Consider the following 72089-nt stretch of genomic DNA (forward strand, 5'->3'; position numbering starts at 1 on the left):
GTAAGTACTCAAATGCCTTTGGGTAGCCTAACCATGCTGGTGATTTATGGAGCAGCTCTCCATGACAATGGATACTTAGAAGAGCTGACTGACAATGACAAATGTGAAAATGTTACTCAGAGGTACTAAATTGTTACTAAACTCTTGAAGATTGTAGATGGCTCAGAGCTTACAATTCTATCATAGCAACAATAAATATTTATCAAGAATCGATTATGGGCCAGGAACTCCATTAGAAATAGGACGTAAGGGTGAATAACATAGAATTTCTATCTTCAGGGATCTTACAATCTAGAGAAAGTTTCTAAAAAATAAATAGGCAAGCACACAAGTTTGGGAGGTGGTATAATAGGGGCACTTAAACCGGAATGCACAGGTGAGCACTATCCAGATGGGAGGGTCAGGGAAGGCTTCCCAGGAGAGGAACTAAGTGGAAGTCTGCATGTGGGTTGAGGTGAGCCCAGTGAAAGGGGAAGAGGCCATGGAAAGTGTTCTGCACTGTTGGAAGATCACGCAAAGGCCAGGAAGTAAGAAAATCATGATATTTCTAGACATCTGAAAGTAATATGGCTCTGGTGAAGAAGCAGTGGGTAGACTATGAGAGGACAGCTCCTAAACTTTCTCAATGATCGATTCCTTTCCAGAACCAATAATTTAATAGTGACTTTGAGGTTTCAGAGACAGAAGATTTGACAACACTAAAAAGAGTATCTTTTTTCAAGAATATATTTAAAACATAGAATTACTAAATGTTAGAGATGGAAAGGAGCCCTCATCTGATGCAATCCCCTTGTTTAACAAATGAGGAAACTGAGGCTCAGAGAGGTTTGATGACTTATCCAAGGTCCCAGCAAGCTTTAATAAATGATTTTGCTTTAATACATGCACAAGTATATTACATTCCTGGATGGGAAGAAAGTACTGTCAAAGTGAATATTTTTTCCAAATTCAGATATGGCATTCATACAACTCCAATTAAAGTGGCAAAAGGATTATTTACAAACAATCCAACAAAACCATTCTAGAAATCAGTGACACTTAAATATTCAAGTCTTTCAGGGTAATTGTCTATTCCATAGTACAGTCTACACAGCAAGGTAGAATGGAAGAGATAAGAACCCTTTCCTTCTAACACACAAGGTACTTCCATATGTTATATCCCACTTTCAACGAGTCCAAGTACATTTTAAGAGCACACTTCCAGGGGAAACGTCTTATCCTTACTACTGTCCTGCAACCTGACAGCTAGCCAGCAAGCTGATGCGCAGGTAAGCCCTGTGATGACCCCTTTAATGAAAGGGGCAGCAAAGGCATCATAAGTCATCCCTGACTCAAAGCCTTCCATTCCAGCCCTTAAAAATATTTACTGTATTAGTTCTTCTTCCTTCCAACTGCAATAAGAATTAACGCTTATATAATATCTCTCATCCCAGGAGCTCTAAGGGATTGACTAACATAATGGGGCTTAGTACCTTTCTGATTAGCCATGGGAAAATGTCAGTTTTCATTGCTCAGGAAAATTACTGCTCTTCCTCGTAACCTTCCCCCCACCACTCCCTCCACCGCTCCGAGAGCCTAATTCATCATTCTCAGGCCAGGAGAGCAGAGTCCTACTCTGGAAAAGTAGACTGAGACCTGAACAAGGGGGGGACTTGCCTCAGGGATTCGGAGGCTGTTTCTGAGGGGTGGTGTTTACACAGGGCTCCAACTCCCAACGTGAGCAGTGCTTTGGGAGTTCTATTGTATAGGGAGCCTCACCCTCCCCGCTGCTGTCCTTGGATCACTGCAGTGTGCCTCAGTACTGTGGTTTAAAACCATTAGCTTCCTGTCAGCCACCTTTTCGTCTCATGGGTTGTTTCTGATGCCAAAAGCTCTGTGTGTGTGTGTGTGTGTGTGGTTCCTAATTAACAGGGCAAAGGTTGCAGCCTATGGATGACCTCCTTTCAGAACTATGCAATCTCACTTGTAGGGTATCCAAGTACTTTGAAGAAACACATTACTCCTATGGGGATACTAGTACTTTATCCCCTACTCCTTCAGTACTTTCCATCACTGTACTACAGATGTACTATATGCATGTGTAACAATCCAAATGATCTAGCAGATAGAAAGAAAATAATTCGTTCAGAAAGCACTTAAGTGGTGTCGTTCCAAGTCAAATTTCCTAATTTGAAATCGGCCTTTTAAATGCTTAAAGCTATGTATATAGTCCACACGATCTAGCAGGCAGTAGGCACTCAGTAAATATTTAGTCTCTTCCATTGGCAGGGCTATAGCATGAATCAGTTCATCCTTGCATTGATTGGAGGCGGTAAAGTTGGCCTTATTATTTCCACTTTACCACTTTGGAAATGGAGGCTTTGAGAAGTAATGGCCCAAGTTACAGACATATTGGGTGACAGGGTCTGGATATCAAGCCATGTCTCCCAGTTCCAAATTGAGGGTCTGAAACACCCCACATTGCTCTGACCGTCAGTCCCAGCACCCCTGCCAGGTTTCTCAAGGGTGTGGAGGACTTGGCATCGTGAGACTCGACGAATGTGTCCTGTAGCTCATGCACATTTAACAAGCCCTTCCCTCTGACCATTCTGAAGCAGGCAGGGGCAGGAAACTCCCTGAAGGTGACTTTCCTCTCCAGGGAGACAGTATTTCCATTGTCTCTGCCAGTTGCTTCCCCAGCACCATCTGTCTGCTGCTTCCTCTGATCTTGCCTGACTACCTTAACTAAGATGCACTCTCTTGCTCCCATTCCCACACTTGTAGCTGACCTGGGGGTTCACCTTTAATCCTGCTCACACCTTTGCACATGGTTCTTTCATTTATTCTCTCCAGTCATCCCTCTTGAATATGTACCTGTTTCTTGCCGGGACCTGGCTGATATAAATGATAAGTGCCTGGATTCAATACAAGGGCAATTCTGAAACATGGTGACTGTCCTCAGCACTGGACATGTGTCTCCAGTTGCTTGTGGCCCTTAGTTACCCAGTGGGAGAAAAATATTCTTTTCAGTTGTGTGATGTTGGGAAGTGTCAGTGTGGTTCCTTCTTCAATGTGAAGCCAGCCCCACTTCTCCCCACCAGTCTTCTACCCTCAGCGCTCATACCACTCCATCCAAATGCCCACCTCTGCAACTTGTTCCATTTGCGGAGAGAGCAAAGCTTTGTGTTCCACCAGATTTTAAAATAGATTATCTGAATTAGCTGAGTGACCTTGGGCAAGTTTCTTTCTCAGCATCAGTCACCCTCTTTGAAAAACTGGGAAAAGTTGTCCTTCAAAGAATGCAAAGATGACATTCAAAATCATGAGTATAAAAGTGTGTGCCACAGTTAGACATCCTGATGTAAGTGTGCAGGTCTGTGAGATGTCAGTTTTCTTTGCTCAGGAAGGTCTCCAGGGACAGAGGTTGCATGGCCTAGTGGAGAAGCCTGACTCACATACATCAGGACAAGTCAAAGGGATTCCCAATCTGTTTTCTGGACAAGATTTACCTTTGACTTCCTGAATGGAACAAGTTGCAAAGGTGGGAATTTGACACAACTGAAAAGAACATTTTTCTCCCACTGGGTAACTAAGGGCCACAAGCAACTGGAGACACATGTCCAGTGCTGAGGACAGTCACCATGTTTCAGAATTGCCCTTGTATTGAATCCAGGCACTTATCATTTATATCAGCCAGGTCCCGGCAAGAAACAGGTACATATTCAAGAGGGATGACTGGAGAGAATAAATGAAAGAACCATGTGCAAAGGTGTGAGCAGGATTAAAGGTGAACCCCCAGGTCAGCTACAAGTGTGGGAATGGGAGCAAGAGAGTGCATCTTAGTTAAGGTAGTCAGGCAAGATCAGAGGAAGCAGCAGACAGATGGTGCTGGGGAAGCAACTGGCAGAGACAATGGAAATACTGTCTCCCTGGAGAGGAAAGTCACCTTCAGGGAGTTTCCTGCCCCTGCCTGCTTCAGAATGGTCAGAGGGAAGGGCTTGTTAAATGTGCATGAGCTACAGGACACATTCGTCGAGTCTCACGATGCCAAGTCCTCCACACCCTTGAGAAACCTGGCAGGGGTGCTGGGACTGACGGTCAGAGCAATGTGGGGTGTTTCAGACCCTCAATTTGGAACTGGGAGACATGGCTTGATATCCAGACCCTGTCACCCAATATGTCTGTAACTTGGGCCATTACTTCTCAAAGCCTCCATTTCCAAAGTGGTAAAGTGGAAATAATAAGGCCAGCTTTACCGCCTCCATTCAATGCAAGGATGAACTGATTCATGCTATAGCCCTGCCAATGGAAGAGACCAACTATTTACTGAGTGCCTACTGCCTGCTAGATCGTGTGGACTATATACATAGCTTTAAGCATTTAAAAGGCCGATTTCAAATTAGGAAATTTGACTTGGAACGACACCACTTAAGTGCTTTCTGAATGAATTATTTTCTTTTTTTCCTCATCTGTATCCGTATCTTCCCAACGGGACATTTCTGTCAGCAGATCATAAGCTCTTGATTACATGTGTTCTGATGTCCACATGTTGTTTCACTTAGAAACACATAATATATTTACTAAAGTGATATTTCCAGCAGCCTCCATGTCTCTGGGCTTCATTCATCCTCACAGATCCCCAAATACTAATTCGGCACTTAGACCTACCAGCTTCCTTCCAGGAGCGTCTCAGAACCAGCCTGGCTTGGCTCTCCCTTCACAATCTTGGTTCCAGTGCACGTGAAGGCCTCCTTCTCCACCATGAAGGTGCTTCCTTCTGCCTGCTGCTTCCGAAACTCCTAAATTCTCCCCCCTCACTCTCTGCCTTCATTGCTCAGCCCTGCAACTCACTCTCAGTGACCTCTGCCATCCACACTCATCACATGGACTAACGGAGCCCCTGAGGGTGGTGAAACAACACCCTCCCAGTTTTGCTCATTCCCAGACTAATTCCACCAGTCACGCACCTGCACAAGGATACTCAGCTGCCTGCAGAGCCCTGGGCTTCTCATCACACCGATTTGCCTAACGATCCCCTCCGCTCCAGTGTCTAGTGTTTTTCTGAGGTGATAATGACAACCTACGTTTGTGTCAAGCATTATAATTTACAAAGGCTTTGCCAGACCACAATTTGATATGATTCTCACAGTAATCTCATGGTGGCTATTATCTCTCATTTTACAGATAATAAAACAGGTTTTTCTAACTCAGTCGTTCTCAACCAGAGATGATTTTATTCCCCAGGGAATGTGTGCCAATGTCTGGAGGTATTTTTGGTTATCACATTTTGGAGAGGGGAGACCTACTGGCATCTAGTGGATAGAGGCCAGGGATGCTGCTCAACATCCTGTAATGTACAGGACAGTCTCCACAACAAGGAATTATCTGTCTCAAAGCATCAATAGTGCCAAGCAAGATATTCTGGTCTAATGTCATTTCATTTACTTGTTGAACCAGGATTCTAACCCAGATCTTTGGAGTCTAGGAGCCCCTGCTCTTTTTAGCATCGTGTGCCACTGCTTTCAGGTCCTGCCACTACCTTGGTTGATATCATCTCCTCATTGAGAGAAAAAGACTGATGAATTCAATGAAGTTCCCTTGGTGCTTTGTGCTAGCTATGAAAATTATGGTCAGTTATTAATTCTTTCTGAACCTAATTTTCCTCAACCATAAAATGGTTAGCCTAGAACTGTTGGAAGATTAACTGGTCTGTCACATGTAAAGCACATGGCTGAGTATCCAGCACACAGTAGGTGCACTTTATTCTACCCCTCCCAATCTTCTCTCCTCTCTCTTCTTAACTTCAGCTCTTCCTGAACTTCCTTAACTTTCTCTGCTGCCTGCAGTATGAGCATTTTTAACATTTTAGCTCTCAAGGCTAGCTTCAAATGGCAAAAATGTGGGTTCTATCTTAGGAAAGCAAAGGATCACACAAAGAGAGGCAAGCTTGAGGAAGAGGAGGACAGCCTGGTATACCAGGGCTATTCAAGACCTTCCTCAGCTAAACTGTGAAACTGGCAAATATTCTTGTTTGGAGGAAAATATGAATGGTTCAGCAGACACTTGCCATCTTTCCTGAGAGTACATATATAAAGACCCTGTATTTTGGCCACATAGCACTGCAGCCAAATCCTAATTATACACAGAAGTTAAAAGGGAAAAAAGAAAGTGGCCCAAAATGGAATCCTCCAATAATTTCCAGTCAATATTTTAGGTTAAGTATCTGTTCATCTGGGACTACCACCTTCTCCCAGGCACTGGGATGAGCCATGCCTTCTGCCTTTCCAATGGCTTGTCCAGGGAGCCAACAGGTCTTATCCAGATTGCTCTAGTAGATGTAGATCTGCTCTAGAGTGACATCGTGAGTATATACAGTTTTAACTAGCAATGTACAACAGGATCTGCCCCAATCCTAAAGTAACTCGCTCAGAGGGATGTGTTGATTTGAAGGCCTTTGTGGAGGCTCCCCGTTGAGATCAGGCCAAACAGCATATTCAGAATTTCTCAAGAAGGGATTATATGCCTGAGAAGGCTTCCAGGTAGGAGTGGATCCAGGCTCTAAAAAGTCTCACCAGAGCAGCTGTGGCTTTCCATAGCTTTCCGAAGAACTTAGGCCTAATAACAAGTATGGGTGAGGATGTAGAAAAATTGAAACATTCATACCCAGCTGGTAGGAATGTAAAATGGTGCAGCTGCTTTGGAAAGCAGCCTAGCAGTTTCTCAAAAAGTTAAAAACAGTTACCATATAGCTCCAAAACTCCACTCTTAGGTACACATCCAAGCAAAATGAAAACATACAGCCACACAAAAACTGACATGTAAATGTTCATAGCAACATTGTTCATAGCCAAACGGTGGAAACAACCCAAATGTCCATCAATTTATGATGGATAAATATCATGCAGTATGTCCATACAGTGGAATATTGTTTGGCAATAAAAATAAATGAAGTACTGACACATGCTATAACATGGAAGAACCTTGAAAAATGCTAACTAAAAAAATGATCACAAAAGACCACATATTGAGTGAATCCTTTTATATGAAATATCCAGATTAGACAAATTCATAGAGACAGAAAGTAATTTTGTGGTTACCTAGGGCTAAAGGGTTGAGGAAAAATGGAGAGTGATTGCTAATGGGTACAGAATTTCTTGTTGGATGATAAGAATGTTCTAAAATTGATTGTGGTGATGGTGGTAGAACTCTACGAATATACCAAAAGTCATTGAATTATATACCTTCAGTGGTGAATTGTATGGTGTATGAAGTATATCTCAATAAAGCTATTAGAAGAAGGAGGAGAAGGAAAGAAAAACAAGGAGACAAAAAGGAAAAGGAAGAAGAATCATCCAGGCATTGGAATGCTCATTGGCAGAGTCTCTCCAAAACCTCTCAAGTTCATTACTACTAGGAAGTGAGACAGTCCAGTGATTATGCTGTGGGCTCTGGAATAAATATGATTGAGCTGGAGTCAGATAGGCGTTAGCATGACTGTACTACTCTTTACCAAGTGACTCCTGAAATTTAAGTAGAGTTTTCTGAGATAACGTGTGTGTAGTGGTTCTACAGCATGCATCAGGCCACCTGGAGGGCTTGCAAAAATGAATATTGCTGGACCCCACCCCAGAATGCCTGATTCAGTAGATCTGGAGTCGGGCCAGAGAATTTGAGTTTCTAAGAAGTTCTCAGGTGATGCTGATGCTGTGGGTTCTAGAACCACACTTTGAAAACTACTGATGTAATACTGAGTTCTTGAAGTTCCCCAGGGCCTACTGAGCATACTTTGCCAACAACAGCAGAAATTCATAGTGCAAATTAGTATGTGTGATTTAATATTAATAACCTTATCAATATTTTATTTGGCAATTATTTCTAAATGTTGATATATAATTAGTGGACTGCAGTTTTGATGAAATGATGAAAGGAATCACAGTCTAGGAATCAGAAGACCTGGGGGTCATGCCCTTCCAGCCCTAGGAAGTTGAACCAAAAAAGTTCCTGACCACAGTTTCCTCATCTGTGAAAAACAAATCCCAATAATGCCTCACTAATATATACAAGGCTGTGAGAAAGATAATATGATAACCTAGTTGAAAATGCATGGTAAATTGCATATGCATTAAACTTACATTCTTAATGTCTGCTCAGGACAAACAGTCTCTGGGAAACCTCCAGCAATGGGCTGCAAGTCCTCAGTTTCTAGAATCCCCTGAGACACTGCATGAGTTAGGATGCTATCAACTCTAAGTAACAAGAATCTATACCCAAATTAGACTAAACTCTAAAGATGTTTACTTGTGCACATTACAGGGAGTCTAGCCATGGAAGCTGTAAACTGGAAGATAAAAGAGGTCTGCAGAGAATGGGGAACAGGCAGGGCCTGGAAATTGTTGGGAAATGAATGTATGATAAAGATGAGTGCTTACAATGATTTGCATTGTCTCTTGGAGCTCTATAAGTCTTAAGATTACTCATAAGTCATATCCAGAATGCAGGATATAACTCATGAGCATCAGGATGATCCATTTTAAAACCTCTACAGTAGTGGTTCTCAAACTTGGCTGTACATGCAAATCATACAGGAAGGTTTTAAAGGATACTCTTGTCTGGGCCTGGTTCAAAAGCTTCTGATCTGACGGATCTGGGGTGAGGCTCAGACACTGGTGTCTTTCAAAAGTTCCCCAGGTAATTCTTAAGTGCTGACAGGGTTGAGAATAATTGCTCCAGCATATCATAAACCAAAGTGGTTGCCCTAAGCATGGAGGACTCCAGTTGCCAGCACTGGGGATTTACTTAGGGATAAGAGTGATAGGACAGTGGTCCCTAATCTTTTTGGCACCAGGGACCGGTTTCAAGGAAGACAGTTTTTCCACGGACCGGCGGGGGAGGGGGACGGGGGAGCGAGGGAGCTGGGAATGGTTTCGGGATGATTCAAGTGCTTTACATTTATTATGCACTTTATTTCTATTATTATTACATTGTAATACATAATGAAATAATTATACAACTCACCATAATGCTGACAGGAGGTGGAGCTCAGGTGGTAATGAGAAGCAGCTGTAAACACAGATGAATCTGCACTCACTCACCCGCCATTCACCTTCTGCTGTGTGGCCAGGCTCCTAACAAGCTGCAGACCAGTACAGTCCTCAGCCCAGGGGTTGGGGACCCCTGTTATTGGAGAAGGTGGTACTAAAACAAAACTGGGACTCACGCCTATTCAGCCCAGAGCCTCTTCCCCTCCCTTTGATAACTACACCATCAGAGCAAATGACATGCTCGACACACACACAAATATACACACATGTTTGCTTTCCTCCCATGTGTGACTTTCTCCTTCAAGGTTACCTTAATCTAGGCCTGAATGCCATCTGGTAAATGTGCTATACGTTGACAAGGGGTGGAATTCATAGTGTGATTTTTTTCCCCCTGGATCCACATTCCTTTAGGAAAGTGGTTCTTAAACTTTGGTGTGAATAAGAATCACGTGGAAGAATTTTTTAATGTAGATACCTGGGCATTACCTGTGAGGTTATGATTTAGTAGGTCTGGAGTGGAGCCCAGGAATCTGCATTTTAAGAATCTTCACAGGAGCTTGAGAAATCATTGGTCTACAACCACAATTTTAAGAAACTTCCTGAGGGACAGCCCTGATGAAAAATGGGAAATACTACCCATTTAGGAGATGCCCAAAGGGCTCAAGAAATTTGAACAGCTAAATCACCAAAGAAAACAGACAGATGACCAATAAACACATAAAAAGATGCTCAAAATCATTAGTCATTATGGAAATGCAAATCAAAACCTCACTGAAATACCACTGGAGACCTACTAACTTGTTAAAATGGTTAAAATAAAAGAAACTGCAATTTTTCTGGGAGGGATGCACTATAGTTCAGCACTTTAGAAATCAGGCAGTTTCTTACAAAGTTAAATATACACTTAATCCAGTACTCTCACTCCTAAGTATTTGCCCAAACGAAGTAAAAATTTCTTCTCACAAAAACCTGTTCATGGATGTTTATAGTAGTTTTATTCATAACTACTAAACACTGGGAAAAAAAAACAAATGTCTTTCAACTGGTAAATGTATAAGCAGTCTGTAGTACAGCCATACCATAGAATACCACTCAACAGTGTAAAGGAACGAACTATTGACACTAACACACAACAATATGGATGGATCCAGAAAGCATTTTTCCTAGTAAAAGGAGTCAGACAAAAGATAACATATTGTATGATTCCATCTATTTGACATCCTGGAAAAGACAAAACTACAGTGACAGAAAGTAGATCAGTGGTTACCAGGGGCTGGGTATTGGGAAGGATTTGACTACCAAAGGGCATAAGGGGACTAGAGGGTTGAGGGAATTGTCCTGTGTCTTGATTATGGTACTGGTTGAATGACTGTATGCTGAACATTAGAAGAGATGAATTTTATTATATGTAAATTATACCTCAACACAGAGGGGAAAACCACCAAAGGATAAAAAGTGGCTTTAGGGCTTCCCTGGTGGCGCAGTGGTTGAGAGTCCGCCTGCCGATGCAGGGGACACGGGTTCGTGCCCCGGTCCGGGAAGATCCCACATGCCGCAGAGCGGCTGGGCCCGTGAGCCATGGCCGCTGAGCCTGCGCGTCCGGAGCCTGCGCTTCGCAACGGGAGAGGCCACAACAATGAGAGGCCCACATACCGCAAAAAAAAAAAAAAAAAAAAGTGGCTTTATTCAAATTAAACTCATGCCGTATTTGACAGCCGAGCACAGTTTCTAGATGTAGATGGATCCAATTTCAGCAGCTCAGAAGGATGCTTAATTGTAGTGATAATGCCCAACTTATCTCTCCAGGGGCCCATAGTACTTCCATATGTGACTTAAAAATTCCCAGAGTAGCCTGCAAACTGGCATTCCATGCTTATACTCAGGGTTAAAAGATGTTGGGCTGAGAACTTAAAGTAGGTATCTAGCCTTGCAGAAATCTAAATAACTCTGACCCTTCAACCTATTATTTTGGTGTTTTGAAATCACTTTCTGCATATTTGTGTGGTCCTGGAAGGCTGGTTTGGAGAACAAATACAGGGGTTTGCTAGTGGTGGGGGGAGTAAGGAAGAGAGAAGTGAAGTGCTAAGAGATGAGGGACAAATTTGCTCCTTTTTTCAAGTGAATGTTTCTGAGGAGTGTGAAGCCATTTGCTTTTATAATCTATCCACTAAGTTGTTCCTTCTCTAGGGAGTTTCTTCCATTTGCATGTTCCTTACGTTTTCTTAGAATTCCACCTTAAAACAAACTGAATGTACTTATGGCCAATATCTCCGCGCTGAAAAGTTTTGTTTAAACGATGACACACTGCAGTTGGAGCCTGCTTGCTCACCCACATCTGGAAGCCACATGTCAGCAGCAGCTGTATAAAACCAGCAGCCCAGCAGACATAGGGTGACATTTTTTGCCAGAAACCCAGACAGCATGGACCTCACTCTTCTGTGGGTGCTTCTGTCACTGGTCACCGTGACCTGGGGACAGTATGGCGACTACGAGTACCCATATCAGCAGTACCATGAATATAGTGATGATGCGTGGGTGAATCTGAACCGGCAGGGCTTCAGCTACCAGTGTCCCCATGGGCAGGTGGTGGTGGCCGTGAAGAGCATCTTCAACAAGAAGGAAGGTTCTGACAGACAGTGGAACTACGCCTGCATGCCCACCCCTCAGAGCCTGGGGGAGCCTACGGAATGCTGGTGGGAGGAGATCAACAGGGCTGGAATGGAATGGTAAGAGCCAGGGGGCTGCACACGGCTGGTATTATCGCAGCATATCCCTCTCACTGGGGGATGCTTGACGCTCAGGGAACAGCACTTACTAGAGACTGGGCAAGTTCTACCAGGAACTTTTCCATTGCATGCTCTGGGTGGGGCAGGGTCACTGCTGAGCAGACTACATTACAGGACAAAAACCCAGAATGGGGGATGTCCACGGCAGATGGACTCCTCTGTGGTTCTGTTCCTTCCAGAAGCAGCCCTACTCTCAGTTTGGTCCAGGACTCGTATGGGTCTGCGAAACGTTTACCAGTTCGCCAAAAGTTAAGAACAGAAATTGAAAGTATTTACGGAACCTTATAGCAATTTAATATTGCTGTGACATCCAAGTGACATTTTAGTTTGGTAGTAATTTATTTTGACTGTTTTACAAAAGTATTGGTACCCAATAGTTTGGGGAAGATAAACAATGGGACGTTCATCACAGCCAGTTTGAGAAATATTGATTTAGAGCAAACGAGTGGGGAGAGGGGTCAAAGAAGCTTAGGCAAAGAGAAGTGAAATTAAATAGCTCTCTCCTGCCCCGATTAAATGTGTTCTCTCAGTTTTGAGTACCAGGGTCCTTCTCTCTGTCTGAATTTAAAATGGGTTTCATTGCTGGGAAATAGTTTACTAAAGTCTCTTGGGGAGAAGGACTGTTCTCTTCTGACTGGGCTCTGCCATGGTTAATGACATGGAAATGGTCTGAGCCTGTGTCTTCACCGTGGGTGTGACTGTCTCACCCTAGTATTTGGTCAGAGCCCATCCTAGGAGCTATGGTCTGTGAGGCCAGATAATCACAGCAGCCAGGATGAAAGCAGGACCACTGGGTGGGTCGGGGGAATGGGTGGAAGCAGACCCTGTGGAAGGCTGGCCTGGGAAAGAGGAAGCCCAACTGGCAGGCTGCTGTTATGGTAACTGTAGAGAGAAGATTCTTTGAGGACTCCCAGCATGCATGTGGTGTAATGAGGGTTAGGGATGGTCAAGCACAAAACTCTGAGGGTCACTCCAGCAGCACACAGAACAATGATGGGAGATCAAGAGGAAAAGACTGATGGGTGGAGGGGACGTCTCAGTAATAAAAACAGCGGCCATTGATTGAGTGCTTACCCTGAGCAAGCACCATGCTGGGTGATTTATATGGATTATCTCATTTAATGCTCAAAACAAAGTTCTAAGTCATTTTATAGGTAGACAGAACGCAGTCTAGAGATCAGGGGTTTCCTCAGCTGGGAAGTGGTAGAGCAAGGATTTGGATCCAGTGAGTCTCAGCTCCAAAGTGTATGTGCTTAGCCCTGGTGATGGGTGAGACAGACTTGAGCGTCTGCTCCCTCTGCCCAATGTGGGCTCGGTCAGCACAGCCAGGGCCACAGGACTGGACTCAGGGCAGTTCTTCATCCTGAGGATGGAGGGCTCTGCAAATCACAGCAGAAGCCAGCCCTGGAGGGATTGGACCAGCTTGATTACTACCATGACTGAGGAGGGGCTCAGCCAGCCTGTGGAAGGGATGGGGAGAGGGTCACACAGGCAGCTTCAGGTCAGGGACCCCATTATTGGGCCTTTCTCATCCCCCCCCCGCAGCTGCCTCTAGTGAGCAGATTTAATTATTCAAAACCCCTTCTGACAGATGGCTGACTCAGAATCCAGCCTCACCTCAATGATTGACAGTCTCCAGTGGTTCCCTGTAGCCAGGCCAGTTGCCTGGCACAGAGCATGGGGACGCCCAAATTACAACTGTCTGTCTAGTCCTCCAACTTAGGGGGCTATTATATGGGTGGGGCCCCTTTCTAATGTTCCCCTTGTAGAGCCACAGCAAAACACACTCAAATGATTTCTTAAGCCCCAAAGGAAGAGCCCTGGGCTCTGAATCAGGAGGCCTGGATTTAGATCCTTGTTCCAAAGACAACTTGCCGGGTGACCTTGAACCACGGGTTCAGCTGTCTAGGCTCCCACCTAATTTGGAAAGTGAGAGGTCAGACTGAATGATCTCGCAAGGCTCCATGGCTCCAATTCTCTTCCCTCTGCTTGGCTCTGACAAGACAGTTGGATTTTTCTTTCATTCTGTTGATTCTTGCGTTTACCCCTGCTAGGGAGAGAAGGCAAATTATGTTTAGTTTCAAACTTGCCAGGGTGTGACTGGTTTGTCATTAACTCCCAAACTATTTGAAGAAAAGTATGAGAGGGAGTAGAAATGATATGATTTTGTTTGACCAATGCGAGTCGAATGAGAAACTGACAGGCACGATCTCTCTTCCACCTTCTCTTCTTCCACATTTTTGAGTATGCGGAGTCAAATGATATTTTTTTCTTTCTCCCTTTCCACCCTCTGTTTTCTCATCTCCTCCTCCATCAATCACAGAGTAAAAAATGTACAAACATGAAAAACAGTAGGACTCAGCTGCCCCAGAACTGATCCCAATTATCCCAGAGGCATTTTTGTTGGATGATTATTGCTTTGAATTTAGACTCCAGCCTCAGTGAAAAATCTGGAAGGAAAGAAATTGCTCATAAACTGGGGAGCAGTTATATCTTCCCGTTGGCTGCAGGGTCTTAATCTGTTCCGGAGGAAGAGTTGACAGTTTTGTGCAATTTGGCTGCCTTGTATAACTACATTAGCTTGCAGGCTTATTTTAAAAGGGGACGAGGAATCTTGAACACAGATGTGACAACAGTACATAGGGTCTGCTAAAGACACTTGCTAATTGGAGCACAGTCTTTAAAAAGTGTTTCCGTCATGGCTGAGTGACTTGTAACACTGCTGTTTGGCTAGGGTTTCTCTGTTGAAAATCACTTCTTCAGTAGGCAGATTCTGAAGTGTGCATGCTGGTCGCTCACTAACAACTGCTTGGAGGCTTTACCTGGGTTCCATGAGTGGCATTTTGCCATCTCAGAGCATGCCTCAGTTGTTCTTGGGGAGTCTTCTCAAACCTGGGTTGACCCAGGCTGTAGGACATGTGGGTCCTGTGTGGAACAAGATGAAACTGGAATTTTGTAGTGAGGCTGAGCTGGAGTGTGGTGGAAGGGGCTCTGGTCTTAGAATCAGGAAACTTTGATTTGCAGCTCCTGTTTCTATCATCTCTGAGCTCTGTGGTCTTGGGCATTCAGTTTCTCATTCTGGAAAAAAAGAAAAGAGTGTGACACCCACCTCACAAGCTGTTAGAGGGTGTTACCGTGATGCTTACAGGATAAAGTGTAGGAGAACTCTAAAACAAATCTAAATCTAAAACAAATTCCTGGCACATCATGGACAGTCAATAAAGATTTTGTGAATCTGAAATTTGATGAGGCTAATTTGAGGCAAACCAGCTTTACATGGAATCTGAATTCAGAAGAAGAGCATTCAGTATATTGGCATCTGCTTTTTCCCCAGGGCTTCAAAGAATTCCCAAGAAGATATTTCAAAATGGCAGCTTGTTTTAGAGCTAATTATTTGAATTTATGAATTTACCAAAGATAAGTCATATGATAGAGAAGAGGAAACCATGTTACTTCCACAACATTCAAAAATCATGAGCTACTCCAAATTTTGTCAGTTTTATCCTTGGCTAAGGTACAAGCCCACATAAGAGCATATAATTCAGCCTGTTAGGCTGAAGTAGCCATAGATAAAGGTACTGCCTCAACAATATCAAAAGAAGTTGCAATAGCATACTCAGCACAATATTTGCCATTGTCACCTTTTAAATAAGAACTACTAGTGAACCATGAATAGTCAACATTACCCAAAGAATTTCCTACAGATCATTTACAAGGAGTCAGTAGGTGATCCATCAGTGTTAAGCAGTCAAGAGGAACTTCATCAGTGACAGAGGGGAAAAGAGTAGCAGAATTAAGATTATTACAACATAAAAGAGTGATGTGAGGAACAGCTAACAAAAGGACTTCTTATGAAGTGAGGCAGCTGAGAAATGTTGGGTGTGATGAGAATTTTCAGGAGAGCTTCTACTGAAATGGTTAAATGGTCCTGGACAAACCTCAACTCTAAGTCCTTAGGTTTTCTCACCAGTAAAATAAGAGCATTACAGGGACTAGTTAAGGGACAGTGAGGCCTTGAGCCTTGTAATCTTCTAAGATGGTTTTTATGCCTTGAAGGGCTTCTTTACTTACAGGATGTTGATTCACTCTGGGAAGAGGTTTTAAAAGATCTATTTGAATCTTGATGGGAGGTGGGCTGTGAATTTTCCCAATATCAGCTGTAGATTTTGCCCATAAGGGGGTTGGTAGTTGATTCAATAGGGGCAGGTGATGAGTGTTTCCAGAATAAACTCTAATGCCATCAAAAACAAAGCAAATAAAAGATGTCAAAGGGTCATTTAATTCACCTGGTTGGCTGCTTTGATAACTACTGTCAATTCTAGAATTGCTTTCTCCTTTTGGGAGAAAGAAAGTTCTATATACTTCTCTAAGAAGTATTGACCTAATAAATGGATGGGCAGAGAAACTAAGGAGAAAGGGGTATGTGTCTTTCAAAGGGCCTAAACAAAAGGGAATATGTTCAAGGACAGAAACCTCTTGAGGTTTATTAGAGATCCCTACTATTTGAATTGTTTTAATGCTACAAGGCAAGGAGTGATTGATAGTAGAGGGGTTGAGTACCAGGAGTGTGGCTCCAGTGTCAGTGAGGTCTGGAAGAGATTTATCCCCCATCTGGAGAAACGTTCTTCAAGTCAGTTAAGAGGGAGGATTGGGAAGAGCTCCTACAGTTCCCAGGAGCTTAGTCACTGAGAACCAGGAGGATGTTAGAAAAGGCTGATTAGAGGGCTGAAGGCACCTAAAGCACTTAAATTTGTAGCAAATTCTTTTCCAGTGTCCTGGCTTTTTGCAATAATAGCAGAAACTCGGGGTGGGTGAGGGGTCATTTAGGGGCCTTCGCTTGCTGGAGTTGAAGGCTAAGAATTTTGTCAGTCTTCCTTTTAGGTGACTCATTTAAAGTATGAGAGAGCTGGTTTATCAGATTAACTAAATCTGGAGTGGACAAATTTTCCTGTTCCGTCCTGGTCTTTTTTACCAGAAGGGAGATGTTCTGGGTCAGCCTATTACTAAACATAGAGTTACAAGCTACATGGGTGGAATCAACATCTGAAGAAAGACCAGAATTTGCTTTAAGAATAATATGAAATTGATTGTAATAGTCATAAACAGGTTCATCAGATTTTTGTGTGCAAGCCTGAATTTTGTTCCATTCAACAGGCTTTGGAAAAGCCCTAGGAATTCCTCAACGAAGTCACTTATTGATTGCCTGAGCCTGATCATGTAATAAGTTAGTGGGCTGGTCTCATGGTTGTAATTCTAGAGAACTGTCGGGCTTTCCTGTACTAACAGTTTTCATTCAATGCTGGGCCTGGCCTTCACCTACAGGCATTTGAACAAACTGATGTTAAGTCGTAGAAACCAGGTTGATAAATCTGAATGACTATATTAATTCAGCAAATCTGTGAGGATCTCCAGTTACTTTGGGAGAATCTCTGACCATGACTCGCAGTTCAGCATTAGTCCAGGAGATATAAGAAATTAAGGGTTTAGCCTCTGGATCCCCAAAAGGCTTAATTTTAAAGGGATAGGTTCTGATAAGTTCAGAGGAAAAGGGAGTGGAGAGAGTTTCAGAGAAAAGGGGAAGTCTGGCAAGAGAATTAGTATTGGGGAACTGGGGATGTAAGGGAGGTGTAGTCAGGCAAAAAGAAGGGAAGGGGGAAGCTGGCACTGGAAGCGGGGCCTGATCAGGAGGAGGAGTGAGATAAGATGGTGCTGGAGATGGAGCCTGAGACAGAGAAGCCAAGGAAGAAGAGCCTGAGGCTTTGGGAGCCATGTTACCTTTCTTTAATTGTTTACCTTAGTTCATCTTAAAATCTTATTTTGCAAAGATGCAATTTTAGGCTGCTGATAAAGTTTGGAAGCCTAAAAATACCAATCGAAATAGGCATTCCATTTAGTTTTGGAAATTTTAGAGCTATGGTTGTCCAATTTGGTTTTAAGAAAAGTACATTTAGGGATTTCAAAATTTCCTCATAATGGTCATTGATATTCTAAATTGCTTTCAGTTAGGTCAATCCAGTTTGGTTAGACATGCACATGAAGAAGGACCTTGGTTTTCAAACATAAAATGGGCCAGGATCCCTGTAGGAAAGGAGTGCCCTCAAAATGTTTAGATAACTGGGATCCTATTTCTCAGAGCTTTTTCTCTAGAGTAAAATAATTATTTTCAAACAACTTAAGCAGCTCAAATAGCTCAAACAGCCTGCAGGCCTAATACCAGCCAGTTCTAAGGGAACAGTCTAGTCTTGGAAGAGCCAGGCAGGAAGCTGCTCAGCACAGTTCCAATAGAACAGTCCCTATTCCTGAAGGAATGGGCTGATGGCTAGCCAGTTCAAGCTGGATCAGTCTGATTTCAAAAATCAGGCCAAAGTGCCAAATGAGTAGTTGCATACAGAACAAGGTCTTAACCAAAAAAAAGATGAAACCTTAAAACAGATCCCAAATAAAACCTGGAGAGCTTCAAAACTCAAAGAGAGTGAAGCTCAGATCCAGGAGAAAGACTTGCCTTCAAACCCCAGGGTCAGTTAGAAAAGCAGTGAGCAACAATGAGCTCAATGTGGTACCACACCTGTTTGCTTACAAGCCTCAGAGTAATCGGGGGTCTTCACTGGACCCCCATATGGAACAACAAAATGTTGACCTAAGACAAATAGATGGCCAGTTATAACTCCAGCAAAAAATGGGTTTATTTGGAGGAGCAAAGAATTGCAATTTGGGGTCTACAACTATCGTGAGGCATGCACAAGTCCCCCACAAAATGGAGAGGAGAAAACTCTTTTATAGAGGGGAAAAGGAAGTTGGGAGGGCCTATATTAAACAAAGTTCATGGCTTTTCATTGGTTGTGTTATGACAATCTCTCATTGGCTGAGCTCTTGCCAGGCAAGAAGAGGAAGTCTTTCTTCTTCTGTTGGGCTCTGCTATCTTTGAAGGGTATGAGAGCACCCCTTTCTGGTCTCCTGACTCTAATTGAGGTTTCTGCTTATTGATTTTTTACAGTAGGAGCTCAGTTTTCCATAATCTGATTCTAACTCAGACCAAGGTTCTATCTAGTACGGAGCAATCCGTCCTGATTCATTATTCTGATCATTCAGTACACACAGTGCTCACCTCTTCAGAGAAGTTTTCCCAGACCACCTCCTCTAAACCAACGTCTCTCACACTCTACTCCCCAAACTGTGTTACGTTTCCTGCAGTGCTCTTGTCATTACATGATTTGTATTTATAGTTTGTCCCCTGCAGATTATAAGCTTCATGAATATAGGGACTTTGTCTCATTCACCACTGTATAGAATATTGCCCAGCACTAGAATAATGCTGGCACATAGTGGGCCCCACTAAATATGTAGCAAAAGACCAAATAAGACTAGTTAGTGCATCGAGCAGCCCACAGTGCCCTCAACAAAGAAGCCTGAGATCTTCCTGCAAGGGAAACCATTTTGCTTACATTTTTAAATTTAATTTTTTATTTTATATTGGAGTATAGTTGATTTACAATGTTGTGTTAGTCTCAGGTGTACAGCAAAGTGATTCAATTATACATATACATATATCCATTCTTTTTCAAATTCTTTTCCTATATAGGTTATTACAGAATGTTGAGTAGAGTTCCTTGTGCTGTATAGTAAGTCCTTGTTGATTATTTTCTATATAGTAGTGTGTATATGTTAATCCCAAACTCCTAATTTATCCCTCCCCCCAGTACATATATACAGTGGAATACTACTGAGTCATAAAAAAGAATGAAATAATGCCATTTGCAGCAACATGGATGGACCTAGAGGTTATCATACTAAGTGAAATAAGTCAGACAGAGAAAGACAAATATCATATGATATCACTGATATGTGGAATCTAAAAAAATGATACAAATGAATTATTTACAAACAGACTCACAGACTTCAAAAACAAACTTATGCTTACATTTTTGATTCTCAATATTCCAGTGTCTATAATATGGAGCTCAATTTTATTGTACACATCTCATTTTGGCTTCTTGCATTCACCGCCATGCAGGATGGTCTTTTTTGGTCTTCTTTCTTGCATTCACCGCCATGCAGGATGGTCTTTTTTGGTCTTTTTCCTGAAGTTCTCCAAACCATGCGTAGAGGATGGCTGACACACTTGTTACCTCAGGATAAATTCTTTATTAGGTTTCCATTATCCCCCAAATCTTAATGTCCCAATATGCTTTTAAAAACACAATAGTAAAACTTTTCATTGCAAAAGCCATATGGGCTAAATGCTACATGGTATCCTGGTTTGGATCCTGTAAGAGAAAAAGTGCATTAATGGAAAACCTGGTAAAACCTAAATGAAGTCTGGAGTTTAGTGGTGTACAATGTTAATTTCTTAGTGTTCATAAAGGCACCAGAGTGATGAAAGATAACTTTAGGGTAAGCTAGGTGAGGGGCATACATGGATCCTATGTATTATCTTTACAAATCTTCTGTATCTAAAAAATTATTTCAGAATTAAAAGATTAAAAAATAAGGATGCAGGCTGGTAGAGTACATATTGGGAGTTTAAAAGGCAGAGCGTAACAGAATCACAAAATCTCAGCACTGGGAGGGATCTCATGTAAAATCTAGAACAACCTCCCTACATCATAGATTAGGAATTAAAGCCAAGAGTGAAGCAATTGAAAAAGCAACGAAACAGGTACCTTAAGTATAAGTGCTATTATCTTAATCCTAATTGATATAGTGCTTTATAGTTTATAAAGTATTCCTCATTCATACATTCATTTGCTTATTCATTCACTACCAAATGTTTATTATCACAAACTTTGCCAGACTCCAAGATTATGAAGGTAAATAACATACAGTCTATGCCCTTGTGCTACTCATGGTCTAATCTTATTTGATCTTCACAATAATACTGCCAGGCAGCATTACTATTTTCCCCATTTTATACATGAAAGACCGTGGTTCAGAAGCACTAGGAGACTTGCCTGCTCATAGCTAGTGCAGAGGTGGAACCCAAGCCCCAGTGCTGATGCCACAGTGCTGCCAGTGAATATTAAAAGTTGGTGGTATTTTTGGGCTTGAATAAAGTTGTAGTCAGTTCTGGACTATAGAAGATATCACATCTATGTAAGATTGACTTCTGAGGGAAACAAGGCTGAGTGTGGGAGAATAGAGTTATAGCAGATCTAGGATTCTTGCCAACTTTCCATCTTGGTCACTGTCCTGAGATCTAGGAATCAATTGTCTGAGGGAACTAGGGCTTTGCAAAATGGCTCTTGGCTGTGCTCATAAGGATGGTAAACTTTCACTCCTCCCAGTAGGGGATTTGCTTCTGTCTGCATACTTGTCAGATATAATATTCCTAATGAATAAGAGATTTCCACAGAGTTAGGATACCTTTCTCTCTCTCTCTCTCTCTCTCTCTCTCTGTGTGTGTGTGTTTCTTCGAGGTATCTTGAAGTAATGGAAGGAATATGGACTTTGGAGACAAACAGAACAGTTCTCAAAATGCAGCCCCACTACTAACTTTAGGCAAGTCATGTCAACTTTCTAAGCCTCAGCTTCTACTTCTACAAAGACAATGCCCCAGAATTGTTGTGAGAATTAAATGAGATAATATATATGTATTATTGGCTGTGTGTCCTTTGGGGAATTACTTAACCTCTCTAAACCTGAGTTTCCTTATCCATCAAATGGTGGTGGTGGTGGGGAACTGATTGTCCAAGCCCATTTCACGGGATTGTTTTGGTGATTAAAATAATTAATGCAGGTATAGTGCTTAACACAATGCCTGGCACATGGTAAGTCCTTTATAAGAGTTATTTATCCTTACTATTATGACTACTCTCTGGAAACTGAAACTCAAAGAGATAAATATCACACAGTTGGTAAATTATAAAGCTGGAGTTGAAATATACAAATTGCTAGATTACAAAGACCACTGATAGGTACCATTTTGTTTTGGGAACATATAATTCAGTATACATATTAAGTATACAATATGAGTGTCAAATATTTTTCACATTTCAGATAACAGAGTGGTAGTATTAGATCTCTTGGTTAACAGATATTGTAAATAATTGACTTCAGGAGCTCCTGTGGTTAACTAAGCCTGAAATCCCTGCATGACCTGGAATAGTTCTCAGGCCAAAAGTGATCTCAGGACATAAATACATCTCATAATATAACCTGGATCTTCTCAGAGGCCTTTGGGTTAGCCTCTACTGCGTGTATTTTTCTAAAACAGGGCAGGAGTTTGTGTTTTGGGAAGAATTGCTATTTCTCCCTTGTCCTGTCCTATGGCTTTCTATCCAGAGAAGCTGTTCAGCAGTTCATTTCTGATTCACCATCTTGAAACCTGCTAGATACTAGCAGAATTAAAACCCAACATGGAGAAGATAGCAGAACTCTTACCCAGATGTGGGCAGGAAGAGAGCAGACTGCATATAACTCAGCATTATTTAAAGAGACTGTTCATACCCCCATCATTGTGGCAGGGGGACCAGTAATCAGTGGTACAGTGTTTACCTTCAAAACCCCTGCACTATCTCACGATGAGATGGTTCAGAGATAGTATATGTTAGGTGAAATGTGTGATAGTGACATCAATGTGTCATGACAAAGAAAAATCAGCAAGAGTTAGAATTGTCAAGAAAGGAAGATTTCTTGGAGCAGGTGAGCTTCAAATTATGTTTTATTATCTACTTTCTGAGGCTAATATTACTGCCCCACTGGAAGGGTCCAACCTTGATAATTTCTAATGTAGGCTCCAACAGAAAGTGTTTTGTGGAGACTAGGATGTAGCTTCTCTTTCCATTTAATTGCAAATATTTATGATAATAGTAATAATAACAACTACTACCTTTCCTGCCTTCCTGCCTCTTTTTGTTTTTAAACATCTTTATTGGAGTATAATTGCTTTACACTGTTGTGTTAGTTTCTGCTGTATAACAAAGTGAACCAGCTATATGTATACATATACCCAATATCCCTTCCCTCTTGTATCTCCTTCCCACCCTTCCTATCCCACCCCTCTAGGTAGTCACAAAGCACCGAGCTGATCTCCCTGTGCTATGCAGCTGCTTCCCACTGGCTATCTATTTTACATTTGGTAGTGTATATATGCCCATGCCACTCTCACACTTTGCCCCAGCTTACCATCCCCCTCCCCGTGTCCTCAAGTCCATTTTCTACATCGAATCTTTATTCCTGTCCTGCCCCTAGGTTCATCAGAACCAATTTTTTTAAGATTCCATATATATGTGTTAGCATACAGTATTTTTTTTCTCTTTCTGACTTACTTCACTCTGTATGACAGACTCTAGGTCCATCCACCTCATTACAAATAACTCAATTTCAGTTCTTTTTATGGCTGAGTAATATTTCTTTGTATATATGTGCCACATCATCTTTATCCATTCATCTGTCGATGGACACTAAGGTTGCGTCCATGTCCTGGCTGTGGTAAAAAGTGCTAAAATGAACATTGTGGTACATGACTCTTTTTTTATTATGATTTTCTCAGGGTATATGCCCACTAGTGGAATTGCTGGGCCAAAGAATAGTTCTATTTTTAGTTTTTTAAGGAAACTCCATACTGTTCTCCGTAGTGGCTGTACCAATTTACATTCCCACCAACAGTGCAAGAGGGTTTCCTTTTCTCCACACCCTCTCCAGCATTTATTGTTTGTAGGTTTTTTGATCATGGCCATTCTGACCACTGTGAGGTGATACCTCATTGTAGTTTTGATTTGCATTTCTCTAATGATTAGTGTTGTTGAACACTTTCATGTGTTTGTTGGCTACCTTTATATCTTCTTTAGAGAAATGTCTATTTAGGTCTTCTGCCTATTTTTGGATTGGGTTGTTTGTTTTTGTGATATTGAGCTGCATGAGCTGCTTGTAAATTTTGGAGAAAAATCCTTTGTCAGTTGCTTCATTTGCAAATATTTTCTCCCATTCTGAGGGTTGCCTTTCTGTCTTGTTTATGTTTTCCTTTGATGTGCACAAGCTTTTAACTTTCATTAGGTACAGTTTGTTTATTTTTGTTTTTATTTCCATTTCTCCAGGAAGTGGGTCAAAAAGGATCTTGTTGTGATGTATGTCATAGAGTGTTCTGCATATGTTTTCCTCTAAGAGTTTTATAGTGTCTGGCCTTATATTTAGGACTTTAATCCATTTTGAGTTTACCTTTGTGTATGGTGTTAGGAAGTGTTCTAATTTCATTCTTTTACATGTAGCTGTCCAGTTTTCCCAGCACCACTTATTGAAGAGGCTGTCATTTCTCCATTGTATATTCTTGCCTCCTTTATCAAAGATAAGGTGACAGTATGTGCGTGGGTTTATCTCTGGGCTTTCTATCCTGTTCCATTGATCTATATTTCTGTTTTTGTGCCAGTACCATACTGTCTTAATTACTGTAGCTTTGTAGTATAGTCTGAAGTCAGGGAACCTGATTCCTCCAGCTTCATTTTTCATTATCAAGATTGCTTTGGCTATTCAGGGTCTTTTGTGTCTCCATACAAATTTTAACATTTTTTGTTCTAGTTCTGTAAAAAATGCCATTGGTAATTTGATAGGGATTTCATTGAATCTGTAGATTGCTTTGGGTAGTAGAGTCATTTTCACAATGTTGATTCTTCCAATCCAAGAACATGGTATATCACTCCATCTGTTTGTATCATCTTTAATTTCTTTCATCAGTGTCTTATAGTTCTCTGCATACAGGTCTTTTGTCTCCTTAGGTAGGTTTATTCCTAGATATTTTATTCTTTTTGTTGTAATGGTAAATGGGAGTGTTTCCTTAATTTCTCTTTCACATTTTTCATCATTAGTGTATAGGAATGCAAGAGACTTCTGTGCATTAATTTTGTATCATGCTACTTTACCAAATTCATTGATTAGCTCTAGTAGTTTTCTGGTAGCAACTTTAGGATTATCTATGTATAGTATCATGTCATCTGCAAACAGTGACAGCTTTACTTCGTGTTTTCTGATTTGTATTCCTTTTATTTCTTTTTCTTCTCTGATTGCTGTGGCTGAAACTTCCAAAACCATGTTGAATAATAGCGGGGAGAGTGGGCAACTTTGTCTTGTTCCTGATCTTAGAGAAAATGGTTTCGGTTTTTCACCATTGAGGACGATGTTGGCTGTGGGTTTGTCATACATGGCCTTTATTATGTTGAGGTAGGTTCCCTCTATGCCTACTATCTAGAGAGTTTTTATCATAAATGGGTGTTGAATTTTGTTGAAAGCTTTTTCTGCATCTATTGAGATTATCATATGATTTTTACCTTTCAGTTTGTTAATATGGTTTATCACATTGTTTGATTTGCATATATTGAAGAATCCTTGCATTCCTCAGATAAATCCCACTTGATCATGGTGTATGATCCTGTTTATGCGCTATTGGATTCTGTTTGTTAGCATTTTGTTGTGGATTATTGCATCTATGTTCATCAGTGATATTGGCCTGTAGTTTTCTTTTATTGTGACAACTTTGTCTGTTTTTGGTATCAGGGTGATTGTGGCCTCATAGAATGAGTTTGGGAGTTCTTCCCTCCGCTATATTTTGGAAGAGTTTGAGAGGGATAGGTGTTAGCTCTTCTCTAAATGTCTGATAGAATCATCTGTGAAGCCAGCTGGTCCTGGGCTTTTGTTTGTTGGAAGATTTTTAATCACAGTTTCAATTTCAGTGCTTGTGATTGGTCTGTTTACATTTTCTAGCTCTTCCTGGTTCAGTCTTGGAAAATGTTTTTCTAAGAATTTGTCCATTTCTTCTAGGTTGTCCATTTTATTAGCATATAGTTGCATGCACTAATCTCTCATGATCCTTTCTATTTCTGCAGTGTCAGTTGTTACTTCTTTTTCATTTCTAATTCTGTTGATTTGAGTCTTCTCCCTTTTTTTCTTGATGAGTCTGGCTAATGGTTTATCAATTTTGTTTATCTTCTCAAAGAACCAGCTTTTAGTTTTATTGATCTTTGCTATTGCTTCCTTCATTTCATTTTCATTTATTTCTTATCTGATCTTTATGATTTTTTTACTTCTGCTAACTTTGGTGGGTTCTTCTTCTTTCTCTAATTGATTTAGGTGAAAGGATACATTGTTTATTTGAGATTTTTATTGTTTCTTGAGGTAGGATTGTATTCCTGCAAACTTTCCTCTTAGAACTGCTTTTGCTGCATCACATAGGTTTTGGGTTGCCATGTTTTCATTGTCATTTGTTTCTAAGTATTTTTTTATTTCCTCTTTCCTTTCTTCAGTGATCTCTTGGTTATTTAGTAATGTATTGTTTAGCCTACATCTGTTTGTATTTTTTTACATTTTTTTCCTGTAATTGATATCTAGTCTCATAACATTGTGGTCGTAAAAAATACTTGATATGATTTCAGTTTTCTTACATTTACTGAGGCTTGACTTGTGACCCAATATATGATCTATCCTGGACAATGTTCCATGAGCACTTGAGAAGAATGTGTATTCTGTTGTTTTTGGATGGAATATCCTATAAATATTAATTAAGTCCATCTTTTTTAATGTGTCATTTAAAGCTTGTGTTTCCTTATTTATTTTCATTTTGGATGATCTGTCCATTGGTGAAAGTGGGGTGTTAAAGTCCCCTACTATTGTTGTGTTACTGTCACTTTCCCCTTTTATGGCTGTTAGCATTTGCCTTATGCATTGAGATGTTCCTATATAGGGTGCATAAATATTTACAATTGTTATATCTTCTTCTTGGATAGATCCCTTGATTGTTATGTAGTGTCCTTCTTTGTCTCTTGTAATAGTCTTTATTTTAAAGTATATTTTGTCTGATATGAGAATTGCTATGCCAGCTTTCTTTTGATTTCTATTTGAATGGAATATCTTTTTCCATCCCCTCACTTTCAGTCTGTATGTATCCCTAGGTCTGAAGTGGGTCTCTTGTAGACAGCATATATACAGGTCTTATTTTTGTATCCATTCAGCCAGTCTATGTCTTTTGGTTGGAGCATTTAATCCATTTACATTTAAGGTAATTATCAATATATATGTTCCTATTACCATTTTCTTAATTGTTTTATGTTTGTTTTTGTAGGTCCGTTCCTTTTGTGTTTCCTGCCTAGAGAAGTTCCTTTAGCATTTGTTGTAAACCTGGTTTGATGCTGCTGAATTATGTTAGCTTTTGCTTGTCTCTAAATGTTTTAATTTCTTTGTTGAATCTGTATGAGATCCTTGCTGCGTAATCTTGGTTGTAGGTATTTCCCTTTCATCACTTTAATTATCTCCTGCCATTCCCTTCTGGCTTGCAGAGTTTCTGCTGAAAGGTCAGCTGTTAACCTTATGGGGATTCCCCTGTAAGTTATTTGTTTCTTTTCCCTTGCTGCCTTTACTATTTTTTCTTTGTATTTAATTTTTGATAGTTTGATTTTATGTGTCTTGGCGTGTTTCTCCTTGGATTTATCCTGTATGGGACTCTCTGTGCTTCCTGGACTTGGATGACTATTTCCTTTCCCATGTTAGGGAAGTTTTCAACTATAATCTCTTCAAATATTTTCTCAGACCCTTTCTTTTTCTCTTCTTCTTCTGGGACCCCTATAATTCAAATGTTGGTGTGTTTAATGTTGTCCCCGAGGTCTCTGAGACTGTCCATAATTCTTTTCATTCTTTTTTCTTTATTCTGCTCTGCAGTAGTTATTTCCACTATTTTATCTTCCAGGTCACTTATCCATTCTTCTGCCTTAGTTATTCTGCTATTGATTCTTCCTAGAGAATTTTTAATTTAATTTGTTGTGTTGTTCATCATTTTTTGTTTGCTCTTTAGTTCTTCTGGGTCCTTGTTAAATGTGTCTTGTATTTTCTCCATTCTATTTCCAAGATTTTGGATCATCTTTACTATCATTACTCTGAATTCTTTTTCAGGTAGACTGCCTATTTCCTCTTCATTTGTTTGGTCTGGTGGATTTTTATCTTGCTCCTTCATCTGCTGCATATTTCTTTCTTCTCATTTTGTTTAACCTAATATTTTTTGGGTCTCCTTTTCACAGGCTGTAGGCTCATAGTTCCTGTTGTTTTTGGTGTCTGCCCCTAGTGGGCAAGGTTGGTTCAGTAGGTTGTGTAGGCTTGCTGGTGGAGGGGACTGGTGCCTGTGTTCTTGTGGATGAGGCTGGATCTTGTCTTTCTGGTGGGCAGGACTGTGTCCAGTGGTGTGTTTTGGGGTGTCTGTGACCTTATTGTGATTTTAGGCACCCTCTCTGCTAATGGGTGGGGTTGTGCTTTTATCTTGCTAATTGTTTGGCATTGGGCTTCCAGCACTGGAGTTTGCTTGCTGTTGGGTGGAGCTCAGTCTTAGCTTTCAGATGGAGATGTCTGGGAGAGCTCCTTTCCTGCCGTTTCATAATAAACTTTGTGCTATGCTCTAGGGTAGACACGACTTATAGCATCTCTTTAATCTTCATGTAATACTATCAGGGTAGAAATTATCATCTCCATTTTGCGGAAGTAGGTATAAATGTCAGCAGAAAGGACAAGATGGGGAATGGAGTCATTCTGTTGGGGCTTAAGAGAGAAATCCAGAACTTTTAAAGCTCCTTTAAGTAGGCAAACATGCTCCCAAACTGGTTTGCCTCTGCCCCTTGCCATTTCACTGACCCACCATCCCAAGCCAGTCTCTTGTTTCTCTTCTCTGCCTTTAGTACCAATCTACTTCTTCTCTCCAATGTCTGTATTGTTGTGGTGTCTCTTATTGGCACAGTTGTCTGGAAAGGATTGCAGACCAAGTACAGCACCAGACATAAAGTAGGTTCTAATGACTATTTGTTGAAAGACTTAACAAACATTCTGAAATTCTGTGACCCATGTTATAAATGTCTGATAGCAACTGAAAGGATTATTCTGAGGAAAATAGAATTTACAGGAGTCAAACTTTACTCTAAAAGAATGAGTCCCCCTTGGTGGAATTTAAACCCTCATCAAGCTGGGTTGGGAGAGAAACACTGGGGAGTAAGAGCTTTGCCACATGGTCTCCCGGTCACATGGAGTGGCCACCAGCCTGGATGATGATCAAAGCTGCTCTTATTCCATATTTGCTGTGGAGCTGAAGACTGGCTAGCAGTCCTGGAAACACGTCTGTATGTTTATAGAGCTGGAAGAAAGATACCAGCACAACCAGCCCACCCATTTGATGGGATTGCAAAAGCTCTTAACCAAGATAGTGCTGCTTTCCTTTACCCTGTTCTCCACTCAACCCAATGCTACCCCCAACTTGCTAAGAGTTTGGACTTTCTTTGAGTTGGGACTGAGACCAGCAGAGACTGGAAGGAGAGACTAAAACTTCACAGAGGAGTTCACCAGCAAAACCAGATATGTGCACACCTTCCAGTCCTGGCCTCCATCATTGGGCCTGACCAACAGCCCTGGATCCAATGAAGAAAAAAAAAAAAAAAACAGTGAGAAAACCTGGCTGAAGATTGGACCAGAAGCAGAATGACAATCCTGGAGCAGCATTTTGTGCTCCCTGAAAGTTCATGAACAGGAGCTTTGGCCTCAGAAAAATCTGAGTTTGGATCCTGGATCTTCCTGTTTCTATCTTCACCAAGATTTTTGCAGGCATCTTTTAATTTCATCCTCACAGTGACTTAGGTGAGGCTCTACACAGCATGTGAAGGTCAGGGTTAGGACCAGAACTCATGTTTGCTGATTCCTCAACAAGGGCTCTTTCCCCTGCATCCTATCGCTTCCTTGTTTTGCTATTGTGGACACAGGAGAAGGTTTTGTCTTTGCTTTCAGGGTGAAGGCCCTGAGAGAAACCACTTTCAGAAAGACCACTTTCTCAGAAAAGGTCCATGACTATTGCCAGAGGAGTAACTGCCTGCTGATTTTCCTTCTAGAAAGTTTCTAATGTCAGGTGGAGCATGGCTAACAGTGCTCCAGTTTGTGAAACTGAGCCTCCAGGCTTCAAAGGGATGATAAGAAAGAAAATATGTCTTTTCAAATGGAGAGGAGAGAGTCCTGAATGAGGGCACCCCAGGGTCCTGAGACTCTGAGGGAATGTTCTCAGGGAGTCTGTGCCTAGGGCTCAGCTGGGGTCCTGTCACTGTTCATCAGGAAATCTGAAGTCTTGGGCTCAAACTCTTTTCTGTGGACCATTCAGGAGCAATAACCAAGTGCTGGGAAGTAAAGCAGATCCTCAGGAATGTCTTTTCACCATCAACCTTTTTTAAAAATTGAATCTGAATCACTTTAATGATTCAAGTTTTCTCCAACATCCCCCGCCCCTCCAATTGACAGGCTGCCCTCATTCCCTTTCTCACCTGCCTGGCTCCTGTGTTTGCAGTCCTGCAGTTTGTGGCCAAATGTGTAGGTGAGTCTTATTAAATAAGGTACTTTTTTAAAAGGTGATTGAAAGAGAGAGAAATGCTTAAAGCTATATTCATTTTGCACCCTCGTCCTGGAGTAGGCTTTGTTCCTGAAAGAGAAGGTGGAAGTGGGAAGATGGATTGCTCACGTGAGTTCCTAAGAACTACTTGGAGGGAGTTTCAGGGTCCTTCCTGGATTTGAATGACAGGCTTTTAAAAGTCCATTCTGCCTCTGATAATGGAAGTGCCCTGATCATTCATTTGTTCATTCATTCTTCCATCAAACATTTGCTGGACCCCATTGTCAGGCACTGTGGGGAATTCAAATTGAAGATTAAGTGATCTTTCTCCTTCAAGGACTTTACCATCTATTGGGGGCAATAAGTCATACTCAAATATCTATGCTGCACAGTGGGTGTGTCAGTGACTAAGACAGTCGACTGCTACGAGCTTTGTTTTAGGGAAACAGCAGCTCAAGGAACACATATGAGTCCACCAGCTTTCCACTGATGGAGACTGGGAAGCCAAGGGCAGATTTCACAGAGTATACTCACAAGTGCCGTGTGGACTAAATGAAAGTATGATGACAATAGTAAGTAATTTATTAATCATTAATAGACACTATCCCCAGAATTGTATATACATCGCCTTATTTGGTCTTCACAATAACTTTAATAAGTACATACTGTTATTATGCCCATTTTACAGATGAGGAAACTGAGACCATTAGAGGGTCTGAAGCCTGTCAAAGGTGACACAGTCAGAAGTGGTTAAAAGCATAGCCTATGCTCTTAACCGCCCTGCTATACTGCTCCCACATGAGTGTGAAAATGGACCCTTACAAAAATCCAATTCTAGAAGGAATAATTTCATTATGTTGGCCTCATGTACTGCCAAACTCCAGTGCAGGCTCACTCTACTAAAATGTGAGTGCAATGGGACAGAAGCTGGGGGAGGTGAGCTCTGTTTGGTTGTCTAACTTTCATCATATGTTCTTAGGCCCTGGGCCTGTAGTGTCCAAATAATCTTCACAGGGCAGTGTTATCTGAGGTGGTGTGTGAGAGAGTGACACACACACTTCCCATTAGAGGACTATGGGGTCAGCTGCCTGGCTGGCAGCCGGCGGAGAATTCATGGAACTTGGATGGCCTTCAGAACTGGTACCCCGTGAAACCATTTAGCTTATCTTGCTACATTTATTTTTGCTTATGGGAACACACCACCCTGGGAATGCTATCCCCGTGATAGTCTGAGTGCACAGGACAAACCAAGACAATGGAACAACAGCTCCAGGGAAACCACAGCCTGGCTCAGTTCTGAAAGGGCTGTTTTAGAGGAAGGCAGAATTTTAGTGATGGTAAGGAGGAAGATCACAGAGAGCACCAGTTTGCTGCACCGTTTCTCTTTGGACACATATGAGCTTTGTTTACAACTCTTACAGCTTTCTGTTGAAGTTGGCTTTCACTTGCATTGCTAGGATTAGGATAGAATAAGACCATGCTGGAAGATCAGCCCCCAAGGCTACCCTTCAGACCTTGGTTGTCCATTCCAAGTGTGTGGCTTCCTGATATGTACCAGGTGTTTTCCAAGGTGGTAATACTTCTGATGAGATGCAAGTACTGGTAGAGCAAAGAAGACTAGACCATCAAAGGGCACAGGTCTCAATTTATGTCATAAATTGCACTATTGATCTCCTACAGTTGAGCTTTCTAAGGTCTTTCAGAAATTCTTACAGGTCCTGGGAACAGGGAATTCAAGCCAGTTTGTATGGTGACCGAGTACCAAGCCCATCTCTCAATTCTTCTTTCAACACAGAAGCACAGTGATTGAAACAGAATAGTGAGGGAGTACAAGTTTGTTGAATGAATGAATGAATGAATGGATAAATAAACACATGTTTGAATATATATAAGCATAACTGAATAATAAATGATAAAAAGTACAGATGCTTTCTGACCAGACATGAAATATATTTAATATCTAGTTTTGTCAGACCCAGAAGATCATTTCCAATAATTAAAAAGAATGAAATGAAATCCAGTCGCTGATGGTTTTATAGTTTGTGTGTCAGCAAGGTCCCTCTCACCTATCAGCATCGGGTACTTATTCTTACTTTATCTATTATATTTTCTGGAAACTTACCTTTCCTTGAAAAGCAGGGTTGTATTCCAGCAGCTGTCAGGTCGTGACACAGAGACAACTGCCTTCTCTGCTTACTCATAAGAGGGAACATGATCAATGGCCAGGTGGGTAAAAATACAAAGAAGCAGAGGTAGCTAAAGACCTCCTTTGGAAGGTCTTATGAAAGCTCTCACTCTACGCAAGGTGGGAGCCCACTGTGGCCAGGTGGAGAACAGCAACCTCATCAACACAGCAAAAGGAGCAAGCCTTAAGGCCCCGGTGGGATGTGGGGAAGGAGTGGGAGAAAGTGGGACAGGAGATGGAACAAAGGGAGAAATGATTACACTGTTCTAAGCCAAGGCTTAGCTAGGAAGGTGCTGTGAAGAGGAAACAGGCTGATTCCTAGACCAACAGCAGCTCGGATAGAATGAAACAGTGAAAATTCATGTGACTGCAGGGAGGATCTGTGGACTAGAAGAATTAGAACTGAGCAGCTTGGACACGAAAGGGACCCTTAGAGGATGTTTGAGGAGTTCAGGTGGCCTGTCACCGCTCTGTAAGGACTGCCTCCATAGGCCAGGACCCACAGTGGGCACTGGGGATAGAATTTTGACCAAACACTCCCTGACCACGTAGAGCTTGCTGTCTAGTGGGCAATAGAAAGAGTCCTGGATACATTGTGAAAACTTGGGGTTGTGGTCCCATCTCCCCACAGCTTGTACTGGGTCACCCTGTACAAATCGCTGTGCCCATCTGGGCTTTGCCTGCTGAGTATCCTTGTGCTCAGTCTCCAGGCTTATGCTTCTAAGAAGGTCTTGTGAAAGCTTCTCTTTGTATTCTTTTTATTTTAATTCAAGTAATGTGAATTATATTATCTTTTATTTTATTTTATTTTATTTATTTATTTTTTTGCGGTACGCGGGCCTCTCACTGTTGTGGCCTCCCCCGTGGCGGAGCACAGGCTCCGGACGCGCAGGCCCAGCGGCCATGGCCCACGGGCCCAGCCGCTCCATGGCATGTGGGATCTTCCCGGACCGGGGCACGAACTCGTGTCCCCTGCATCGGCAGGCGGACTCTCAACCACTGCGCCACCAGGGATGGTGCGCCACTATCTTTTATTTTAAATGGCATGAATATAATATTGCATTTGTAAAAATTCTAGATGCCTCTATATCCATTTATTTATGCATTCCTCCATCTAACAGTATATTCATAGAGGTCTAACAAGAGCAGAGTTTCCCAATTTTCCTTCGGTTGAAAGACTGTGAATCATTTGAATTTGAATGGCAAACATACATCATTCCTACCAGTAAAACAAAGTTTTTTTATGATTTGCATTAAAATGGAATAAATTGTAAGGAATCTAGGTCATTGAAAGAGTGGCATGACTCAATAACTGAGGGAGCTGGGATCTTGGAAAGGGGGGCTCTACTTGTGCATGATTGTGGTTGGTTTACTTGGACTTGTTCTCTTCTCTTCAGGTACCAGACATGCTCCAACAATGGACTGGTGGCAGGGTTCCAGAGCCGCTACTTCGAGTCAGTGCTGGATCGCGAGTGGCAATTTTACTGTTGTCGCTACAGCAAGAGATGCCCATATTCCTGCTGGTGAGTTTAGCAGCCAAACGCAACTCCTCACTGCTTCTGGGGCTGGAGGGGAGCTTGCGGGAGGGAGTGGGGTGGTGGTGGTGCTCTGGTCCAGGTTTCTGGCTTCAAATAAGCCTGGGCTCTCACAAGCAAGTTTTAAATATAGCATCTAGCCTATAGAAGGGGATGGATGGATGGGTGGATGGATGGATGGATGGATGGATGAGTGGAAGAAAACGCCAGAATAATATTCACAATGGGAGAGACCTTACAGGTCATCAACCCAATGCTCCTATACCCTTCTTTTGGCAGAAAAGGAAACAAACAGAATAGAGCAAGGATGTGACTTGCCCGAAACCACCCAGCTATTTCATGGGGGTTCACTTCTATGCTGAAGTGTACTGACTCCTGTTTCAGTGCTCTTTTCTCTCTATCACAATAACTACTCATCACATTCAAGGCTGCTGAACCCATTTGGGAACGTATGTTTTCCCGCGGGACTTTTTTGGAAGAAGCCAACCCCGTTCCAGGTCAGAGTGGCAAACATAGTATAAAATTACAGACTAAAAAAGGAGGCTAGTGCTTTCTAGATAACTATGTAATTCCAGTCTGTGAAATTTTGTTCCTTTCCGGCTCCCTGGGCTGATGCCAAATATCCCCTGACCTAGCCTTTGAGTTGACTAGGAGATTGTGTGTATATTTATTTACCCTGATAACTTACACTGGATGTTGACAACGTAACTTGTCCCAAGTTCTTCAGTCTGCAAACAAGTCAGACATTTCTACTTTGGACAAAGGAATCCAAAAGTGTCAACATTTGAAGGTTGGCTGACTCAAATGATGTATCTCTCCACAGTGTGATGCTTGGAAGAACAGCCTTGTGGGTTATGCTTATTCTCTGCAACCAGAGAGCATTACTCCACAGATGCCCCAGTGGGGCACAATGTCTCTAGGGATATGCATCTCCAAACTCTTAACATTTTTCTGTTTGAAGCAATGATAAATGGTAAATTCAGAGATCAAGGTCAGCTGATATCAGTAGCTATCTGATGGGGCAGGGACCTCGTCCAGCTCTCCAAAATGCCTCCATGAATCTGTTCTTACTCCATCACAGAAGGCAAACAGGCATGGCTAGGGTGTAGGATATAACTGTGAAAGGTCCTGAATCCAAGGCCAAAGGGGCTTCACATTCTGGGGTAGAATAGAAGGAGCCCACCAATCATTAAGATGTTAGGAAATTGATGAACATGGAGCTATGTAGGTAGGCAGAAAGTCTTGATATCAAAGACTGACAAATAGAGATGTGCAACTTTTCTTAAGTTGCCCAAGACATTCAAATCTCTGGTAGCAACATTTATCCTTGGCTTTGGTCTGCAATGGTCTGCCCATCCTCCTTCACCACCCTACCCTCCCTCTTCCTCATCCCACTACATCACCCAGATATGTCACTGATGGTTGGTAGAACCAAAGGGTGGGGGGAGAGAGGAGAGAATTACTCAGAAAGACACAGCAAGTCAACTTAGAAGCGGTCCCTCTAAGGAAGGCTTCACTTGGCTGCAACTCTTTCTGGTTGCGTGGTGTTAGAGCTGAGAGCTACCACGGTTGTCAAGGAAATGGTACTTTTTCAAAGGGACACTTGGAGCAGCAGCAGAATGAGACTGCCGTATCACCATGGTAAGCAGTGCATGACTCACTATCCCATTGGTGTGTCTAGACATTTTAGTGGCATCTTTAAATTTCCTGAGTCATGACGGTATATGCTTTTCTAAATTGAATGAAACCTCTAGGGCATGAATTAGGTCATATTTCTTCAGCATCTCAGCATATTGCCTGGCACAAAGTAGGCCCTTAATAAATTTCTCGAATGAATAACAAAACATCACAGGCGCATAGGAACTGTAACAGTGGTGAAACCTGACATTGATATGATGATGTTTTATAGTGGAAAAAGACTTCATTCACAAGCATCATTTTATTTGATCCTTTTAACAGCCCTTTGGAGCGAGAACTGTTTTCCCACACCTTCCCACAGTGAAAACTCCTGATAACTCTTATTTGAAACCTTCCCTTACATCACTTTAACTAGCTTGAATCACCTCCCAGGGAACTGGACATGTGTAGGTGGGGACATTTTTCTCTTCCCACTTTGAAGGCCATTCTGCAGCACTGAGCCCGACACTGAGAAGTGAGCATCTATCCTCTCTGTGCTTGCAAGCTTTTAGGGATTCAGGAATAGCACCACTCTGCACAGGAAAAAAAAAAAAAAAATCATCCAACCAACTCCCACATAAGTGCGTGCGGGATTTATTTGTTTGGTGGGAACCAAGGTGCTGCTCCCATTTCAGTCTCTGCAGTTTCTCATGAGATAATACAGCATCACTGAACTCTGGCAAGAAAGCGAATTCCTGATAGATGCAGACATGGCGTCACTCACCAGTCCCCACTGGGATTGGATACATATGTAAATATTACACATATTTATTTCTATGTGAGAATTAATTCTTAGTCCATTCATCTGCAAACCACAAACACGTCACTGAGGAAGCCACAACCTTTCACAGACTGTTTGAAATAATTCCTCAGTCTCCAAACAGCTCCAGCGGCTGCATGCCATGCACCAGGCTGTCCCCCATCAGCACGCTAAGGCTGTCCATGTGTAGAATATGTCCCAGGAACCGACAGCTTTGAATTGAGCATGTGTTTCCTTTCCTAAATGGTTCTTCTCCAGATTCGTGACCTTTCATCAGGTTCACTGGACAATATGTTTTGACCAAAAAAATAATGTCCTTCCTCAGAATTAACATAGATAAGCCATTAGTTATCCTTCAGCCTGAGTTTCTATGACTTTCAGATGCTGCATTCTATTTTCCACTGCCTGGTTCCCCTCTCCCTTCTGCTCAAGTCATAGCCACAGAATTTTTTTTCTTAATTCCTAGATTGCTCTAGCTAACAACAACAACAAAATCAGTTCATCAGCATAGTCTCCTCTGTCTACCCCAAAGCACTCCATCAAAGCTAATCTTTAACTCCTACTCTCATTGTTCAGATTTTAATACAAGATGGATAGTGTCTGCATGACTGTTCCCCATGAAATCGTGGCAGGGACAAGAATGACCTCGTAGGCACTTCCACTGTGGCGTCTGTCACCCCCACCCCAGCTCAGATGCCTGCTGCAGCACTGTTCCCAGAGGTCTGGTGGGAAGTGCAGCTTCTACACTGGTTCTTCTGAGCAGGTGGAAAGCTGTTATTATAGAGATGGAGACACCCACACTTTGAGAAATAGGACTGAATGTTAACATTTAAAGCAGCTTGCATTGAGTTTAGATGCTTCGGTGCCCTGGACCAACCATTGCCTGGCATTGCATGATGCACAAAGCACTCATTTTGGGAGACAATGGCCCCTCTGAGCTTGAGCAAAAGCAGTCATAGCTTTCATCAGTTGGGGTGGCCATCATAATTACTGTGCCATATTTATAATACAGAAATGTGTTTGCTGCATGCATATCAGTGCTGCCTCCCTTCTTATGCACAAACTTCAAGAGCAGAAATTTCAGAGATGTCGCTGGTTGTCTAGTAAGTATTGGGTAATGAAGGCCAGGCCCTACTTGCTACTTTAGAGCAAAGTAAACCTCGCAATTTGAGACCAAATTTGTCATTTTGTTCTCTCTAGTCTGCTCCCCTTTACTGTTTTCTAGAAATAATCATTCATTCTTCTATTCATGAATTCATTTAATCAGACTGAATATAAATGAATATGAAATAAGTACAACTCATAGAATTTGATTCAGTTCCTGATGATCACGATGATGATGACAATGATGTTTTTATTTATTGAGCACCTACCATGTTAACACATTTACTTTTTTTTGAATTATATTTTATTTTTTAATACAGCAGGCTTTTATTAGTTACCTGTTTTATAAATATTAGTGCATATATGTCAATCCCAATCTCCCAATTCATCGCACCACCACCACCACCCCCGTTTTCAGCCTTGGTGTCCATACATTTGTTCTCTACATCTGTGTCTCTATTTATACCCTGCGAACTGGTTCATCTGTATCATTTTTCTAGGTTCCACATATATGCGTTAATATACGATATTTGTTTTTCTCTTTCTGACTTACTTCACTCTGTATGACAGTCTATAGGTCCATCCACGTCTCTGCAAATGACCCAATTTCGTTCCTTTCTATGGCTGAGTAATATTCCATTGTATATATGTACCACATCTTCTTTATCCATTCATCTGTCGATGGGGATTTAGGTTGCTTTCATGACCTAGCTATTGTAAATAGAGCTGCAATGAACAGTAGGGTGCATGTGTCTTTTTGAATTATGGTTTTCGCTGGGTATATGCCCAGTAGTGGGACTGCTGGGTCATATGGTAATTCTATTTTGTTTTTTAAGGAACCTAGATACTGTTCTCCATAGTGGCTGTATCAATTTACATTCCCACCAACAGTGCAAGAGGGTTCCCTTTTCTCCACACCCTCTCCAGCACTTGTTGTTTGTAGATTTTCTGATGATGCCCATTCTAACTGGTGTGAGGTGATACCTCATTGTAGATTTGATTTGCATTTCTCTAATAATTAGTGATGTTGAGCAGCTTTTCATGTGCCTCTTGGACATCTGTATGTCTTCTTTGGACAAATGTCTATTTAGGTCTTCTGGCCATTTTTTGATTGGGTTGTTTGTTTTTTTAATATTGAGCTGCATGACCTGTTTATATACTTTGGAGATTAATCCTTTGTCTGTTGATTCATTTGCAAATATTTTCTCCCATTTTGAAGGTTGTCTTTTCATCTTGTTTGTAGTTTCCTTTGCTTTGCAAAAGGTTTTAATTTTCAATAGGTCTCATTTGTTTATTTTTGTGTTTATTTCCATTACTCTGGTGGTGTACCAAAAAAGATCTTGCTGTGATTTATGTCAAAGAGTGTTCTTCCTATGTTTTCCTCTAAGAGCTTTATAGTGTCCAGTCTTACATTTAGGTCTAAACCAATTTGGAGTTTATTTTTGTGTATGGAGTTAGGTAGTGTTCTAAATTCATTCTTTTCCATATAGTTGTCCAGTTTTCCCAGCACCACTTACTGAAGAGACTGTCTTTTCTCCATTGTATGTCATTGCATCCTTTGTCATAGATTAGTTGACCAGAGATGTGTGGGTTTATTTCTGGGCTTTCTATCTTGTTCCATTGATCTAAATTTCAGTTCTTGTACCAGTACCATATTATCTTGATTACTCTAGCTTTGTAGTATAGTCGGAAGTCAGGGAGTCTGATTCCTCCAGCTCCACTTTTTTCCCTTAAGATTGCTTTGGCTATTTGGGGTCTTTGGTGTCTCCATATAAATTTTAAGATTTTTTGTTCTAGTTCTGTAAAAATGCCATTGGTAATTTAAGAGGGATTGCATTGAATCTGTAGATTGATTTGGGTAGTATAGTCATTTTCACAATATTGATTCTTCCAATCCAAGGACATGGTATAGCTCTCCAACTGTTTGTGTCATCTTTGATTTTTTCATCAGTGTCTTATACTTTTCTGAGTACGGGTGTTTTACCTCCTTAGGTAGGTTTATTCCTAGGCATTTTATTCTTTTTGTTGCAGTGGTGAACAGGATTGTTTCCTTAATTTCTCTTTCTCATCTTTGGTTGTTAGTGTATAGGAATGCAAGAGATTTCTGTGCATTAATTTTGTATCCTTCAACTTTACCAAATTCATTGATTAGCTCTAGTAGCTTTCTGGTGGCATCTTTAGGATTTTCTATGTATAGTATCATTTCATCTGCAAACAGTGACAGTTTTACTTCTTCTTTTCCAATTTGTATTCTTTTATTTCTTTTGCTTCTCTGATTGCCGTGGCTAGGACTTCCAAAACTATGCTGAATAATAGTGTTGAGAGTGGACATCCTTGTCTTGTTCCTGATCTTAGAGGAAATGGTTTCAGTTTTTCATCATTGAGAATGATGTTTGCTGTGGGTTTGTCATATATGGCCTTTATTATGTTGAGGTAGGTTCCCTCTATGCCCACTTTCTGGAGAGTTTTTGTCATAAATGGGTGTTGAATTTTGTCAAAAGCTTTTTCTGCATCTATTGAGATGATCATATGGTTTTATTCTTCAAGTTGTTAATGTAGTGTATCACACTGATTTATTTGCATATATTGAAGAATCCTTGCATCCTTGGGATAAATCCCACTTGGTCATGGTGTATGATCCTTTTAATGTGTTGTTGGATTCTGTTTGCTAGTATTTTGTTGAGGATTTTTGCATCTATATTCATCAGTGACATTGGGCTGTAATCTTCTTTTTTTCGTAGTATCTTTGTCTGGTTTTGGTATCAGGGCGATGGTGGCTTCATAGACTGAGTTTGGGAGTGTTCCTTCCTCTGCAATATTTTGGAAGAGTTTGAGAAGGATGGGTGTTAGCTCTTCTCTAAATATTTGATAGAATACACCTGAGAAGCCATCTGGTCCTGGACTTTTGTTTGTTGGAAGATTTTTAATTGCAGTTTCAATTTCATGACTTGTGATTGGTCTGTTCATATTTTCTGTTTCTTCCTCGTTCAGACTTGGAAGGTTACACCTTTCTCAGAATTTGTCTATTTCTTCCAGGTGGTCCATTTTATTGGCATAGCGCTGCTTGTAGTAGTCTCTTAGGATGCTGTGTATTTCTGTGGTGTCTGTTGTAACTTCTCCTTTTTCATTTCTAATTTTATTGATTTGAGTCCTCTCCCTCTTTTTCTTGATGAGTGTGGCTAAAGGTTTATCAATTTTCTTTATCTTTTCAAAGAACCAGTTTTTAGTTTTATTGATCTTTGCTATTGTTTTCTTTGTTTCTGTTTCATTTATTTTGGCTCTGATCTTTATGATTTCTTTCCTTCTACTAACTTTGGGTTTTGTTTGTTCTACCTCTAGTTCTATTAGGTATAAGATTAGATTTTTTATTTGAGACTTTTCTTGTTTCTTGAGGTAGGATTGTATTGCTATAAACTTCCCTCTTAGAACTGCTTTTGCTGAATCCCATAGGTTTTGGATCATCGTGTTTTTGTTGTCATTTGTCTCTAGGTATTTTTTAATTTCCTTTTTGATTTCTTCAGTGATCTCTTGGTTATTTAGTAATGTATTGTTTAGCCTCCATGTGTTTGTGGGTTATTAACGTTTTTTTCCCTGTAATTTGTATCTAATCTCATAGTGTTCTGGTCGGAAAAGATGCTTGATATGATTTCAATTAATTTACCGAAGTTGATTTGTGACCCAAGATGTGATCTATCCTGGAGAATGTTCCGTTTGCACTTGAGAAGAAAGTGTAATCTGCTGTTTTCGGATGGAATGTCCTATAAATATCAATTAAATCTATCTGGTCTATTGTGTCATTTAAAGCCTATGTTTCCTTATTAATTTTCTGTCTGGATGATCTGTCCATTGGTGTAAGTGAGGTGTTAAAGTCCCCCACTATTATTGTGTTACTGTCGATTTCCTCTTTTATAGCTGTTAGCAGTTGCCTTATGTATTGAGGTGCTCCTATGTTGGGTGCATATATATTTATAATTGTTATATCTTCTTGGATTGATCCCTTGGTCATTCTGTAGTGTCCTTCCTTGTCTCTTGTAACATTCTTTATTTTAAAGTCTATTTTAACTGATATGAGTATTGCTACTCCAGCTTTCTTTTGATTTCCATTTGCATGGAATATCTTTTTCCATCCCCTCACTTGCAGTCTGTATGTGTCTGTAGGTCTGAAGTGGGACTCTTGTCGACAGCATATATATGGGTCTTGTTTTTGTATCCATTCAGTGAGCCTGTGTTTTTTGGTTGGAGCATTTAATCCATTCACGTTTAAGGTAATTATCAATATGTATATGCCTATTACCATTTTCTTAATTGTTATGGGTTGTTTTGGTAGGTCCTTTTCTTCTCCTTGTTTCCCACTTAGAGAAGTTCCTTTCACATTTGTTGTAGAGCTGGTTTGGTGGTGCTGAATTCTCTTAGCTTTTGCTTGCCTTTAACACTTTTGACTTGTCTTTTGAATCTGAATGAGATTCTTGCCGAGTAGGGTAATCTTGGTTGTAGGTTCTTCCCTTTTATCACTTTAAATATATCAAGGCACTCCCTTCTGGCTTGTAGAGTTTCTGCTGAAAAATCAGCTATTAACGTTATGGGAGTTCCCTTGTACGTTATTTGTCATTTTTCGCTTGTTGCTTTCAATAATTTTTCTTTGTCTTTAATTTTTGTCAATTTGATTACCATGTGTCTTGGCATGTTTCTGCTTGGGTTTATTCTGCCTGTGACTCTCTGCACTACCTGGACTTGGGTGGCTATTTCCTTTCTCCTGTTAGGGAATTTTTTGACTGTAATCCCTTCAAATATTTTCTCAGGTCCTTTCTCTCTTTCTTGTCTTTCTGGGACACCTATAATGCAAATGTCGGTGCATTTAATGTTGTCCCAGAGGTCTCTTTGTCTGTCTTCATTTCTTTTCATTCTTTTTTCTTTATTCTGTTCTATGGCAGTGAATTCCACCATTCTATCTTCCAGGTCACTTATAACTTCTTCTTCCTCAGTTATTCTGCTGTTGATTCATTATAGTGTATTTTTCATTTCAGTTATTGTATTGCTCATCTCTGTTTGTTTCTTCTTTAGTTCTTTCTGGGTGTTTGTTCTTTAATCCTTCTAGGTCTTTTTAAAACATTTCTTGCATCTTCTTGATCTTTGCCTCCATTCTTTTTCCGAGGTCCTGGATAATCTTCACTATCATTATTCTGAATTTTTTTCTGGAAGATTGCTTGTCTCCACTTCATTTAGTTGTTTTTCTGGGGTTTTACCTTGTTCCTTCTTCTGGTACATAGTCCTCTGCCTTTTCACTTTGTGTATCTTTCTGTGAATGTGGTTTTCCTTCCACAGGCTGCAGGAATGTAATTCTCCTTGCTTCTGCTGGCTGCCCTCTGGTGGATGAGGCTATCTAAGAGGCTTGTGCCTCATTTACTTCTTATGCATGCGACTCATGATACTATGACACAGATCCGAGAATTGAGGTGCAGAAGTTGTGACTTGTTCAAAGTACTGAACTCAATTCCAACAGGTCTATCTGCTTCCCAATCCCATGTTCTTTGCAGAGAATTGGGCTCTCTGAGTGTCGATAAGGAAATAAGGCCTGGACAGATGAAGTATTAGGTAACAATACAGTAGGCACCCAGTAGTGAAAACAGAGAAGAAAGTGGTTATTTTTGCTGAAGGGGAGATGTTGCAGGTGGAGTTTTCCCCACTGATTGCAGGACCATGGCAACCATGATGTAAGTTGGCCAGTGAAAGCCAGCATGAATCAAAACAAATGTGTGTGCTGACCAGCCCTGAGCTTGGACAGTGAGCTGGAAACTCAATTCTAAGAGAATAATTTGGAAAATACTTAGGGACTTTCCTCTTCTAATTTAAGTCACAGATATTTCTGGAACTATGTTCCCCATGTTGTGATACATACTTGAACTGTTTGATATACAGATCTCCAAAATCCGCCACAAGTGGACAGACATGAACATACTGCATTCTTTCTCATACCCCCAGAGTTCAGGGTCTCTCAGCAGAGAAGGGCACTTTGGTGACTACAGAGTCATTTAGTCTCACTTGACCACTTTCCCCAGCTCTTTGCAGGAGAAGCCAGGGTGACTGTTCCCTTGAGGTTGCTTTACTTTATGCATAAGTGAAATTGGGTTTTACTTTTCATATTTTTGCAAAAATAATTCAAACAGGTTCTGGTATAGCACCTATTGGGGGTGCCAGGCCACTGGCAAATTAGCCTAACCTAAAGTTTTCTCATTTCTTGTAGCTTACCTAGAAAAGCATTTATTATGCAAGAGGATTAATCACAAACAGATTCTGTTTATTTAAGACATTTCTCAATGATTTGCCTGTCAGAAAGGGGCATCCTCTTTTTGGCTGGATGCAGAATGTAGGCCAGCTTCAACACATCAAGTCTATAAATGTTGAATTTCTCCTCCATGCCCACTGCTGAACTAGATCATAAATGTGTATATGACTTCCATGTACCAATGACCCCTCAAAGAGTTCACTGTATTGATCATCATCGTGAAACAAGATGCTATACAGTATTCTGTTTTTAATCAAATGCTAAATAGGTGGTGCTAACAAGTAATAGAACATTAGAATATGATATTTTAAATAAGGTGTTAATTGGGAAGTGGAGAAAATAGGAGCAAAACAGAATTAGAGATTGGACTGACCAGAAGAAGCTTCTCTGAAATGTTGTTTGAGCATGGGCTGAGCTCTTAAAAATGGGATGGAAAATATTGTTTACTCTTGTCTTTAAAAATGCTGAAGTATGGCTTCCTCAGGTACCCCCTTCTGGTTTGTTAACTTGTAAATGCTGAGTTTTCTTCCAGTTTTTACAGTAGAAGTCTGTAGTGTGTGCCTCTCTGGCATCCCACAAAGTGGGATAAGGTTGAGGATGTGACACTAGCTGACTAGCCACGAGATATGACTCCATTTGTTCATGTGCACTCCAGTGGGGTGCATGGCCTGAAAGTGGAGCCTCTAGGATGACCCCAAATAATCCAGCTGTCCTACCTACCAGCAGGTCAGACATGTAACAGATGTATGCTGGAGCTATGAAGTCTGACTTTATGTTCAAGTCTCAGTAATCAATAATAAAGGTGAAGTTTGTTAAAATCTTATACTGAGTCACTTTCTGTTAAATAATAGAGTCAAACCCCTTTAACTATTAAAAACTGCATAATTTCTTAAGCAAACCTCTGACAAAAAGTAAAATTGTCCTCTTTATCTAACTAAATTCTATCTCTACTCCCCTTTTTTAAATGAACGTGATAACATATATCTGAGTAAGCTCTGTGATATGTCCTATTCTCACAGCAAAGGAGAATGCCATCTATCAGCTGCAGTTCAGTTTGTGGTAACGTATTGGAGAGCAATCATTTAATGATTCTAGTTGGATCTACTAATAATTTCAGAGCTTTTTTTTTTTTTTTTTTTTTTGCGGTACGCGGGCCTCTCACCGTTGTGGCCTCTCCCGTTCCGGAGCACAGGCTCCGGACACGCAGGCTCAGCAGGCCATGGCTCACGGGCCCAGCCGCTCCGCAGCATGTGGGATCTTCCCGGACCAGGGCACGAACCCGTGTCCCCTGCATCGGCAGGCAGACTCTCAACCACTGCGCCACCAGGGAAGCCCAATTTCAGAGCTTTAATAACCTTAGATGAGAAAATCCTATATCAGTCTTAAAAATCCCTTCCATTTTCATGGGCTCTCTTCAGTTCATAACTAATTTCTTTCAATCTCCTTCAACCTTATCTAATACAAGAAGTTGTACAAGTGGTTCTATGTTATCAAGTTCTCACTTAGCTTTGGAACAACTTTCTGTCTCTCTCGTCTTGCCTTCATAGGGCATAAAAAGTAATGTAAAGTGAGGAATTGTACCCCAATAGTCACTCATCCAAAAGTGATAGGAGGAACACATACACACACATACGTACTTCTTTGTAAAGGGGTATGTAAGGCTCCTGATAGAAGAGCTTCAGTAATAGACTCATTTCAGTCCATTGAATAAAGACACCTTTCTGACTGATCTTTCCCTTCATCTTGCCAAGCTGAAGGCTTGTTTGATTGTTGTAATTGGTCTAGGAATGTACGGCAATGCTCAGTATGAAGTGTTCTTTGCCAAAAAGCTGCCTGAAGTGACCTGGTAATTCACAAGGAATCTGGAACCACACTGAACTCTCTCCCCCTCTCTCCCTCTGGAAGCTCATTGCCATAGCTCATGAAACCCTGATCTTCTGCTTCCCTGTAGTCTCTTAATTTCCTGACAAGTCCCTATGCCCTTGTCCCAATACCTAGTTCTGAAAGTTTAAATTCTTTTTTTCCTCTGAGGAGCCATTACTAGGGCTTTCATTTATTAGAATATTTTGTGTGTGCATGATGTCATCACGAACTAAACGGAGACACATCTATCTGGTTCTAAAATTCAGAATCCTGGACCGTATTGAAACAGCAGCTCCCTCTGTGAATGGTGTTTGGGAGGTTCACTTTCCTCCCAAAGGGGAGGAAAGGGGCCTTTCTCCCTCTGTATTTTCAGTTTCATAAAGTAGGGATAATTTCTATCAATATCCAAACTCCTTCCCTAGCCCCTTTAATCTAGGATTCTGTAAGATAGTCTAAGCTTTATCTCATGATTTTATAACAAAAACAAAACAAAACAACAACAAACTCCAGAAATCAAGCGAAAACAAAAACTTGCCTGGGATCAAGATGGAAATACACAAATAGGCATGCATAATACCTTCTCCAGGGCATTCTAGAAATTCACTGAACAGCAGTCCCCCACAGAGAAATCTCCCAGTTGAACAGCAGGCCCTTTGGTCTGGTCACCTCCAAAAATGAAGCAATAGGGAATGCTCATTGAAGAAAGCGTTGGATGACTTTTGTCCCCCTTTGAAGCTTAAAATGTCATGATTTTAAAAAAATGCAAGCCTCTTTCCCACTTATTCCAAATGTATTTAACTATCCAAATCATCTGAAGGTAGATCAGTAAAGACTTAAAAAATAAAAGTCTAGCCTAATTATTTCCAATAGTTTTGGCAATTGGATTTAGCCTAATGCAGTATTACCTTATGTAGATTTTGCCTCAGCAGGTATTAAAATGTTTGGCAATTAACTTTTATACATTGTATCTAAAGAATGCTCTAAAAGTTCTGGAAAATACTTTGTGCTTCCTGATGCAAGAAAAACGCCTCCTACTCCCTCTCTTTTAATCCTAATTTGCATTATCCACATTCTCAACAAATCCCTCTTTCTTTGGGTAAACTTGAATCTAGCACTTGTTAGAATCCTCAGGGATCATGAACCAATGGAATTCAAATGACAACCTATTAGGTCCACTTATGAGTCATTTAACATTTTCATTAGAAATAGAAAGCCCCTGTTCTGGGTCTCTTTAGAAGCACAAAATAGACTTCTGCATTAGCCTTATTTCCTTTCATGAACATTAAGCAGAAATACATGTAACCCACTCCAAGTTGGGTCTGGCATCCTGATAGAGCATAATTATGCCTTGAGAAGAGAAAAATCAGAGAACAAGGACAACTGCATAATGTGGGAAAAGGAATGGGTATGAACAAAGACAGTGAATTTTTAGGGCTGTGGCTAACCCAGGTTACCTTGAGCTAACCATTGATCTTGTTGCATCTAAGCATTGAGATTCTCTTGGGAGAACTTCCAGTTTATAAATCAATCTTTTTAAGATTCATGACAATCTTTCAGTATTATGACTACACAGGGAGAGGTCTTTCTATCATCAAAATACAATGACCTGTGACCCCAAATCACATTAAATTACTAACACTCACTATTTGTTTCCCAAGCAGCCTTGGGGGTGCAGATGAAGACTTTGGGGAACCTGTATCATACTGAAAGGACTATTTTGGTCCTGAAGAGCCCCAGTGGTGAAGACTTATAAGAACCAGGAAATTCTAGATTTATTCCAGGGTGGACCACAACAAACCTATTCAGAGAGAGGCCCAGGATTGACGTAATCTTGGAGAAAGAAGGAAAGGAGAAGGAGGAAGAAGAAACAAAATTTCTCCTAATAATTCAACTCCTACCACGTGTCACACATATTTGTATTAGTGCCAATGACAAACCTATAAGGTAGCTTTCATTCTTCTATAGACCAGAAAACTGAGATTAAATGACTCTCCCAAGGCTATTTATTTATTCAGCAAATACTTACTAGGTACCAGGAACTGTTTTAGGTGCCAAAGAAACAATGGCAGACTAGGTAAAGACTACCCTTGTACAGCTTACCTTTTACTTTAATATTTTTCAAATACCTTTCTGATCATGACCCACAGTAAAAAATGCATACTAAACTATTACACAATACAAACATCATATAAACACAAACATGCATATATACTTGAAACAAAGTTTTTACACACACACCCAAGAACTTATCTTTAGTGTGTACAATGCAGTCTCTGATATTTTCTATTTCTTCTTTTTTTAAAGTTTATCTGGTACTAATGAATTAAATTGATTTCATGATCTGCTACTAAGTCACAATCCACAGTTTGAAAACATGGTTCTAGTGGACTTGAATGGAATGGATTAATATTGATATTAATCAATATTTCCTCGAGGCCTGAGGAGTTATCTACATCTTTTTTAGTGTATAGTTTAACAGCAAGAAGGAATATGAGAAGTGCAAGGAAGCTGTCCATCATTTTGCAGCCTGGAATGGCTTGGTGGAGGCCATCCAACTCTGGTTTGGGTCTCCCATAATGCTCAAACTCCATCTCTCCTTTATAGTATGTCTCTTGTTTGCTCCTGTTTGCCCCCAGCAATAATAGTTTTATCTTTTTCCTCTAACCTTTTGTTCTTCCCACATAGGCTGACAACAGAATATCCAGGTCACTATGGCGAGGAAATGGACATGATTTCCTACAATTATGATTACTATATACGAGGAGCAACAACCACTTTCTCTCCAGTGGAAAGGTGAGCCTTCACCATGGGCTAGGGTTAGCGAGGTCAAGAATTAGCTCCACACAAGGATCATGCCTGCAGGAACCTTGATCTGGGGTTTTCCCTATTTTAGTTTCCTACTTGGTCTAAGATTAACTGAGAGATTGATGGGACAGTGGAAAGCAATGGGAATTGAACCCATTTCATGCAGCAGATCACCCTTGGAGATGACGTTGTGTTCCAGCTTGCTCAGAGCAGGAAATTCCCAACTTGGTATTCCATGATGTTCTAAGCTCTTCCCTTTATTCAATTTCAAAGAGCATTTTTTCTTACCAAACACTAGGAAGAGAGCACAAAAATGATTGAAAGAGTACCCACTGTCAAAATGAACCCTCTCCAATGCCATTTCTCCATATGGTCCCCACTTTGGGTTGTGGGAAGGGAGAGAGAAGAGAAGGAGAGGGAGCTGGAGGGGAAAAACACACAAAACTTACCAACCATATTTAGAAATAAAAAAGGAGAATTTAAATAACGGAAAAGAAAACGGCACTAATTTTTTAAATCTGTTTGCTCTCACAATCAGCTCCCAATCTTATCACAAATATTGAATACATCAAAACAAAACAAGAAGAAGAAAATAAAAATTCTTCTCCCTACTAATAAAGAGATATGAATAAATTCAGGTGTTAAAAGGTTGATCTGTCTACTTTTAGTCAGGTGATCATCACTTTACACAGCAAATGAATTCCTGAAAAGTTAGCAATAAGTATTTTTCAAATAGGACAAAACCTAACTCATTAACTCATTAAATAATAGACTGACAAATTTGAGTGTGACTTATCTTTTGTGTATATTTATGCTTTTGAGTGCAATGATATCACACCTAACTGAAGTAACTTATTTAATACAACCCTTAATTTAAAAAAGAAAAACAGGGTTTCCCTGGTGGCAAAGTGGTTGAGAGTCCGCCTGCCGATTCAGGGGACGCGGGTTCGTGCCCCGGTCCAGGAGGATCCCACATGCCGCGGAGCGGCTGGGCCCGTGAGCCATGACTGCTGGGCCTGCGCGTCCAGAGCCTGTGCTCCGCAACGGGAGAGGCCACAGCAGTGAGAGGCCTGCGTACCGCAAAAAAAATAATAATAAAATATTTAAAAAAGAAAAAGAAAACAGAAAAAAAACCCATGAAGTAGCTCTGAAAAGACACAATACGTGTTGCCGGCTCCATGAACAAAACCCCTTACATTTACTCATAGGAGAACTTCTTAATTCTCACACATTAATTATTTGTATTTTAGATACGTTTTTATCTAGCTTAGTTACTATTTTCTAGAAGGGGCAAATTAAAAAATAAAGAGGGAAGATACTACTTAGAATGAGATTCACTTCACCAGTGAGAAGAAATAGCTGAATGATGTGACACACACAAAAACATACTTAAGAAAAAGAAAGAAAGAAAAGGAAAGACCTAAGAACTCAAAGACTATGGAAGCCCGGTGACATTTAGCAGGAGTGTGTATCCCCAACGGGCAACACTGGTTCACATTATAGCAGAGTGTTCAATATTCCTAATGATGTTTCCAAGTCATCAAGAAAATTAGTTCTGCATATCCTGCTTAAGAAGACAGGAAGGAATACAGTAAAGAAAGCATGCCATCCAAAATTTCCACCAAATAAATACATTTTGGCAGTTAAAATGTCCAACTGCTTGGCTTGGAAATTTTCAGTTATGTGGTTGAACTCAAAATCTTGGAAAACTGAGATACTATGTCATGCATTTGTTTAAAATGAATATACCCATGCAATTTTGCTGCTGTCACTAACAATCAGTGGCTTAAAGGTCCACGACTTGGATTTCTTCCACTCTGCTGAAAGAGGCTGAGGCCACTACCTTGGAGAAATATTGTCAGTGCACAGGACTCACTGGGCAGGAGTTTTTCCTCTACATGCAAATCATAGTGGTTTCCTCCTGGAATGGAGTTGCTCATCTGGGGCACTACTGACAACTGGGGCCAGATACTTCTTTGTTGCAGGAGCCTTTCCTGTGCAGTCTAGATGTTCAGCAGCATCCTGGCCCCTACACACTAGCCGGCAGTAGCAACCTCCGCCCATAGTTATGACAACAACAACCACAAACCCTGGGGAGCAAAACTGCCCCTGCTTGAGCACCACTGTCCAGGAAAGAAATCAGCGACTAAGCCTGATTTGAGTACCTTGATTCTTTTACAACCAAGTAGTCTACATTTTGCTTAGCGTCAATTAAAAGCCTCGTAAAAGAGTAGTGTGAATGCCTGGCTGAAGATCTTATTTCCCTGTGTCTGTTGGCACAGAGATAAATAAGACTTGTCTACAGTAATAAAATACATTTGATAAATATGCATGCTACCAATTTTCTAACCTCCATCCAAAACAAGCCATGTCTTCTGTTGACAACTGCAGGAATAAATACTAATAAATAGTTGGTTATCCAGGCTCTTAAAGATCTGTACTGGAGGACCCTATGCCCAATAGCTCTAAACAAACAAGCTGGAGCAGCAGATTCAAATTATAAAGCCTGCCTTGGGCTGTTTGAGCAGCATGTACCATAGCTGCTGTTATCTCCCAGAACTAAGAGTAGTCAGTCCCACCTTCCAGATGGATGAAGACCTTACCACTGTTGGTGTTTAAGAGAAATTGATCTGGGAAGAGGCCTTTCAGATTGAAAAGGAAGAAGGATATTCTAAGGTTGAGTGACCTCACTGTGCTTGGGAAGCATCTGTGTGATCGTATACGGAATGACTCTTTCTTTTTGCCCTTCATCAAGACTTTGCAAAGGATGTGACAGCCCATGTCCTCGATGGGGTTATGGGTATCAAGTTATGGAGGCATTCTGATATAAGATAAAGAGGAAGATTTGAGTTCAACAAAATTGGAACCTGAAATTGTCACCTAATTATGTTCATGAAGGTCACTTATTTCTCTGCGTCTGCTTCTCCACCTTAACAATGACTTATCATGAGGATTAAATGAAAAAATTTGTAAAGCATCTAGTGCAATGCTGGATATATTGGAGGACTCAGCAAATAGTCGTTACAATTGTCATTACCATCACCGTTATCATTGCTAAACAATATCAGACCAGAAAAGTGCTGTGCAGAGTAGGATCTCCATAAATTTTTGTTAAATGGGTGAACAAAGAACTTAGGCTAGCCCTTAGCAAAGAACATTCCTTGAAATGTATCCACACCATGTTTTTTCAAAATTGAGCAATTCTATGTCCTCTCATACCCATGCCTGACCATTTAAACAAATACTCAATTCAATTTCTGTTATACAAGAATGGCAGGCATTGTCTTTTTCACTTTATGGGTTTTAGAGTTGTTTCCCCTCCCTTCATTTCCCTATGATAGTGTCTTCTGAAGGAGAATACACAGGGTATAGCATGGAGCCTAGCACATGATAGGTATTTAGGAAAAGAAAGAATGAGCAGATGGATGGCCTAGGTAAGAGAAGATTCTTTACCATGAAATGGAGACAATGTTGAATAAATGCTTTTATTACAAGTTGTTGACCTATATGTCCAAGAGGTCCCTTTGAGACAGAGCAGTGGTGAACTGATCACTGGTGACAAACAGGACCTCAACATGCCAGTGACCTAGTTAGTCCCCTCCTAGGTGCAACTTGAACTAGGTGAGGAGGTATCCAGGACTCCTGACCTCATAGACGATTACTTGTAGGTTTTCTAGAGACTTCATAGATGTGTCTTCTGAGAGGAAAGTGAAATTGGTTGGCCCTAAATTCTCCAAGGGTTTTTCACTGCTTTTCTCTTAGCAGTGATTTTTCCTAAGGTGTCTTTTCTCACTGACATTAGCTCTCTGACTCTCTCCCCACAGGGATCGCCAGTGGAAGTTCATAATGTGCCGGATGACTGACTACAACTGTGAATTTGCAAATGTTTAGATATGCAACCTACCAATCTGGGTGAAGGGAAGGGGGCCAGGAGACCTGAGCATGTCCACTTATATTAACATCGGTTGGTTGGGACTCCTAAATGGTTTCTACTGCTCTCTTTTCTTCTCCCTGAGCTGGTTGGTAGTTGCTATGCCAGCTTTCTGGGCCCTTCTGACTAGTATCACACTTACAATAAAATCCACAGTTTCTCACTTTCAACATGTTCCATAGCAACCATTTTATATGAGTGACAATGGCTCTGTTGCACACCATATATTCTGTGTGCATGCTCACAGCCTGAACAAAAGCCTGGCTGCTGGAGCACCTGTCACAGCCTTGCTGCTGCTTTTACTATCCAATAAGCTGCCTGTTGCTGAGCAGTGTCTGTGAACAGGTTCAGGAGTGGAGTAAAGGGGCAGAAACTGAGGAAGGGGAAGGAAAGTCTGCAGCTATGACTGTTTGAAGGAAACCTAAGGTCCTCACCTAGAACAGACCTTCTGCCTTCAGGGGACATGCTTCCACTCTCCCCCACCACATGAGCCATGGTTGCCTAGAAGTTCACCTGCAGAGCTCTGTGCTCCAGGAGGGACTGTGAGGTGAAATGGGGAGGTGGAAAAGTTTGGGGGCTGAAAGACTGAGGATTAGAAGAATTTCCTAAATGGGAAGAAGACTACTAGCATCCCCAGTAATGAAAATGAGCATCGGGACCAGAGGAACCTGTGGGAATCAGTCTCAAGTAAGACAAAAACAAGAAAGAAGAGAGAGGTCAGAGAATGGAACTCAAATTAGGAACTTGGAGGGAAAGGGAGTGTGGTCAGGTTGCTTTGGAAAACTGAAAAAGGGGTTTGACTCACTGGCACCTGGAAAGGCTGGCATATGCCCTGTAGCTGTGAGAGCTACTGGAAAACTCACTTGGATTGGTCTCAATATTCTGGATGGGAAAGTCTGTCCTGGGGGGTCTACTTCTCTTCTATGTGTAGTTTAGGAGTGTCTTTTGCAGAGGTGGCATTATCTTTCCTCCTCCTGTGATGTCTCCGTCCCCAGCCCTTTGCACTCTCTTTGTCATAAAAGGAATAAAAATATTAACATTTACTATGCTGCAAATGTTAAGGGTCAGTTTTCTCTCTCTTCACCTCCCCTTTCTGATTATTCATCCATCCATTCAGAAAATATAGCTTAGCATTGTGATTTGTGCCAAGTACCATGCATGGCACCAGGAATACAATAACGATAATGAAAGAATATGGTTAAGAAATCCAATATATAAGACATAAAGTGCTTAAGTCCATTAGGGATTGGACAAAGGGTGGAATCACATTTCTTTGCCTTTAAATCCAGCTTGATTTGTCCTCAACATCCTACAAACCTCCTCACACCAATGCTTTTTAACCACAGGGAGCCCCTATTTCCTTTACCCATACAGTTGGCCTTTTCTTTTCAGATCTATGCTGTCCTTCCCTTCTCTTCTCCCTCAGGGGACCCAGGAGAGCAGGCAGCCAAGCAAAACCACAGGGGTCGCCCACCTTGTTATGCAAGCCATCTAGGTGGCCAAGATGGTGAATCTCAGCCAGTGATGCTGCATTTCCCACAGTGAGATCCTGGTATTAGGAAGAGGAAGGCAGAGCTAAGGATGTCCTCCTTTGCCTTAATGCTGAGGCCCTTTTTCATATAATGGTTTTGCTTTATTGCTTCCATTTCATTGTTTCCACCTCTCTGGCAATTTTACTTTACAGCAAGCTTCACAGTGTTGTTTCACAATGGGCATCATGAATATTTTAGCAATTGAAGCTCTGGGTCAGGATGGCAGCCAGGAAATGGACTTAGTTGGGTGTGTGGAACACAGCTGGAAGGGAGGCAAGCAACACAGATGGGCTGACTTAGCAGCTATGATGAAAACCAAAGGTGTGTAGGGGGTGTTGCACCTCACCAGGGCTGAGGTTGGAGAGAGGCAGCTGGGAGAAGCAGTCCAGGAGACTGCCAGACAGCACAAGTCGAGGAAAAAAAAATAATAAAGCAATCCAATAAGTGTCTGTGCCAAGTAGAATAAATGGAGAGAAAAACTATGAGAGAAGCTGTTTTTGCATATAGGCCAAGGACAATAACAGTAAAGACATTATCAGCTTGGTTCAAACCTGAATAATTTATACTTTCTATCATGTCAGTCAGTAAGAACTGGGTGCCAGACTGGGGCTAAATCCCAGATCTTTTGACTGCAAGTTCTCTCTCTGTGCTCTCATTACTCCAATCTTTCTACTTACTTGTCCACAACCTTGGATGAGCTACCTCTCCACTCTAGGAGGACATTTATCTAGGTAATCATTGTGTTTTCTTGCAATCCTAGAATTCCGTGAATGCTATCATCTGCCCCAAATTGTTTACAAAGGGCTTTGCTAAGGCATTTTCTTCCAGAGAAGAAGCCTGGGATGAGAGTTGAAAACCTAGGTCCTACCCCTGGCTCTGACAGAAAGTGGCTGTGTAATGCTAGACAAATCCCTGGGCCCACCCTTTCTTCATCTGCCTGGTACGAACAGGAATCCCTTTTCCAATAACTTCACAAGATGGTGATCACATAAAATGGGAAGAAAAGAGACATGATTCCTGCCTCACAGGGCCTACAGTCTGGTAGGGAGAGATGAGAAAATAGACAATGGAGACACAAGTGCAGCAGAGTTTCCTGAGGAAGCCAAGCCTATGGTTAGCCCTGAAGGACCAGGAGAACTTGTGAGGTGAGTGGGAAAAGTGTGGGCTCTGGAGTCCAACCGTCTGGGCACAAATCCTGGTTCCGTCCCTTATCAGCTGCATGACCTTGGCTCAGTCACCTACCTTCCCTGAGACTCTAGTTCCTTACCAGTAAAGACAATAATAGTACCCACATCATGGTGTTGTCGTAAGGATTAAATGCAATCTCATAGTGTCTTATTATACTTATCATATGTACTTACTTATTATATATAATAAGTACCCAATAAATGTAGTAAGAGGAATGGAATATTATTAGTATATATTAGAAAAAAATGTTCCTCAGCTAAGCTGGATATTAGTAGAGATAAAGAATAGGAAAATTCATAAAAGAGGTGGGACTTAAGTTTTGCTCTCATTCATTTATTTATTTGTTTATTCATATTCAGTCACTGAATCAATAAATTATTCAGTCCTTATTATATATTAACCACTGTACTAGGCACAGTTCCTGCATTCCAGAGGCTTATAAACTAAGGGAGTCAGACAAGCAAACAAATCATTACAGTCCAGATTGATAAGTCAAGAATAGGTATCATTTCAATAGAGAGTGGTGAGAGGTTAGGGTGGGAAAAGGGAAAGTGGCATTTCAGGCAATAGAAACATCATGGAAGGCATAAAAAGATGTATAGGCTTAGGAAACGTTCCCTAGGAAGCACTGATGTCACCAAGGTGTCTGGGAGGCACAACATGCAGTCATAATGCCCTAAGGATGTACTGGTAGCTTACAACAGCATCATAAACTAGTTATGCATATTAATTGCAATTTTTGTATCTATCTAGAACTCAGATTGCAGCTGGGCCTCCTAGAAATCGGAGAGGGAATTTATCAACTCCCGTCTCTGCTCCTCCGTTCCTCTTATATGCACAATACCAGGGCCTGGGAAGTTTTCTCTCCATCCTGGGTGTTCATCCACATACATTATCTTTACGATCAACTGCTTTGACCCAGACCAGAAACTCAACATTTTTTTTTAGTTCCTTCAGAGGAATGTATTCTCATAAAAGCATTAATGAATGTACAAATTCAAACAGAACAAAAAAACTTAAAAATTTAGACATTTCCTTCTTCCATTTTTTTTTTTTTTTTTTTATTGTCCATCATGTAGTCAGGGTTTTTCCCTCTCTCTAGCTGGTCCTCCATCTAGCTTCCAACCTACTTGATTCTCTTCTTACACTTCCAGATTCTTCTCCCCCTATTAATAAAGGAAAATGTTGCTCAATACAGACCACATCCAAACAGGTATGCATATCAAGGTGGCCAACACAAGCAAAGGCCATATAGTCAATAGAGTCCACTCGTCCACTCTTAGAAAGAAAATCAAAGAAAAGAAAAAAAAGAAAATCTTACAAAGCTTTAATCAATTTTAATTAAACCTGTTTAGCGCTTCTGTTTAGCTCTCTGAAGTTAAACCACTGTGTTAAGAAGTAGTACCAGAGCCTAGTTACCATTCTGGAAGTCAGAGTCATTTAGGTAAGTGAAATCCTTTGCAAAATGGTGTCTGGATCTAACTGGGTGTGTTATCTGTTACCCATTAACGCGTTGAATATATTTTATCAACTTATTCCCTTGTAAAGCAAGGATAAGAAAACACACCCACCTCAAAAAGTCATTTTAAATAATAATATATTCATGCATAGCTCAGATTTTCATGGAACTTAAACTTTTCACAGGATGAAATAACCACAATCTCCTAAAAACTAAAAACCAACCAACACTACCTATGTATTTTTAAACCTATTTATTAGATTCCGCTGTGCCTTGCTAAGTACTGGAAATGTACCATTTGTGAACTCCTTCTTCTCCTCTTCCCAATGCACCCAGAAGGAGCCCAGCTGTCTGTGTGAATGAATGAGTATCTGTATCAGTGAAAAATGTTGAATAGAAATATCTTTTAAAACATGTAAATTCCTATATTCTCTGAATTCTCTGAATTGTAGCATTCCTGTTTATTTCTCTGTTCTTTTTTATACTTTTCTGCTTTTCCCAACTTTAAAAAAAAAAACCATTGATTGTGTTTATAATTTTTTTTAAAAAAGTAATTTTAATCTTATGGAACAAAAACGGTCACCAGCTGCCAAGCATTTCAGCCCCAGGACCATGTTCCAGCTGAAAGGTGAGCATATGGTGACTTCATGGAAAGAAAGATTATAAAACCAGACTCTTTCATCTAACCGGCCACCTAGTGAGTTATAATTTAATATGCAGAATTACCTGCACTTTCCAACGTCTCTCACCATCCCCAGAGACAATGGAACAGATGTTCATTCTGTCATATGGCCAATGAGAAACTAATATTTAAAACTCCTCCACTCACCAAAGTCTTACTTGCCTTTCAGGGCCAAGCATGGGCTCAGCTTCCCCAGAAAACTTCCAGTGCTTTCTAAGACTGGTTCAGGGTCCCTCCCTGGCTCCCTCAGTACTCCACATCTTTGTTTTCACTCTCATGAAGGCAGGGGTCCTGCCTCTCTTGTTCATTTGTAGGTTTTTAGTGCCTGGCAAGATGTTTTACACATAGTGGGCATCCAAGACATATGTTTTAAAATTAATCTGGATTTCTAGTTGGTTTTCAGTTTTTATTGGGAAAACCTATCAAAGCTCTAAGCAATCAATAATTGAAAACATGAGTAAAGGCACTTTGAAAATTGTGTAGTTCTATTAAGAGGCGTGGTATGATGATGATGCTGTGGTTTTGAGGGGGGTTAATGCCATCTCCTGCTCTTTCCCCAGCATCATTAGGTAATCATTAATTTCATCCTTTGCAGAGCTACTCACTAAAGATGAGGGAGTTGGAAAACACACCAGTCACAACTGTCACATGTTCAGAAAGTGTGTTACCACACTAATGACCAGAATGTGAATTTTGGTGTTTTTATGACCTTTTCAACTATATTGAAATCAATATCTGAGGAGCAAGGACAGGGCTAGGTATTTATTGCACATGAGATAGAGCCTAGTTAACTAAGCCCTGAAGAGACTGGGGGCTGAGGGGCAAAGGGGCTCAGGTTGGTAAGCTGGTGTAACTCTGTATGAATTTGGATGCTTTTTGAGTCTTATAACAGCATATGAGTTCCAGGGGGGTGGGAGGGCAGTGATTTTTGTTTGATGCATCCCCGATACAACAAATATTTGATGAATAAATAAAAGTAGAGCCCTAAGACTAACGCTAACACAGATTAAAATTTCATGAATACAGACTTTATGACCATTGTTTTTCCTGGTTATTCCCACTCAGAGTTACTTGTGGGATTAGCTGGTGATAAACTGGACTGAAGCAGTGAAGCTAGTTTCTCAGAGTCAGGGTTTCCTGTTTATAAGGTTGCCTGGCAGGCATTCACAAGCCATGCTGGTGTGCCACATCTTCCCTCTCTGAGACTGGTGGATTTCAACTGACCTGGGTGTCTCCTTGGGCCTCTTTTGTTGGCAGACGCAAAGGTGAGCTCATGAGCCATAACCCCTTGGAAAGACGTTTTGGAAACAAACAGGCTCTGAGTCATACCTGTCTGTCCCCCTACCGAGACAGTAGAATGTCATGCAGATTAGTTCTGCCCAGGAAAAAGGAATTGAAAACCTCTCACAGTGTAAAACAGCACAGTTCAAGTTGGAGAAGGACTTCCCAGAAATTCAGAGAGAAGGCAGGCTTAGTTCTCCACATGCGTAGGTAAGCCGTGAGAAAAGTCCTTGCAGACGGATAGAAAAAGATGGAAAGATGTGGATGAGCGGATTATTGGGGCAGCGCATCAGGCTCAGCCCTTCCCAGAATGGCGCCATTGCTTGTTCTAAATCCATAATCTCACACATCTGTGCTGTTGTACATTTAATGTTGACTGTTACTTCAACAAGGTATCGTTAATCACCTACTTTGTTCCTGGAACAAACTGAAGGAAGCCATAAAGCATAAAACACACTCCTGACTTACTTCCGCGATCGCCGGCGTTCCGGAGCCCAGACGCAGCGGCACCTTCTGTTCGGTTAGCGGCGTGAGGGTCTCGCCGCAGCGTGTAGTCCGCGCCGCTCGGCCCGTTGTGAGCCCGTGTGCTCGCCGGGCCGGCCGGCCGGCGCAGCTCCAGCCCGTATCCCCCGGCTGATCCGGGGGGTCCGGGCACCGCCTCGACGGCGGCGCCGCCGGGCGCGCGGAATGGACCGCAGCCCGCACCCCGAGCGGCCGACGTCATGAGGCACCTGCCGTACTTCTGCCGCGGCCAAGTGGTGCGGGGCTTCGGTCGCGGCTCCAAGCAGCCGGGCATCCCTACAGCTAAGTTTCCTGAACAAGTAGTAGATAATATTCCAGCTGATGTATCCACTGGTATTTATTATGGTTGGGCCAGTGTTGGAAGTGGAGACGTCCGTAAGACGGTGGTGAGCATAGGATGGAACCCATACTACAAGAATACAAAAAAGTCCAGGGAAACTCATATCATGCATACTTTCAAAGAGGACTTCTATGGGGAAATTCTTAATGTGGCCATTGTTGGCTACCTCAGACCAGAAAAGAACTTTGATTCTTTAGAGTCACTTATTTCAGCAATTCAAGGTGATATTGAGGAAGTCAAAAACGACTAGAGTTACCAGAACATTTGAAACTCAAAGAAGACAATTTCTTCCCGGTTCCTAAAAGCAAAATAATGAATGGCCACTGATGGAAAAGCATCTTATTTATTCATTCACTATTCTCTAATATTTTACTTCTCGTAACTCTACAGTCTCATCTTGGTTATATTTTAAAAATCAAACATTCTCCTACAGCTGTGAATTAGTTTAAACAGTTTAATGTAGTTACCATATTATGTTCCAACTGTTCAATTAAACCCATCATGTTACAGTACTAAAAAGGTTCATTTTAAAAATCAAGATTCTATTTTATATATGTTGATTAAAATGTACCACTAGAAAGGTCTTAAGTGTTTTATAATGGAAATGAAATATATATAAATATGGGTAACAGGCAAATCATTAGTTTGAGATGAGAACTATAATTCTCATGGTAAAATTCTAGCATACATGTACCTGCATAGCATGCTTTGCTAATCAGAAGGCTTATAAAACTATATTAAGCAGAAGTTTGACAGTTTATTACAAACCTAAGGGGAAAAATCCAGACTTCGTATTTTTGATATTTTGTGCATTTATATATTATTATAGACATGAAGACTTGCGAAATTTCATTTTCATTAGTCTTTTCCTTTAAGGGCTTAAATCACTGTACTGTGTTCCATTTTCGTTACAGCTGCCTCAGTTTTAATTGGTCTACACTCTGTGCCTATTATTTTTTTTTGTCTTTCTTTTAAAACAGTAAAATGAGTGTTTTTCGAATCTCTAGGTCTCATTTTTGTGTTGTATAACACTTCTCTCTTTTTAAGAATAGTTATTCTTCAACATTTTTCTTAACCTTTGCTTCCTGTAAACAATTGTCAGTGTCAGTTTTTCCATTTAGAATATCCTACAACTCTACATTTACAAAATGTAGAGTTTCATCTGCGTCTGTATGTGCCATCCCATCCCTTCACTATATAAACAGCGATTAAATGCATATCTCTCTTTTTTGTAGATTTCACAACCATTTTTATTAATTAATTACTTTGAGAATCATAATTTATTTAGCCATTAAGGGATTGGGTCCTGTCCCATTCTCAGAATCTTTTCACTTTTTTGGTGTGTGAATTTTATTTTATTTATTTTTTTATACAGCAAGTTCTTATTAGTTATTTTATACATATTAGCGTATATATGTCAGTCCCAAACTCCCAGTTCATCCCACCACCACCCCCCACCCCACCACTTTCCCCCCTTCGTGTCCTTATGTTTGTTTTCTACATCTGTGTCTCTGTTTCTACCCTGTGAACCGGTTCATCTGTATCATTTTTCTAACTTCCACATATATGTGTTAATATACGGTATTTGTTTTTCTCTTTCTGACTTACTTCACTCTGTATGACAGTCTCTAGATCCATCCGTGTCTCCACAAATGACCCAATTTCGTTCCTTTTTATGTCTGAGTAATATTCCATTGTATGTATGTACCACATCTTCTTTATCCATTCGTCTGTTGATAGGCATTTAGGTTGCTTCCATGACCTGGTTGTTGTAAATAGTGCTGCAATGAACATTGGGGTGCCTGTGTCTTTTTGTTTGTTTGTTTGTTTGTTTTTAACATCTTTATTGGAGTATAATTGCTTTACAATGGTGTGTTAGTTTCTGCTTTATAACAAAGTGAATCAGTTATACATATACATATGTTCCAATATCTCTTCCCTCTTGTGTCTCCCTCCCTCCCACCCTCCCTATCCGACCCCTCTAAGTGGTCACAAACCACCTAGCTGATCTTCCTGTGCTATGCGGCTGCTTCCCACTAGCTATCTATTTTACGTTTGGTAGTGTATATATGTCCATGCCACTCTCTCACTTTGTCACACCTTACCCTTCCCCCTCCCCATATTCTCAAGTCCATGCTCCAGTAGGTCTGTGTCTTTATTCCCGTCTTACCCCTAGGTACTCCATAACCTTTTTTTTTTTTCTTAGATTCTATATATATGTGTCAGCATACAGTATTTGTTTTTCTCTTTCTGACTTACTTCACTCTGTATGACAGACTCTAGATCCATCCACCTCACTACAAATAACTCAATTTTGTTTCTTTTTATGGCTGAGTAATATTCCATTGTATATATGTGCCACATCTTCTATATCCATTCATCTGTTGATGGACACTTAGGTTGCTTCCATGTCCTGGCTATTGTAAGTAGAGCTGCAATGAATATTTTGGTACATGACTCTTTTTGAATTATGGTTTTCTCAGGGTATATGCCCAGTAGTGGGATTGTTGAGTCATATGGTAGTTCTATTTTTAGTTTTTTAAGGAACCTCTATACTGTTCTGCATAGTGGCTGTATCAATTTACATTCCCACCAACAGTGCAAGTGGGTTCCCTTTTCTCCACACCCTCTCCAGCATTTGTTGTTTGTAGATTTTCTGATGATGCCCATTCTAACTGGTGTGAGATGATACCTCATTGTAGTTTTGATTTGAATTTCTCTAATAATTAGTGATGTTGAGCAGTTTTTCATGTGCTTCTTGGCCATGTGTATGTCTTCTTTGGAGAAATGTCTATTTAGGTCTTCTGCTCATTTATGCATTGGGTTGTTTGTTTTTTTAATATTGAGCTGCATGAGCTGTTTATATATTTTGGAGATTAACCCTTTGACTGTTAATGCATTTGCAAATATTTTCTCCCATTCTGAGGGTTGTCTTTTCATCTTGTTTGTAGTTTCCTTTGCTTTGCAAAATTTTGAAGTTTCATTAGGTCCCATTTATTTATTTTTGGTTTTATTTCCATTACTCTAGGAGGTGGGTCAAAAAAGATCTTGCTGTGATTTATGACAAAGAGTGTTCTTCTTATGTTTTCCTCTAAGAGTTTTATAGTGTCTGGTCTTACATTTAGGTCTCTATTCCATTTTGAGTTTATTTTTGTGTATGGTGTTAGGGAGTGTTCTAATTTCATTCTTTTACATGTAGCTGTCCTGTTCTCCCAGCACCACTTATTGAAGAGACTGTCTTTGCCTCCTTTGTCATAGATTAGTTGACAAGAGGTGTGTGGGTTTATCGCTGGGCTTTCTATCCTGTTCCAGTGATCTAGATTTCTGTTTTTGTGCCAGTACCATATTGTTTTGATTACTGTAGCTTTGTACTATAATCTAAAGTCAGGGAGTCTGATTCTTCCAGCTCCGTTCTTTTCCCTCAAGACAGCTATTGCTATTCGGGGTCTTTTGTGTCTCCATACAGATTTTAAGATTTTTTTGGTTTTAGTTCTGTAAAAAATGCCACTGGCAATTAGATAGGGATTGCATTGAATCTGTAGATTGCTTTGGGTAGTAGAGTCATTTTCACAATATTGATTCTTCCAATCCAAGAACATGGTATATCTCTCCATCTGTTTGTGTCATCTTTGATTTCTTTCATCAGTGTCTTATACTTTTCTGAGTACAGGTTGTTCACCTCCTTAGCTAGGTTTATTCCTAGGTATTTTATTCTTTTAGTTGCAATGGTGAATGGGACTCTTTCCTTAATTTCTCTTTCTGATATTTTGTTGTTAGTGTACAGGAATGCAAGAGATTTCTGTGCATTACTTTTGTTTCCTGCTACTTTACCAAATTCATTGATTAGCTCTAGTAGTTTTCTGGGGCATCTTTAGGTTTCTCTATGTATAGTATCATATCATCGTAAAACAGTGACAGTTTTACTTCTTATTTTCCAATTTGCATTCCTTTTACTTCTTTTTCTTCTCTAATTGCTGTGGCTAGGGCTTCCAAAACTATGTTGAATTATAGTGGTGAGAGTGGACATCCTTGTCTAGCTCCTGATCTTAGGGGAAATGCTTTCAGTTTTTCACCATTGAGAATGATGTTTGCTGTGGGTTTGTCATATATGGCCTTTATTATGTTGAGGTAGGTTCCCCCTATGCCCATTTTCTGGAGAGTTTTTATGATAATCGGGTGTTGAATTTTGTCAAAAGCTTTTTCTGCATCTATTGAGATGATCATATGGTTTTTATTCTTCAATTTGTTAATATGGTGTATCACACTGATTGATTTGCATATATTGAAGAATCCTTGCATCCCTGGGATAAATCCCACTTGATCATGGTGTATGATCCTTGTAATGTGTTGTTGGATTCTGTTTGCTAGTATTTTGCTGAGGATTTTTGCATCTATATTCATCAGTGATATTGGTCTGTAATTTTCTCTTTTTGTAGTTTCTTTGTCTGGTTTTGTTATTACAGTGATGGTGGTCTCATAGAATGAGTGAGTTTGGGAGTGTTCCTTCCTCTGCAATTTTTTGGAAGAGGTTGCGAAGGATGGGTGTTAGTTCTTCTCTAAATGTTTGATAGAATTCACCTGTGAAGCCACCTGGTCCTGGACTTTTGTTTGTTGGAAGATTTTAAATCAAAGTTTCAATTTCATGACTTGTGATTGGTCAGTTCATATTTTCTGTTTCTTCCTGGTTCAGTCTTGGAAGGTTATACCTTTCTAAGAATTTTTCCATTTCTTCCAGGTTGTCCATTTTTTTGGCATAGAGTTGCTTGTAGTAGTCTCTTAGGATGCTTTGTATTTCTGTGGTGTCTGTTATAACTTCTCCTTTTTCATTACTAATTTTATTGATTTGAGTCCTCTCCCTCTTTTTATTGATGATTCTGGATAAAGGTTTATCAATTTTGTTTATCTTCTCAAAGAACCAGCTTTTAGTTTTATTGATCTTTGTTACTGTTTTCTTTGTTTGTATTTCATTTATTTCTCCTCTGATCTTTGATTTCTTTCCTTCTACTAACTTGCTAACTTTGGGTTTTGTTTGTTCTTCTTTCTCTAGTTCCTTTAGGTGTAGGGTTAGATTGTTTACTTGAGATTTTTCTTGTTTCTTGAGGTAGGCTTGTATAGCTATAAACTTCCCTCTTAGAACTGCTTTTGCTGCATCCCATAGGTTTTGGATCATCGTGTTTTCATTGTGATTTGTCTCTAGGTATTTTTATATTTCCTCTTTGATTTCTTCAGTGATCTCTTGGTTATTTAGTAACATATTGTTTAGCCTCCATGTGTTTGTGTTTTTTACGTTTTTTTCCCTGTAATTCACTTCTAATCTCATAACATTGTGGTCAGAAAAGATGCTTGATATGATTTCAATTTTCTTAAATTTACTGAGGCTTGATTTGTGACCCACGATGTGATCTATTCTGGAGAATGTTCCACGTGCACTTGAGAAGAAAGTGTAATCTGCTGGTGTTGGATGGAATGTCCTATAAATATCAATTATTTCTATCTGGTCTATTGTGTCATTTAAAGCTTCTCTTTCCTTACTTATTTTCATTTTGGATGATCTGTCCATTGGTGTAAGTGGTAAAGTCCCCCACTTTTATTGTGTTACTGTCGATTTCCTCTTTTATAGCTGTTAGCAGTTGCCTTATGTATTGAGGTGCTTCTATGTTGGGTGCATATATATTTATAATTGTTATATCTTCATCTTGAATTTATCCCTTGATCATTATGTAGTGTGCTTCCTTGTCTCTTGTAACATTCCTTATTTTAAAGTCTATTTTATCTGATATGAGTATAGCTACTCCAGCTTTCTTTTGATTTTCCATTTGCATGGAACATCTTTTTCCATCCCCTCACTTTCATTCTGTATGTGTCCCTAGGTCTGAAGTGGGTCTCTTGTAGACAGCATATATATGGGTCTTGTTTTTGTATCCATTCAGCAAGCCTGTGTCTTTTGGTTGTAGCATTTAATCCATTTACATTTAAGATAATTATCGATATGTATGTTCCTATGACAATTTTCTTAATTGTTTTGGGTTTGTTTTTGTAGGTCCTTTTCTTCTTTTGTGTTTCCCACTTAGAGATGTTCCTTTAGCATTTGTTGTAGAGCTTGTTTGGTGGTGCTGAATTCTCTTAGCTTTTGCTTGTCTGTAAAGCTTTTGATTTCTCCATTGAATCTGAATGAGATCCTTGCTGGGTAGAGTAATCTTGGTTGTAGGTTCTTCCCTTTCATCACTTTAAGTATATCATGCCACTCCCTTCTGGCTTGTAGAGTTTCTGCTGAGAAATCAGCTGTTAACCTTATGGGAGTTCCCTTGTATGTTATTTGTCATTTTTCCCTTGCTGCTTTCAATAATTTTTCTTGGTCTTTAATTTTTGCCAATTTGATTACTATGTGTCTCGGTGTGTTTCTCCTTGGGTTTATCCTGTATGGGACTCGCTGCGCTTCCTGGTCTTAGGTGGCTATTTCCTTTCCCACATTAGGGAAAATTTTGACTATAATCTCTTCAAATATTTTCTCGGGTCCTTTCTCTCTCTCTTCTCCTTGTGGGACCCCTATAATGCGAATGTTGTTGTGTTTATTGTTGTCCCAGAAGTGTCTTAGGCTGTCTTCATTTCTTTTCATTCTTTTTTCTTTATTCTGTTCCACAACAGTGAATTCCACCATTCCGTCTTCCTGGTCAGTTATCCGTTCTTCTGCCTCAGTTATTCTGCTACTGATTCCTTCCAGTGTAGTTTTCATTTCAGTTATTGTATTATTCATCTCTGTTTGTTTGTTTTTTAATTCTTCTAGGTCTTTTTTAAACATTTCTTGCATCTTCTCAGTCTTTGCCTCCATTCTTTTTCTGAGGTCCCGGATCATCTTTACTATCATTATTCTGAATTCTTTTTCTGGAAGGTTGCCTATCTTCACTTCACTTAGTTGTTTTTCTGAGGTTTTTATCTTATTCCTTCATCTGGTACATAGCCCTCTGCCTTTTCATTTTGTCTATCTTTCTGTGAATGTGGTTTTTATTCCACAGGCTGCAGGATTGTGGTTCTTCTTGCTTCTGCTGTCTTCCCTCTGGTCTTGACTTTCATATTTCTGCTAATTGTCTCTTCAAGGCAGTCTAAGCATTTTCTATCATGCTTCTCAAAATTCTTCCAGTTTCTACTCATTACCCAATTCCAAAGCCACTTCCACATTTGTAGGTATTTGTTAAAGCAACACCCCACTTCCCAGTATCCAAAAGATCTGTATCAGTAAGGGTTCTAGCAGAAAAACAGAACCAGAAGAGAGAGAGAGAGAAAGAGATGGATAGAGAGAGAGAGAGAGAGAGAGAGAAAGACATTTCAAATAATGGTTTCTGTGATAGTAGGGTCAGGCAAGTCCAGTCTGTAGGTCAGGCCAGGTGAATGGAAACTCTAAGGCAGGAACTGACACTGCAGTTTACAGGCAGAATTTCTTCTACTTCCTGGAAATCTCAGGTTTGCACGTGAGGGCTTTCAACTGATTAGATGAGGCCCACCAGATTATCAAGGACAATCTTCTTTATTTTTTTTTAAGTGAATGGTGTTTTTTTGTTATGTTGTTTTTAATTTATTTTATTTTTTGGCTGCATTGGGTCTTTGTTGCTGCGTGTGGATTTTTCTCTAGTTGTGGTGAGGGGGGGCTACTCTTCCTTGCAGTGCATGGGCTTCTCATTGCAGTGGCTTCTCTTGTTGCAGAGCACAGGCTCTAGGCTCACAGGCTCAGTAGTTGTGGCACACGGGCTTTGTTGCTCCATGGCATGTGGGATCTTCCCAGACCAGGGCTCAAACCCAGCCATGTCCCCTGCATTGGCAGGTGGGTTCTTACCCACTACACCACCAGGGAAGTCCTGACAATCTTCTTTAAAGTCAACTGATTGTAGATGTTAATCACATTTACAAAATACTTCTACAACACCTAGATAAGTGTTTAATTAAATAACTTGTTACTCTATCCTATACAAGTTGACCCATAAAACAGATTATATCATAGTGAAGTATGAATCTGCATGAAGTATTTAATTCTCCCCGGCTTTTACAGCTCTTTATATGGTAAAAATATTGACTTTCAAAATGAATATATTTCACAGCCAAATTTGATAGAAAATATATCTTCATAAAGCCATGTACAGAAATGCACATTTTATTATTCTGTTCATAAAAGAATATAGTGAACAGCAAAGAAGTATCACTTACATTATTTTTGCCACTTTTCACTGCTTCCCGTGACTGATAAATTAAAAGAACTTGGGTTGAGATGTAAGTTCATGTCTTGTCCCTTGGTTCCTTGAAATGGCACTCAAGTTGAAATGTTACAATCCTTTGCATTACTGCCCAGAACACTACAGCTAAAGCATTCCTTTAAATGCTAATGTACCACATAGAGGGAGTTCTTCCATATTTCTCAAATTATGGTTGAAAGTACTAAAAAAATTAATAATTGTACTTACTAAAGCATTGTCTTCAAACATTTCCTGTGCTGCTGTGGGAAGAACGCTTAAAGAATTGGGCTGGCATTTGTATATACTTTTATTAAGGTGATTTTTGCCAAAAAACTTTCCTATAAATTCTTTGATTTTAGTTTGATTATCAAGTCAATTTAAAATATATGGGCGACAATCTGAGAAAGAATGGTTATACGTATATGTATAATTGAGCCACTTTGTTGTACATCTGAAACTAACACAATATTGTAAATCAACTATACCCCAATATAAAATAAAATAAAATATATGGGCTACATATGTGTTCCTGTTATATTTAAATAAGCATAGTCAAAGACTACATAGAAAGGGATTTTGGCAAATTTAGGGGAGGCCACTTGTCGCACAAGTTAAGATAGCACGGTCTCACAAATATTGAAAAAATACTTCATTTGGTGAGTTTGCTGTAGTTCAGTGTCTGACCTTCAGCTACACAGGCTCAAAGACTCCATCTCTTCAGTGCCCTGGAGTTTATTTAACTTGGGAAGCTGATTCAAGCTAAGTTCACAAGAAAACAGTTTATAAAACCATAATATCAATGTATTAATTTAAAATAAAATTATACTAAGTGAACTAGATGCTTGCATCCACCTGACTATCCTTTTCTTTCTTTGTATAAAAGCCTCATTAGAAAGCCTCATTCTTAAGGGATTGCTTGGTGATCATAAAATGAGATCAAGGGAAACTGAAATAATCAAATACTGAGTGAACATCAGGATTTGCTAACTGATGCTTCCATTTCTACAGTAGGGATTTACCTGTCAGAATAATTAAATACTTGTTTCTATCTAAATCCCTCTTCTTTAGAAAGGGCTTGAATGGCACATTGCCAATATCTAAATCCATGACTCTATTTCTATGTTACTAAGGGAGATGACCTTCATGTACAATGTAATTGACACCTTGTTCAGATATGTTAACTTTTTCAACCTGGTTATAGTCAATAGTCATGTTGGCCTGTGAACCAATCACTTTCTTTAAGATGTAGTCATTATAAAGAGCCCTTCTGAGCACCTGCGCTTCAGAGTCTCCTTGAGTTTGGTGGGACCATGTGACTAATACGTTTGATCAATACTTTTCAAGTGGAAGAATATAAGTCACTTCCAGCTGGAACATTTAAATACCAGTGCAAAACTCTCCTGAGTTCTCTTTTTCTGCCAAGGTACCCAACAGCAGTCAGTGCTCCAGATAGGATCTGCTCTGGGTCCCAAGGGCAAGAAAACATGGAACATAGGCCTCCAGATATCTTGTGAAGGACACATGTTATGAACAAGAAACAAACCTTGATGTTTTAACCATGGAGATCTTGGGGCTGTTTTTCACTATAAAAAAAAATCTTGCCTATCCTAAATAATAAAAAATGGCATTACATATTTTGTCTTTGATATTAGGTTATTTTTTATGGCAATTTTATTTCATTTTTTAAAAAAAGTTTTTGGCAAACACTTCACTATTGTTTATGTCCACATATCACCTATGAAGTCATAAATAAATAAATGCTATATATGTAGTGTTTATGAAGCTAAAGGATACTTACCCATCAAATCCTATCTCTGTATATATACCCTGAACTGCCACAGAAGACCCAATATTTCAAACATTTTCATCCAATTATGATTGCTAAATAATTTGAAATTTTCTCATAGAACTTCATTTACCATGTTCTATCAAAATAACTAAGAATGGACTGGGAATTATGACCAATTAGTATTTTATTTTTGTCTAATTTTTGATTAGAGAGATCTATAAAGATGTTAGGTTAGTTCTTATCTTTTAAATGACATAGTTCACCTTCTTCTCCAACCACTAGACTTTTTTTTTTTATATTGGAGTATAGCCAATTAACAATGTTGTGATAGTTTCAGGTGCACAGCAAAGCGACTCAGCCATATGTATACATGTATCCATTCTCCCCCAGACTCCACTCCTATTCAGGCTGCCACATAACATTGAGCAGAGCTCCCTGTGCTATATAGTAGGTCCTTGTCCAGCCACCAGACTTGACCATGAACCCTGATGGTTGTCCCAAATGATAGGAAATGTGTCCCAAGTGCTGATCATATCAAGACTCAGCCTGCCATGAAGGAGAATTCTGTGTACATGCAGATAACTAAGAAAGGATACTTGAATCTCTTTATCTCTTCCCTTCCCCTGATGGAAGCTTCAGCATCACTATCTTTTCCTCTTGTCTGTTTGTGGAAGAAAAGGGAATGGGGAAGAGACCTTGAAAGGAACTTCCCAAATCAAAGACTCTAGTTTGCTACAATTGAATCAGCATTTTATCTGAACACCTCCTTCTTTTTTTTAAAGGAAACTTTAGCTCTGTGAAGATACAGGAGAATTCTGTATCCTTTTGAATAAAGGACTTAAAACCTGTGAGTACTATATAAATGTTATTTCTTATTTTGGGGGACTAACAATTCATATGTCAGAAATATAATCAAGGTATACATTATCTTCCATGTGTAATTTTCAACGTGATTATATTCAAAGTCATAATTATATAAGGGAAATTAAATTCTCCTTGTAGCTTCTTACTTTTCTTTGATAAGTTCCTTTGAGGTGACTTGATTAAATGCTCCAGAAATTAAGGCTATAAATAACAATCACTGCTGAAGAGAAGAATGCTGGGCTTAAAGCCTTGGGAATGTTGCCACCGAGTCACCAAGTCCTTCATCTCAGTGTCTCTTATCAGCATCCAGCAGATGTTGGCAGCATGCAGACAGTTCATCCCTTGCCCCATTACCAAGTCATGGCCATTAAAGGATGAGTCAATAATTATTTTAACCAGTTCCCAGGGATTTATACACTAAACACTACTCTTTCATGATTATAATACAAATTTAGGGTTAGAATGGGCCAAGGATCCAGGAAAATCTTTAATAACAAGTGACTAAAAATCATTTGGACTACTCTATTAGCCAGTGAGAAATCTGTTCCACAGTATATCTGATAAGTAATGTGTTAAAGGAATTGAGTCTTATATGCAATAGTTAATAGCTATGACTATCATTTATTGAGTTATGATAAACTAGGGAATGGGTCCTCACCAAAATCCTATAAGGCAAGTAATTTTAGTGCTTTCATTTTACAAGGAAGACCTTGAGGTTTAGAAGAATGCCAAATAATTTACCTGAGATCTCAGATTACATGAAGTCAACTCTGGCAGTTTCTAAATTTCATGCTTATAACCTAATTTACATTGCTTCTATCAAATAATCATTAAAGGCTCTGAAGTCGAGAGTGACATAACAAGGCTTTTTTGTTTTTAAAGAAGATGACTTTAATACCACAGAAACAGGAGAGTTTATAAAAAGCCAGAGAAAGTCTTAATTTCAAAAAGGGAGAGGAAACAAAACTAATGCATCATATTAATGTCTAGGAGAGAAATCAACTGGAAAATAAAATTTGCACAAAATCTTGAGATTTTTACAAAGGGAGTTTTATCTTAAGATTTTAACAAAAGGAGTTTAACAAGGGGTAAAATGAGATCTAACTGAAACATACATATATAATTGATTTTTGTAATTCATATGCTTGTGTATTTCCCATTGACCTCATTTCCTTACCTCTTATAATTCTTGTTCACCACTGTAAGCTCAATGACTGGCATATACCCAAGTGAGATAGACGGTAAAAATTGTTAGTTGGCAAAGGATTCAGAGTGACATTTAGTTCTCTATTGTTCTTTGGTCACTTGATTTTATTTTAACCACAATTTCACTTGCTTCAAGCAACCCTACATTGAAGTCTTACTTCGAGTAAACACTACTTTCACTTGCATTTTTAAATGGCATTATTATATTTTAATCTCACAAATACCAAAGTTGCTATGTTGAAGACAGATATTTTGAAAAAATCAGATTTAAGCCCTTCTTATTGATGGCAATGAATAAGTTAGGAACATTTATAGAGAAAAGGAGACACTGAAACTTTCATCCATGCCTTTGGGCAACCTTAAGCCCAGAGTCCTCCAAAGACTTTACTGTGTTCCTTTAAAGCAATCATTATCCTTCAAACTCTAAATAGTTGAACAAGTCAAATTCTAAAGGGTTTGTTGTACATCTCTCTCTCTCTTTCTCTCTCTCTCTCTCTCTCTCTCTCTCTCTCTCTATATATATATATATATATATATATATATATATATATCAAAGGAAAAGAAGCAATAGTAAATAACTCTGATCAGAGAAACCATTTAGAAACAAATAATAAAATTCAAGGCATATGTCATTTTGGCAAGTGGTAGGTACTGTCATCTCAGTTTTAAGAAAGAAAATATGGTAGGCATAAGTCCTCCCTGTGATGCAAGATGCATGCCCTATGAAGAGTGA

General features: G+C 40.2%; 2 protein-coding genes across 2 annotated transcripts; both read left to right on the plus strand.

Annotated features, from left to right (window-relative positions):
- Nucleotides 1-11441: 11441 nt before the first annotated feature.
- On the plus strand, nt 11442-52246 carry DPT (dermatopontin; the record flags this gene model as incomplete). Its single annotated transcript, XM_079698711.1, has 4 exons — nt 11442-11746; nt 33711-33836; nt 48221-48328; nt 52165-52246. 4 exons carry the CDS (start codon nt 11442-11444, stop codon nt 52229-52231), a joined length of 606 nt encoding a protein of 201 aa, XP_079554837.1. The 3' UTR covers nt 52232-52246.
- Nucleotides 52247-59135: 6889 nt separating this feature from the next.
- Nucleotides 59136-59525, plus strand: LOC307048569 (riboflavin kinase-like; the record flags this gene model as incomplete). The annotated part of the gene is made up of 1 exon (XM_079697681.1): nt 59136-59525. The coding sequence occupies one exon, from the start codon at nt 59136-59138 to the stop codon at nt 59523-59525; it is 390 nt and encodes a 129-aa protein (XP_079553807.1).
- Nucleotides 59526-72089: the final 12564 nt, after the last annotated feature.

Source organism: Hyperoodon ampullatus, assembly GCF_949752795.1.
Source record: "Hyperoodon ampullatus genome assembly, chromosome: 2".
Classification (NCBI taxonomy): Eukaryota; Metazoa; Chordata; class Mammalia; order Artiodactyla; family Ziphiidae; genus Hyperoodon; species Hyperoodon ampullatus.